Source organism: Drosophila ficusphila, unplaced genomic scaffold (genome assembly GCF_018152265.1).
Source record: "Drosophila ficusphila isolate 14025-0441.05 unplaced genomic scaffold, ASM1815226v1 contig_198, whole genome shotgun sequence".
In the NCBI taxonomy this organism is placed as follows: Eukaryota; Metazoa; Arthropoda; class Insecta; order Diptera; family Drosophilidae; genus Drosophila; species Drosophila ficusphila.
Genome location: NW_025064092.1, coordinates 4380262 through 4446724, shown reverse-complemented (window position 1 = coordinate 4446724; position 66463 = coordinate 4380262). Strand labels below are relative to the sequence as shown.

The window sequence follows — 66463 nt, the reverse complement described above, 5'->3', positions numbered from 1 at the left end:
CTTGTATTGTTTGTACATATTAGTTTTGATTCAAACAAGAAAGCTTCGTCGAGCCAAAGCTTATATACCCTTGCAGTCATCACAAATGTCGAGCAAATGCAAAATTCATAATGCCTAAACAATATTGTTTATTTTTCCCAAAACTAAATAAAATAGATCAGAAAACCCAGTTTTTAACAATATCTGAGGTACTCTTCCAAATGTGGAATGGCACACACTGTTGAATTCGCTGGCATTTACATTTAAAAATGTAAAAAATTTGGGCATTTTTTGCAGAAAATTATGATGTTACCCCCTTACCAAAAATGCAAAATATAAAAAATATACAGAAATGTTTTATAAAATGTAGTTTTCTTTTGACCGCCTTACCAATTGCATACCTATTAAGATTGTTGTTAATATAACTCAATAAAGTACTCCTTTCAAGCCAGATATATCTCTCCATTTGAAGGTATCCAATTAAAAGCATTCCGTAAGTGGGCCCTTTGCAATCAGGAGAGCCATGTCTTCAGCTACCAATTGATGCCAACCAAAGGCATTATCTCCTGCAACCCGAAAATTAATTGGCAATTTTTCGGGCCTATCTACGCAAAATGAATCTTATCGTTGCAGTGCGGAAAATCAGGACCAAGTTAACAACCCCAATCAAAGTGTGTGAGTGAAAATAATGACTGGTCCTGTTAGGCATTTTTCCTTTTCCGTTTTCCCCATTCGCTTTCCATTTCAACGGCGGATGCTATTTTATTCTTTGGCTGGGGGTTACGTGCCGCCAAAAGGCGCAACGTAAGATTAAAAACAATTTCCTGCCAGGGGGTAGCATCTCAATTTGCTGGCTTCCTCCTCCGGTGGCACTCTTCGTGCCCCCAAACCAAGCCAACACAACCTGCGAAACCCAACCAGAACCCAGAATACAGTACACAGAACCCAGAATACAGAACCCAGAACACAGAACACAGAATACAGAACACAGAATACAGAAGCCGGCAAACCAGCGATTCGTAGACCCGCAAAATGCACTCGACGAAGCCTCATAAATACCGAATTAGTTGGTAATTCTATAAGCAACACGCGCCCATTGATGACGACGACTGCCGATGGAGATGGATTGCCATTGCTATTCCAATTCCTATTCCTATTCCTATTCCTATTCCTATATATACCTATGCCTATTCCTCTTGCTGAGTTCTCTGAAATGGGAGAGAAGAGAAAAGAAATGGCTGTGGAGGTAGAAAATGGGTCGCGTGTCTCGCCAGATAACACACGAATTGGAATTGGAATTCGAATTGAGGCGGTACGAAAACAAGGGGGCCATTTGAGAAGTTTGGGAACCGATGGATCGCCCAGATACGATGGGCGATGGCTCTCCGTTTCCAAAATCTGATTGAGCCGCAGCACGTGCCTCCAGCTGGTGCGACAATTAGCCGCAAATGGCAAATGAATTTCCCAGTTCCCAGCTTCCAGTTTTCATTAGCATAATTAATCGCAAATAACATGCGGCAGCGGTCGACGAAGATTAACTTTGAAGTGTGCTCATTAAAAAGAAAATCGTATTTCTATCGGTATTTATGCTGGGGAAAATAAGAGCTATTTGACTTCTTATAGCTTTATTTTATAACAAAATTTTAAAAATTAATATGTATATTGAAAGCAGAAATGGTATTAAATGGTACTTAAATTCGGAGCATTAATCGATATTAAAATAATTATTCTGAAAACATTATAGTTTTATATTATGTTTCTTTATATACAAATCTTTTGAGTTTTTATTCCCTATTTGGCTCTGTAAATAATTTAATAACTTTTGGCGTAGTAATAAGATAACAATTGAAATTAAATATAAAACCAAAGTGAATTTTATATGAATATCAAATTCTTGATTTATTGTTAAGATTTATTTTGGAAGTATATTAATAATAATGACGATTAATAAATACTTAAACTTTGCAAGATTGAAAGGTAGATATTTTAGAATTGCCCAGCCTTGTATTTTAAATTAGCCTTCCGATAAGAATGTATATATTATTTTTAGCCGTACCTTTTTCAACAAAAGTACTAGCAAAAACTACAAAGCTATGTGCAATTCATATTAATAAACCATTGGAAAACTGTCCGCAGGAAAGTAAGTTTTTTGTGGGTTCGCTGAACCCATTGAAAGCACTAAAAGCGAATACTCTTACCCCTTAATGTCCATTTCGTTGAGTGTATTCGTGGGCCGGGGCGTGGCAAGTTTTATGAGCCGAATTAATGGTTTATGATGATGATGGCTGACTCGACTCAACTCGACTCGACTCGACTTGCCTCGCCCGATTCGCTTTGGACTCGGACTTCAAATGGGAAATGGAATGGGAATTGGGAATGGGAGCTGGAGTTGCCACAATTGTTGTCAAGGCGCTGAAACGGTCGAAGGGCTTTATATATATATTTTTTTTGGGATCAAACCGATGGCTTGAGGCAGAGACGCGTGCCCCACGGCTGCCAATAAATGCGCAAATGCAAACAAACAACCGCAGCCACTGAAAAATCAGAAGCGATTGGCCCGGCTAACGCGGCTTTAAGCCGCCAACGAAAGGTTCTCTTAGCCGTTCGTTCCGAGGATCGGTTTCATTTCCCCTTCCCCTCCTGCCGAATTCCACGGACTAACCACAAACAAAGTTATTTATCCCAAGTATCTCAGGTGTGTATCGGGAGACCAGAGGACCGAGAACTATGAATCATCAAAGTTTAGAAACATAAATGGTTCTATCCTTTCTGATAAATTTCATTGAATTTTTTGAGAACAACTAGAGAGTAAAAAGATCTTAACATTAAGACCATTGAATAATATATGAATAATAAAAAACTTACATAGTAGTTGACAGTTCATTTAGATAAGTACGAGTTCTCACAATCCAAATACGTTTTGTAGTAATTACGAGCAACATTATGTATGGAATTTAGTTGTTTATAATGAGGTGTAATTTCCCAAAGAAAAAGTCTTCTATTCTTTATAAGGTTATTATTTATTTGCTGAAACCAAAGAAATGTTTGCCCTTACATTTGTTTAGAAATCCAAATTCCTTAAAAAAAGACCAACCAACCTGTAGAAATTTGCAAATAAATAAAAAGACGTGTTATGTTTTTTTTTCTTTATATATATATTATTCATCTGATCATATTTTTGTGAACTTTTTACAATTATTTTAGTTTTTCTTTCGGTTTTATAATTAAAAAAAAAAAAGAATTAACCAGTTTGCTTAAACGTTAGCATATAATTATATATAATATATATATAGGGATCATATATATAATTATATATGCTGTATATAGATCCGCTCTTAAATATTAATAACTAATTTTGTTTATCTTTCTTTTCCTTTCACATCATCTTACATAATTTTTCGCTTAAAATGTATCCCGCGGAAAAAAAATGTTCTTAGTTGTAGTGAATTAAATGCTAAATATTCTTCGATTTTCCTTACATGCGTTTTGCTTATGAGTGTGTGTTGGTGTATGTGTGTGTGTGTTTTTTTCTTGTTGTTCTTGTGTGTGTGTGATAGTGTTTTTTAAACAAATTGTTAAGCTTAAATTACAATTAAATTGAAATTAAAACTAAACAAAAAATTCCCGAAAAACTCCATTGAACTAACTTTTGTTTGTGTGTGTGTGTGTCTGCATCGTGTGTGTGTGTTTAATATTACAAAAGTTTTTCGTTATTTATTTATATATATTTATAAATCTTTTAGCGTACTTTATGAAGAACATTTACACACACACATGTATATCATTAATACATATATATATATATGTTGGTATATATATATATTTATATATTTACCAAGAATTTGTCATGTGTTTTTTTTTAGGTTTTTGTACATTTATTAAAAATTATGTTAAATTATTTTATAAATATTTTCTTGTTGTCGTTTTTTGTTTCGCTTTTGGATTGTGGCTTGTTTTTTATTTGCAATAAAATTTCCTATATATAATATATATATATCAATCAATCATCGTGTGTGGAGTTTTTATCATTTGTTTTGTTTTTTTTTTGTCATTTCGAGTCGCTTATTTGCTAAATACTTTCGCTTTTCCGCGGATTTCCTTAGTTGGACTTCCGCCTTTTTTGTTATACTTTATTATATGCTTTTAAAGTCTGAAATGTTAATTCGTTTTAGCTGATTTGGGTTTTGTATTCTCTATATATCTTTTATATGTTATGTATAAATATTCTCATTTTTAGTTTTGTTATATAAAGACGACAAAATGATGATTTGAACTTTAAACTTCTTTTTTTGCTTTTCTCGTTTTAGTAATGTTATGTCTTAGTTTGGTTTTTAAGAACTTGAAATTGGAATTAAGTTTTAGCTTTATGATATGCTGAGCTGGTCCAAACCACCCAGTGGTGGTGGTGGTGGTGGTGCAGCTCTGGATTTGTTTTGGAGATCCCCACACCCCCCTTTATTTTGTTTTTGTTTTTTTTTTTTTGTAGGGGATCCCCAAATCCCCTGGCTGAACCATGGAATGGTCTACGTATTGCATTTAAAAACTCTCCTCCGACTTACAAATAACGCCTTCTTTTTCGTACCCATTTTGCATGCATTTCTCCTTGGATTTTAACAAATGTGTTTTTTGTTTTTGTTTTATGGGGTTTTCCTTGTTTTATCACTCATTTTCTTCGTTGATCCTGGCGGCTTAAGCTAGGTCTATAATACCTACGTTTAGTTATAGATTTACGTTTATGTTTTGGGCTGTATAAACTTGTAACTCATTTTATTCGATTTCCGCTTTTTACACACGATTCTAGTTTAGGGGTTTACTATGTATATATGTAAAAAAAATTGTTGTTAACTACAAAAAAAAAAAAAGAAATATAGAACTCGCCCTGCAGGGTTCGTCTTTCTCGATCGTATTTGGTGGTTTGTTTCCGCTAAATTCGTACAATTTCAATATATTGGTTTTAAATTGTTTAAAATTTGGGAGTTTAAAAAGATTCTTCTTGAGTCTATAAAATTGCAACTGATTTAAATATTTGGTGGATAGTTTAGGGAAATATAATATTTCTTGTTGTATAAATTAAATTTTTTAAAGCCTATAAAATTGTTATCATGAACAATTGAACAAATAAAATACTTAATTTAAATAAATCCTTTGTTTTTGTGCAGAATGTGTAAAAGCTTTTTCAAATTTATAGGAGTCAAGAAGAATCTTTGAGATAATTTTTCGTGATCTAAAAATACTTTTTAGGATCTGTTTGAATCTTTGGAAATACTTTAGAATCGCAAGGGAACTTTCAGTGAACTTTAGAAGAATCTGTATAGATCCTTTTGTATTTAGCAGTATCCACTCCACCAATTACCACCTGGAAGACCTTGCATCCTGTGGCCAAAGTCCTTGAATATGTTGTTCTCAGAAAGCAGCCGAGTGTGTGTGGGGGCAAGTGGACCGTGCATGTGTGTGGCTACAAGTGTGTGTGTGTGTGGATATGTATCTAAGGGTCTCTTTTTTGGCCAACCACCTAACCAAAAGTGTGATCCAAATGCTGATCCTGTTGGTGTCGCAAGTCCTGCTGTTGTTGTTGCTGCTGCAGCTGTTGTTGCTGGAGTTGTTGGTGTTGCAGTTGATGGTGTTGCGGCTGCTGCTGCTGGTGATTCTGGTGGTGACTCTGATGGTGACTCTGATGGTGACTCTGATGGTGACTCTGATGGTGACTCTGATGGTGACTCTGTTGTTGATGATTCAGCTGGTTATGGCTCGACTCCAGCTGTGGGGAACTATTGCTCCCCGATCCAGAATGGGATCCCGAACCCGAACCCGAACCACTTGCACTGCCCCCGGCGGAGTTGCTGTTGTTACTGTTGTTGTTGTTGTTGCCACCGCTGCAGTACTGGAAGAGTAGATTCTACACCATGTTCGCGTACTTATCCTGCGGCGACATGTAATCGAGGCTATTCTGCGAGAACGCCTGCGCCGAAACAGTTCCCGTGAACGATGGCGACGGGGACAGGCCGAAGTTGGAGGCCGTATAGCCGGAGTGACCCATGTTGTAGTTGACCTGGTTCTGGTTGCTGAAGTACTCCATCTGCGAGTAGTAGCTGGGCGCCTGGGCGTAGTTGTTCGGATACTGCTGGTACTGGTTGTGCCAGAAGTTGTACGAGTCGTGATTGGACATGTAGGCCGCCGAATGGGCGGCCGAATGGTGGGCGGACTGGGCCGATTGGGCGGCATGTGCCGCTGCAGCCGCCGATTGCGGCGACATCGGTGTGATCGGCGGCGATGGCGTTGTGATGCTGCTGCTGCTGTCCATCGGCGTGATGTTGCCACCCGGTTGCAACAGTCGCGGATTGCTGCCCGCCGCCGATCCATAGATACTGTGATGATGATGCACCCCAGCGCCAATATCTCCACCGGCATCCTTTAACTGATCATAGGGGGATCGCAGCAGATCCTGTGACACGCCCACACCAACACCAACGCCTACGCCAACGCCCACTCCCAGATTCAGGCCACTGGAGGAGCCACCACCACCACCGCCGCCGCCGCCGCCACCACCACCCACACTGGAGCCGTAGCCGCCGGACAAGTGCTCCTTTTTGCAGACGATGCTCACCGGACTCACCGACGTGGCCGGCGTGGGCAAGAGGGGCGAGGAGTTCTGGTGGGCGGCGGTCACGTTCAAGGCAGCCGCTGCTGCTGCCGCCGATAAATGTCCGCCTGCTTGGCTGCCGCCGCCGCTGCTGCTGCTGTTTGGCGTAGAGTTGCCACCTTGTTGGTTGTTGCTATTACTGTTATTGTTGCCGGACTGATTTGTACCGCCGGCTGCTGCCGCCGCAGCGGCACTCAAAAAGGAACTGTGGTGCGTCTTGATCGATTGGGCCGCTGCCACCGCTGCCGCTGCACTTGCCGCTGCTGCCGCTGAATTGTTGTTGTTGTTGTTGTTGTTGTTGCCAGACGAGGATGATCCACCTTGGCTGGACTGTGAGTTGTTCTTGTTCTGGCTCGATTTGTTGTTGCTCTGCGAGCTGTTGTTGTTGCCGCTGCCATTGTTGTTGTTGCCGTTGTTGCTGCGACTGTTGGCAGAGGAGCTGCCGCAGCTGCCGCCGCCGCTGCCGCCGCTCGCGTTCTTCGAGCTGCTCAAGCTGTTCGACTGCTGCTGCTGCTGCAACTGCTGGCGGCACTTGGCGCGACGGTTCTTGAACCACACCTGCAAAATAAGATTCAAAATAAGTTGGGTTTAGAAGTCTAATGCAGAATTGGTAATCTGATTCTTAAATATACATATCTGTGACGATTTAATAATAATTATTAATATAAATTAATATGAAAAAATATTCACCAATTAAAAGTGCCTTTCATTTCTACATTTTCTACATTAGGAAAAGTACTTAATTATTATTTTCAATTATATTTGTATAACATTTCCCCAATTCTTCACCGATTCCTATTAAATCAAAACTGTCCCACTTTGCCCCACATAAAATAAAACCAACTTTAAATCTGCGCCCCCCACAAAGACGCGGTAAAATCAATCGTCCATAACCTGAATTTCGATATAACAAATTCGTGGCTATTCAAGCAAATTATGTGTCTACAGAACGCCGGAGCTCTTCCCCTCCCATCGAAAATTGAAAAACAAGGTAAAACCGCAAACGAACCAACGATTTAAAAAGAAAACGCTTTGAAGTTAGGGCCCACCCTGAAAAGTCCTTTGAAGTTCATTAGGAGGACAAATCGAATATCGCTCCTTAAACATTGCCAAATGTTGTCTAAATTTCTGCTAAAATTTGCAAAAATTCCCAAGCTTAGTGTTGTCAATATTATTATGAAATTTGCGAGCAGTTCATTAAACGGAATCAAAGGAAACTGGAGTAGGAAATCAGAGCGGGCGAAGTCAAATCACAAAAGGGGATTTACCGAATGCAAAATGGAATTGAAAATTGAAATTGAATTTCAAGTTTTTTAGAGGGGGAGTAGCAAGCAGCGTTGTGCTGACAAATAATGAAATTTGATACGCCTTGTTTAATGCTCTTTTTTACCCGGAGTCCCCCTTCTTTTTTTGGTCGGAAAGGTTCGTCCTCATACCCCACATCAAAATACAAAAAAAAAAAAAAAAATAAGAAGCGGCAATGAAATGCTCGAGTGGCCGCAGCCGCGTGGCAAGTGTTAACTTCCAAAAAAGAAGGGGGAGGGAAATTTTGGGAAAATGGTAAGGGAAATGGGAGGGCGGGTGACTGACTGGGGGACTGAAGCGGTAATAAATTCAGCTGTTTACCAAAGCACAAGCCATTAGCAAGCAACACCAACCCCAAACAACCAACAACAAATCACTGAAATAACATTTGCCATCCCGTCAAACTGCTCGACTGCTTTTTCTGCTTTTTCTTCTTGCTTTTCGACTGCTTGGCCAGCACTGCTTGGGCTTTGATTTCTGCGGAACAGGGTTGCCATACTTTTGCGGTATTGAAAATGTTTTTGAAACTGCTCCTTTAAGATGCGCTTCTTTTGATTTGTTGGCCTGGCGTACATTTTAACTGATCTGATTCTTTATTTAAAGAGCTTGTGACCTTATTGTAATTACTGATAGTTTGGCAGAGTTTCTGGGAATCGGAAATATTTAAAGACCAAAACTTCATAAACTTATCCTTCTTTTGGCTAGAAAAATCCTTATTCTAACTGAAAAATAGCTAAACCGGATGAACTGGCACTTAGCGGATTGTTTGCAGCCCCTTAAGCATAACAAACAAGGCTAAGTGAATTCCTTGCGCTCGAGTGTGCCGCTTTATGGGCTGTTTATTGTTGTCCTCCTGTTTTTCGGTCCAGAAGGGATGCGTTTTCCGCCAAAGGGGGCGGACGAGTGGGTGGTTATCGGTGGTTTTCCGGCCGTATTTGTGGGCGATGATTCCCGGGGAAAAGGGGAAAAGGGGGAGGGGCGAGATGGGCGGTGATTCCGTGTGACAATATAATCGAGTCAATTTTTTGGCCCTCGTCGCCGCCGGCGGCTGTTGATGTAACTTTTGCTCTCTCTATTTGCCAGCACAACAGCGCGTGACTTTTTGCACTTGTTGTGGGTCCAAAGATCCCATCCCCATTCCAGATAATGCCATCCCGTCCTATATATGTATATATTTCCACCCCGCAAGCGCCCCCGCATAATTTATTCATTGCTCGGCGGGCAAACTAATTGATGTGGGAAAATTGCAGCCGCTGGCCATTCGGCACACGCCCACTTTAACGCCTACTTTAACGCCCCCGCCTGACAAATAAACAAACAAGCGCAAACAGCCAGTAAAGTGAGAGACACTTGACGAAGGCAAACACTCGAGGCAAATTGCTGAGGCTGTGGGAAATTCCTTATTTCCGGTGCTTCACAAGATTCCCGAAATTTTCAAGATACATTTCCTAAGACAAAATGATGGGTGCATTTTTTTTTTTAACAATTTATAGAACACACTTTTCTTTGAATATTTCCTTTACCTTTTTTGTATTATATACTATTTAGAAAGTTCCGAGATTATTATAATACAATAAAATGTTTAAGATACATTTTGTAAGATGATATTTGGACTTTAAAAAAATAACAAAACAACTTTGAAATCATTGTTAAGTTTTTACTTGACTAAAATGTTATGTAAACACATATTCGTGTTTACAAAGTTCCTAAACACCATTAACAAAGCTTAATTAACTTCTATTTTCATTTTGGGGATTATTAATTAATAACTCTCGCCATCTAATGAAATGTTCAGTCCGTTTTTTTATTTACTTGATTCCTGGCTGACTTTTAACTTTGCCTTTGGCTAAACACACATATAATTTTTCACATTGCATTAACAAATTGAAAATTATGCATAAATCTCGCCACTCGCTCCGTCTCTTTCTAAGCCCCATATATAGTACGCCGTTTGGAAATGTGCGAGCGGAAAAGAGTGGAAATTGTTAATCCGCAATGGGAAAATTAATTTTATAAAACAGCTGTGCGGCAAAGTTTTCCCTTCTGCGGCTCTTCTTTTTCTCGCTCCCCTCGTTCTTCGCTGCAGACAAATCCTTTCGCAACAAAAGAAAAAAAAAAAACCAGGGAAAATGGAAAACGTATAGAAAAAAGAGTTGGCTAAGTTTAGGTGCGCTCTCGCCCTCTCCCTGTCGCACCCATTGTTGCCATCTCTTTCTGGTTTTCCAACCCCCGACGAAGAATGCCAGCTGAAAACGAGGCGAAAATATCTAGAATCCGAGGTGACAAAGGGAAAGGGAAAGGGGAAAGCGAAAAGAGAGGGAGCAAAGGGAAGGGGTAGCCTACACCTCACAAAAAGTCTGGAAAGTCTAAGTCCTATCAGGGATATGATATGGAATGGATATGATATGAGGCTTATACGATACCCATAAGTATTGATTAACTAACCTTGAACCCGGCAAACAAAAGTAGCTTTAGAATTTGTAATGACTTTATTAGGTTAGTGTTCGAGTGGAGTTATGAGGAAAAATAATATAACTAACCAATTTTTCAATAAATAAAGCAGAAAGGTTACTTTACGTTTGAAGGAAATTATGAATATTAAGTTTTTAAGTTATATATTATATATGTATCCTAAAAGTTATTTCCTTTCGAAAAAATCATAATAAATGTTGGGTTCATAGTTCCGATATGTTTTTCAAAATTAAATAAAATTGTACGAATCACATCTTTTCATAAAGTAATGCCAAGTAATTTCTCTTCTTCAGACTACGACTATCAACTTATGGACTCCTTTTAAGTTTGCCCAGCTACTCCCCTAGATTTTCTTCGAGTGCACAGTAGCTGGAAGCGCGTGGTTATTAGGGATGCTGCCACTTCCACTTCCACTTCCACAACTGCTGCTTTGCTGCTGGTTTCCCTGTGATTTATGACTGCCAGCGATGGCAGCCGTCCTCCCTCCCATCCCCTTTCCCCCCTGAAAAACTGAACTCTGAACACCGAACAGTGGGCAAAAAAGGCGATCCGCACCCTCGAAAAGCGGAGAAGCGAATGAAAACATTTGGGCGTAAATGTTTGCTCTGTTCTGGTGCAGATAAGCTGCGTAAAATTATTACGTTATTTGTATTGGTCGCAATCAACGCCCTCTCACTGTGGAATCGAAGGATGCGAGAACCACCCCGGGATCTCGTTGGCTGCTCACTCGATTGCTGCTACTGGGCCATAAAGATGCCTATCATTCAATTAATATTTACCAGGCCCAAGCCCCCGGGCCTTCATTCCGATTATGACTCCGATTTCATTGCGGGGAGCTCTGATTTTGATTTCGATTCTGATTCTGATTCTGATTCCGATTCTGATTCCCCTTTGGGGGTAATGATTATTTATGTGGAACGATTTTCTGTGCGGCTGACAACCTGGTGACCTTTCAATGGGGACCCTGCTGCGCTATTAAGATGATATGATACTCAAAAGGTGATCCAATAACCTTTTGAATATGGGAAGCACCAAGTATATCAGCTAATAAAAGGATTAATTAAATATTGTACTAATAACTAATACAAATGAGTATATAAATTGGTAATTTTGTTAAACCATGTTAAGCCTCGCCTGCTTTTAAGTTTCACCAAGTTAGTCGCTTGTGAAAAACGCTATCATGTACGCTAAAACCAAGTGGAAACTGGCCAACTTGCAAAACTCTTCCCCGAACCGCCGGCAGTCTAGTTTTTCCTCGGGCTAATTGAGTTGCTTGGCTTCCTTGCCGTCGAAAAACACGGAATCCCAAACCCCCCAGTCTCAAGACCCCAGACCAGACCATTGGATCCCCAATCCCCACTCGACATTCCCCGAGCACCGAGCACCGAGCACCCAAACCCCAAAAACCAAAAGCCAAAACGAAAACCAAAAGCCAGACGCCTTGTAACATGCAAACGAATCGTGTTCGCCACTTTCTGCTCCTCCTTCCACCGCCTTTTTGGCATTTCCATTTCCATTTCGCAGTTTTCAGCCATTTGGTTTGGGGTTTTGTAAGGTTTTTCCTAGTTTTCCCTGCCGTGTAATCTGATACGTGGCCAAGTGTGGGTGTGTGTTTTTATAGGAGCCCAACTACGTGAGTGGATGCATTGACATGTTGCGTCACTCGAAAGACGGGTACAGTGGGTTTTTACTTCTAATATAAAATTAAGTTTGGTATAGAAAAACTATTAAATAAACTACATTTCAAAGGAAACCCGTTTTATATTGTTTAGATTTGTTTAAGTAAGAACATCCTATAAAATATTTTTTATATTTCTTTGGTTAACCTCTTTTAAACTAAAACCCTGCTAACATTTTTTTCAAAACCACTGTGCTTGTCTGGGTTTCTAAAAACAATTCAGAAGCAGCCAAGCCAGCGAGACAAACAACGAAGGAAACTATCCAAGAATAAGAGACATGTGGAAAATCTATACAAATGTCAATTCCCAGCTACACCCCCTGGAAAACCCTCACTTCCTATATCTTTCACTTGCTTTTCTCGCTACTCCGTTTCTCCGATTCTCCGCTTCTCCGCTTCTCCGCTTCTCCGTTTCTCCGATTCTCCGGTGTGCATTACCGGAATCAATTGTGTAAAAAACGTAACTTTGGAAAAGGAAACAATGGAAAAGAAGTCGTCGATTCATGGGACATGTGCAAGGTGTCCTTGCTGCACCACTCAGCTCCTCAGCTCCTCAGCTCCTTTTCCTATTCCTCCACAGCCATTCAGCCATTCAGGCATTGAACCATTCAGATATTCCTGCTCCCCCTTCAAATGGAACGTGTCGTTTTTCATTCCGAGCCGACCATTGCAGGGGCTTCTTTTCCCCTGGTCTTTAAAGCCAGCTTGTTACTAACTGCCTTTGCCACTTGGCTTTAAGTAAGTTCGATCCCAGTGTCTTTATCTTTTCCCTATGCTTCTTACTACAGAAAATTCCTTGCTTATTAAAGTCGAAAGATTCTCAACTACTTGTTGCCTATTTCATCTTTTAAATGTTAGCTTCTTGCTTATAAATTTTATCTTTATAATATATATAACTTTTTTGTTAATTCCATAAATTCCTACCATTACCTCAACTTTAGTTAAATGGCATGGTTCTTTTGACCCTGCAATGTCACGTCCTTAAATTACACGAACAAAAGGCATTTGGCCAACAAAGCGAGGGCAAATTCAAAAGCAAAAGCAAAGCAAACAAATCGATGGATCAATATAAGTTGCCAATAATGTTTATTATTTTCTTTTTTTTTTGTTTGTTACGTCCCGTGTGTGTTTTCATTGCAGTTTCGGAAAAACGATCGATGTTGCGGCTGTGTTTGCCCAAGAAATTACCGAAAGGAGATGACAGTTTTTCCAATCGGCAACCGGAAGCCCGAAGATCTCTTTTCACTTCTTTTTTTTTTGGGCCATTTGGCAGTTTTTGGGCCAACGGCGCTAGGGATTCTGTTTGTTTAGGCCCGATCGCGGACACCTAAACAAACAGACGGTGGCAAATAGAAGAGGTCCTGGAAATTGAGTCGTACAATTTGCTGTCATCGTTCTCATCTGGCTGACGCTAGAAATTAGCGCAAATTATGCTCGACTAATGCCTTGAGCAAACTTCAGTTACGATTTTATTTCGGACTCAGATTCAGTGTCCTGGAGGGGTGACTTGTCATACCCCGCAAATCCTTTCGGCAAATACGGGAACTTATTTCGAACCGTTGCGCTTCTCCGAAGGGGGAAAATAGACGTCTATTTGCATTGGAAGTCATCAAATCTGTTCGCTCCATATGTGTATTATGGTGTATATTCAACCACCCCCCCCAACATCCTGGCCGTAATATATATTACACCAAGCGCCGACAATCTGTTACGAGCTGTTGTAATTTGTTTGTTTTATGGATTTCCTTCGACGTCCGCCGGTTTTGCCGGCACTTTTTCGAGGGCATTTCGCCTAATTAAACCAACTATACAAGTGTATCTGTGCGAGTTTTTGTGGGTTAAAAAGCTCACATGTGCCATGGCTAATGGGCGTGAGGCCTTCGAAGTCGAGAAACGAGTTAGCAGGTCAGCAAGTGCCTGTATTTGCCTTTGGGGGCGGGGAGCGGCCAACGGGGAAATGCGATATGCCCAGAAATTGACGCACTTTTTCGGGGTAATAAACGGAAGGACTTAATGCGGTAAGTGCTGAATTCGGTGTCATGTTCCACTAAAGTATTGGAGTACTTTTTACTTTTCACGCGACAGTTTATAAGCTTGAAACCACGAAATCAATATGTCATCTGATGATTATTTAACTATCATTTTTAGGAGCCTTTATAAATATATATACCGATATTAAGGGAAGTATTCAATTAATTTCTATGGAATCACACACAATCCTATATTAAATATAGAACTCCCCTTCTGCCAAGTTTCATAGTGATACAAAGCTTCATAACCAAGTTACGTGAGGTGCTTACCTGTACTCGGGATTCGGGCAGATTGATCTTGAGGGCCACTTCTTCGCGCATGAAAATGTCCGGATAACGGGTCTTGCCAAATAGGGCTTCCAATACGTCCAATTGGGCGCGTGTGAATGTGGTGCGTTCGCGACGCTGTTTTCGTGTGTTTACGCCTTTAAAAAATACATCACATAAAGAAAAAAAGAAAAGAAAAAAATACAAAAATATGTTAGAATAAAAGTTCTTAAGTAAGAGCGAGTGCCTAACCGAATGTGCTGAAAGTTTCTTTTTCTTCTGGGGCCACATTGAGTATACGCCATGTGTGCCGTGACTTTTCCCAGTAATATTTTCGCCAGTAACCGTTATTTTGCTTGCCGTCTCTGTGTGCTTGTATGTGTTTGTGTGTGTGTGATATAGCAACCCCCGAAAAATTGGACGGCCAACCCCTAAAAGAAAAAAGGACTTGCAAAGGAACCAACCCCCGTACAGCAGCCGCCCCAAAAACTCGACTCCCTTTTTTCGGTGTACATAATGTTCCATATACCGAGATGTGTGTGTGCGATGGTGTATGTGTGTGTGTGTGTGTGTGTGTGTGTATCGTATCTGTGTGCGGACTAAGCCGCCGCATTGTTTGCTTTGTCAGCTCTCTCTGTCGCTCACCCTCGAAAAACCCGAAACATCGAGACTTCACCATCGGCCCACTCCCTATTTATATTTCTTTTTTTTTCTCTCTTGTCCCAAATACACCCCGACTATTGCTGTCTCGCTCGCTCACAGGCCCTCCCATTCTGGCTCTATCAAAAATTAATGAGTTAGTCATTTTGGTCATGAATTTATAAATTGAATAAAAAACTTCACTTCACTTTGCAGCTGCCGCATTTCGTTCAGTTTTTACGTTTCTGTTTCTGTTTCAGCTTCAGTTTTCGTTTTCGCTTTCAAAATGGTTGCCAACTTGGTTTATTTCTTTATATATATCCACACAATTAATTGCAATTTGCCATGTGTGTGTGTGACGTGTGTGTTTGCTTTTTTTTTTGGGGATACTTAATATTTTGATTTTTGCCTTGGCTTTATGAAGAGAGAGAGCTTGTCGTTTAATTAACTGCACCTATAAATTTTTGGCTTCTTTCAAATATTTTACTGTCCGCGTATTTTATGGCTAATTTATGGGGTTTCCAGGAAGGTCTTGTAGTTTTTTGGGCTTGTGGCCAAAACCAAAATAGTTCAAGGTTTGTTGGAACTTACTAATATGGGTAAAATGGGAATGGAAAACTAACATTTTATTCATTCATTTTAACAAAAAAATACTTTTTCGAACTTACATTTTTATTTACTTATGTTTCAGAACTTTATTTATAAATAAATCCCTCTACTATCCACCATTTTATTTTGTTATGAGGCAATAGACAACTAGGCTTACTTTCTTTTCTTGTAGTTTTCCCTTCGTTATGGCCTCTTTCATCATATTGTATCAATATAGTAATTGTGGCCACCAAACTAACTTATGTAACAAGCTAAAATTCTGTCAATTACTTGGCTTATTACCGCAGCAAAGCAAATACAAGGCAAGGCAAAAAAATATATACATATATACAAAAATTGATTACGGGTATAAAATTGTTGTTTTCTTTTTATCATTTTTCTCTTTTTTTATGATTTGGCTTATTTATTTTTGTTTTCGGCTGTTCAATGATTATTTTGTGTGTGTTGCTTTGGCAGGGTCTTTTGTTGGCATTTTGTAGCCAATTTTTTGTGATTTTTGTCAGGTTTTGTTTGTCATTTGCAGCGTCACCGAGCGAAGCGAAAACTGGAACCGAAAAAAGCTGAATCTAAAGCTCGAAAACTGGAAGATAAAGTCGGAGAGGAGACCGAAGTATCCGAAACTGCCCGAAGCTCATTATTCATTTTGACAATTTAACTGATAATGATGCAATATCGATGCGAACTGACATTGAAAGGCAGCCAAAGCGAAGAGGAAGCCCGACTCTACAGTGCGAAAAATAGACTAGTCTTTATCCGACACTTAATGGCAGTAATTGATTTGTAAAATATGCAAAAACATAATTGGCTTGAGATCAAAAAAACCCATAAGTTAATTAAAAAATTTAATAGTGTTGTTTTTGAGTTCAGAACTAGTTAGTTTTTGGCGATACGAAATTTTGAAGCACCTTGACTTTGCTTTTTAAGTTACTGATATATAATAATATGTGCTATTTAGTTGATCAGAGAACCTCAAGTGTTTTTCCCGCAGTGTTGGCGACGTCTTTGGCATTTTGTTTTAACAACTTTCAGCACATTTGAGCGATCTGGTTTGCTTACGTGTAGGACATGTATATACCAAAATTGTCGATGCGATATTTACCCCACATACCTTGGGAGAACCCGACGGCCTCCAGTCCGTGTGGGAGGCCGAAGGGACCCAGCGACGGCATCGGCATGCCGGGCGGCAGTGGGCCGTGCGGCACCGAATGGTGCGGATGTGGACCCCCGTAACTGTGCGGATGGGGGCCCAGATCGCCCGACTTGAGGAAGCCCGCCGCCATCAAGGCCTCGGTCGAGTGCAGCGCCACGTTGAAGCTGTGTGTCTCCACGGAAGAAGGCAGAAGGCTTCTGTAGTCCGTCTCTGTGCGGCTGGATCGCTCCCTCACTGGTGCGATCTCCTCTGTTCCGCTCTGGATCGCTGCTCGTCGGTCAATCGTAGCTCAAGGTGCTTCCGATCGGATCTGCAAAATATTATAAACATAAAATATACAGTTGAATTTTTTAAAGGGTTTAAAACCTATTTTATTACGCACTTCAAATGAGATCACTTTATTCTAGCTAATCTTTTTAGAAGAATTTTTAATCCTTGAGTTAACTGGAGTTTAAGTGTATGGCCTACTATGCAAAATATAATAACACATATTAAGGCAACCTTTAATCATATAAAATTTATTTATGATGGTTTCTATCTATTACTCCTTCTTATAATATATGGAAACTATTTTATTTATTATTATAGCTTTTCCTGAGTTGCTTATCAAAGTCACAGAAATATTGTTTATCAATCGAATACTCCTCAAATCATTTGTTTATATTTCCCTAGCAAAAAAGATATGGAAAATTGTTTTCCCCACCTCTCCACGCTTTGCAAACAATAATCACTCGATGAAAGTGCCCCAAGAGATATGGAAATCCCTGCGAAAAACGACAACTTAATGCCACCAAATCACTCACAATTCGCCAATTATCTGTGAAATTCACTGGTTCGCTGTATGGTTTGTATATTCCGCAGAGAAACAGAGGATAAGTTGCCTGTTTGTTGTGGGTTAAGCTCTTGCCACGAGTTCCAATTACACTCTAAGACCGAGACCAAACAGAACCGAGACTTATAAGGCAGGTCTTTGGTGTCTCCATCGCTAGCTATCTCTATCTAACGGCTCTATCTGTCTCGCCCACACTCGCGATCGTTCCTTCGGGGTCTTTAATCCCGAGGTTTGTCTATGATGTAAAAACTTCTAATCTGGGCCGAGAGCACACACAAACCAGAGGAAGATTACCCAACCGCCTCCAAGACCGAATCCCGTATCCCGAATACCGAATTTTGAGTTCCGAATCCTTGAATCCTGAACACCGAACCCAACCCGATCAGATCCGAAGTCGCATTCGGGCTTATCTTGCGGTTTAAAGATCTTTGATCTGCGCTTAGCCGCAGGATTATTTCAGACACTTACTAAAAACGATCGCACACACTCACACACACACACCAATACTTATATTCGGGGAGGACACTGCCTGATCCAGGACAATGGGCATTAAGATTAAGCCCAGAAAGGGACAACTAGCCTGGATTAGATTCCCCTGCCTTTTGTGTTACCTCAGTTTTCGTGCGAAAAAAATTAGCACTATTTGCCAAGAGAGTTTCGAAATTGAAAGAAAGTCCAGATAGTTGTAATTGCGGAATTAGCACGAACACCTCGCATTGTTTTGAAACTGAAAACCAAAACCCGAAAACCAAAAACCGAAATACCGATGACTATTTGTCACATCTTCACCTTTCGATGAGTGTATGTAAAATTTGTTTTGTTTTGTCATGTCGCTTTCATGGATCAATGCATTTTTGGCCTCAGAATGCAGCCGCAAAAACATCGAGATCCCGAAGAACCGAAAAGTAAATGTGTGTGTGTGAAACCGAAACAGAAACCAAAACCTAAAACCCAATCCCAATCTCAATACCAACTTCAAACCCAATCCCGACCCTGATATATAGCACCCGATACGGATACGGAACCCAATGTGCGATGACAGAACATTTGCTCCTGCCCTTCTGCCCTCCGAATGCCCAAATTACATGCTCACGCGCACACGCAAATTAATAACACATCTGGCTTCAATTCGAGGGCCAGCAGAGATGCGGACGCTCTTCTATATAGGAGTATATAGCGATAGAGGATTCTACGCGACCATCCACAAGGGGGAGGGTTCGCTACTCATCCCGGAATCACCGAATCTCGGAGTCCCACTAAACGGAAGCTGATCAGAACCAAAGCCGTAATTGATAGTTCGATAGACTTAAGCTGGAAAGTTGATTGAGATCCCACTGCTTCATGAACTTTTAAAGCCAAAAATTAGAAGTAGCTTAACAAATTTAAAATTATATAGGAAAGGCGATTTTAATAGAAAATATAAGTTAAAGGAATTACTGACAGATTTGTATAATAAAGTTCTACATAATATTCATTTGTTTACCATTAAAATAATATTTTAATAAATCCTTTTAATAATTTTAGTAAAATATAATAATTTTTAAGTAAGTTAAAAATGTATCTCAGTAAATCCCTTTAGTTTTTAGAGAAACCCTTTAAACTCCTATTTGTTAAATTAGTTTTCATCCCATGTTCCCATGGCTCTTTCGACCAACTTCCATTAACCAAAATTTCACAAACGATCAACTGTAGGAAAAGAAGTGCCAGTAAAAAAATCTCGACGAACTCTCAGCATCTGTCAAAAACCGAAAACCGAAACCGAATGTGACACATTTTTAGGAGACAAACCGGGAATGGCGATCGGACTCTACGTGATTTTCTAGACATTTGGCCCCTCGGCCTTCCGCCCTCGCTGATTATGAAAAATCATGGTAAATGGTAAATGGTAAATGGCAAAAAGAGCAAAATAAAAAAACCAACAGCAACAACAAAATAAAATAAAACAAAAAACAAGAAGGCCCGCTGGCACTTTTTTCTTTTTTTTTTTTAAGAGAGATCCATTGTGAAGCAGAAACGAGTCGAGACAAAATCATTTGGGCTGGACATATATCACGTACGACGGCAGACACTTTCATTATGAATTCCATTCGGCAATGCCTTCTGATTTTTTCGGTTTTCAGTATTCGGTGTTTTCTGATTTGCTCGATTCTGGCTGGTAATTTTTTCAAACTCTACGATTTTCACTCTCGATTTCAATTTCCGCCATCTCGAACAGCAATTCAATTCGTTTGTCAGCGCGTAATTACGGTCAAAATAATATTTGTTGGATAAACAGCCGGGAGGAAAACAAAATAAAGCCACGAATCGAAGATGCCACGGCTACCGTAAGATTTTTTTGGGGTTTTGGGGGTTTTGGAGCAGGGGGATAACCCCCTATATAAACCCGCACAACCAAGTGTTTCGGTTCGCTGATGATGCGACTGATGGTCCCTGGGAAAGTCGAGAGAAGTCAGAAAAAAAGTTGAAATGTCGAAAAGAAATCGAAGCAAACTGAAAACCGCCACTTGGCTACTGTTCATTTGGGCCATGGGAATATAACTCTTGGCTCTTTTGGCCGCATGATTAATGGTCCGTCTTTGCATAACATTTGGCCATCTCCCCAGTCCGCATTTGGCTCTGACTAATATCAAACGCCGCGTATCTGTGGCTATATTTAAGTTAGTCAGTCACCGGCGATCAACTTTGGGGCCACTGTGTGCAGCTGTCAGGAGTGCTAACCTGTCAGTCGCGCAGTTGCCAGTTTCTAGTCACTAGTCTCTAGTAACTAGTCGCAAGTCGCAACTCGCAAGTGGCTAGTAGTTGCTAGTCGCTGGTAGTCGCTGCTAGTCGCTGCTATTAGCCGCCTTAACAGGCCCCATAACAACTTAATAGGCCCGGGCATATTGCACATTTTCCACACTGCCCATCAACTGCGCTTTCCAATTGCATTCCTATATTTTAACTGACTCCGAGAGGTAGAGAACTTCTTAATAGATATGCAAAAAGTTATTTATAATATCTCATAAAATAATTCACTGCCTAAATGTTTTGTGAATAAAAGAAACCATAAATAGACAAGAACTCTGTATAATTTAATTTTTATAAATCACTTCAGTTAAATATTAAAAGACGCCTCAAAATATTGCAATAAGGTTTTTGGTTTTACTTGGAATGATTCGCCGTCGCTCTTTTAAGCCAAGTACTAAATCTCGCTTTGCTTAACACAATAATTAGTTTGTTTAACTTTTGTACTGAGAATTTCTCAATTTTTTTCTTGTTATACACTGGTAAAAAGAAGAACACTTATAGTTGAACCTTAAATCCATTCTATAAAAATAGTAATCTTTGATATATTTTCAAAAGACAACTTGGGAGCATCGAAAGATTTCTGTTGGCTGTTTTCTTATGGTAGCCAGTGTAGACTTCACATTCGTCTATATGGATAACGCGTTATGGCAGCGAAAGAGACGGCAACACGGAGACAGAGAGAGGTGGCAGATGAAAAATGCATTTCTCAGGCTCATTTACATTGAGCCGCGGCTACTGGAATATCGTATGGTATGGTATAGTATGTGGTATGGCAAATGCTACATGTGGTATATGTGCTGTGTGGCATGGACATGGAACTAGACGGTCCGAAGAGCCAAGACCAAGACTACAAGTCCGAGTTTCTGACGCTGGCCTAGCATAATAAGCCTGTCTGCCTGTCTGTCTCTTTGGCAATAATGCAACTTAATAAATGCAACAAAGAACGAGAAGTGCCCGAAGTAGCAACTCCAGCAGTCACGTCCCGAAAACCAAAAAAAAAAAAAAAAAAATACAAAAAGTAGAAAAAATAATAAAAAAATACGAGAGTAAAAAACAGGAGAAGCAAAAAAAAAGGGGAAAAGAAAAAAGAGTAGGAAAAACTTGGAACTAGTTGCTGCCATTTCTACGCAAATGCATTTTGACATTTAAATTTGCAATTTTCGCATAAAATTATATTTATTTATTCCAGCTGGCTTTGGTGAAAAGTGCAACCTTGCTGCGCCGCTGGAGGATCGCGATTATGATGGGGCTGTTGATGTGGATTCCAGCTACTGACTTTGACGTTGACGTTGGCTGAAGTTTAATTAAGCAACGTGCCAAATAATTGAAAAAGTGTGAAGATTTGACAAGTTTAAGAGGCATTAAAAGCCAGTCAGCCAGTCAGTAACTATATATGTATATGGCCTAGAAATCTGGCGACTAACTGTTTGTGCCGCTGCGACAACTTTTCCACTTGCCCACATTTTTAATTAGTTTCTGTTTTTTTTTTTTCGCTTATCGCACGGCAACATTATTCATTATTTACCTAATCGAATTGACACTTGAGCAGCCGCTGGTGTAATTAACAGATACGAGGCTGATTGCTCAATCAAAGTAATCTATCGTCTCTATAGATTAAGCATAATCCCCGACAAGTATTTCTCTGGGCTCCTCAGAAGAATAACTCCCTTTGAAACATAGTTAAACGCTTGTTTAATCTGAGACAAACATATATTATAAATGGTAATTTATTAGCGGACAAATTGCTTTTGCCGTTTTTAATTGCTTTTCCATTAAGTCAACAATTAACGATCTGACATGGTTATGAGATAAACTAAAAATAAATCAAGTTAACAAAGATAATATTCATTTTTATAGAGTTTAAACGACGTTTAGATATGTATTTTAAAGGGAGCTGAACTGATCTATGACTTTGTTGAGAATCCTTTAAAGTCTAAAGGAAATTATTTACTTTAGTATATCTTTCTTTGTAAATACCACTTGATCGAGAGAATTATCATCTTTTCAGGTTATCTATTGATTTCTGGGCATGTGTTCTATCCCTCTTTTTTTTAGATCTAACCTGTTCAATAACTTCATCATGTCTTTTTTCATTCACAAACCAAGTTCCTGGCGAACAAAACCCAATAAATTTCCATAAAATTGGTTTTAATTCAACAAATTTTTGGCTTTACATCATTTTCTCTGCCTCTTCCCACAATTCCGTTCCATTCAAAGAAACCAACTAAAAATAACAAAAAATACCCATGGAAATGTATAAAAAGTATTGAATGAATTGCGCTTGTTGTTTTGGTTATTGTTGTTGCCGTGTACAAATGATTGCATCATGGACAGTGGACCAAAAACCGAAAACCAAAAAAAAAAAAAAAATAAATCAATAATAGACTAATAGAGTAAAGAGCTCCAGTCGGGTCACAACAACAACAACAACAACAACGACAGCGGCTAGAAAAACTTATTATTTGACGCATTGTCAATGTGATCTTGATAAGTCGAAACTGGAAATGGAACCTGAGGAAAAAAAAAAAACTAAAACCTCCGTCTGAGTGATTTCTATTTAAATGGCTTTGTCAACGAAATTTGAGAAGCGAACAGCAACAACAACAACAACAACAACAGCGCCAGTATCGCGTAATGAGCAAAGAGTGAAGAGAGATAAAAATTAATAATACAAATAATTGGTAGGAAAAAAAAGTGCGTCCAAGAAATTGAACGCCACGGAACCAGCCGAGATGAAATGAAATAAAATGAAATAAAAAACGAAATGAAACCTCACTTAAGGCGAGGCGACGCCAAAAGAGATTGACAAAAGATGACGACAAAAAAAAAAAAAAATAATAATAAAGGCAACACCCGATCTCCCAGGTACGAGTATAGTACCCTATGTATACCACCGATATGCCAACAGTGTGTGGGAGTTCGACTCGAACTCAAAGTCGAAGTCCAAGTCGAAGGGGAAGTCGGAGTAGAAGTCGAACCGAACAACCGAGAGATTGGGGCGTGCTAGGGAAGCGGAACAATGGATACCGTTCCACAGTAAGCGAAAAGGATTCCAAATTTTATGATACACTTTTCAAAAACCAATGGGATAGGGTAAAAACCTTAAAAAATTGAAAATTACTTAAAGCTCAATAGGTAGTTAGAAAAGTATATAACAAGAGTACAGATAGTTAACAATTTGAATAGAATGGAAAAATATTTTTAGTATTTTAAAACCATGATAAACTCAAAATGTAAATAATCTTCAAATATTAATACTTAAAAGTGTTATTATTAGATTTATGTTGATCAATACTTTAAGTAAAAGTTTCAGTGGGTTTTAATAAACTTATTTCAAAAACCTTATTCTTTTTTATAATATATTTTTGATGGTTGAGTTTGTATATTGAAAGATTATTGTGAATGGTAAAAAGTTATATCTGTATGCCATAACATATTTGCAAAACTTGTTCCCCTTTTTCTTTCAGTGCAGGCTAGAGCGAAATTCCCTCATTCGCTGGGGGATATACGCGATAAGGAATCAAATGTGTCGCGACGCGATCTCGGCGACTTTCAATCCACGATCGACAACGCTGGGCGGATGTTGTGAATGAATGAATTGGCATTGGGGCATTGAGGCATTGAGGTATTGAGCGGATCTAGGCTGGGCAATCAGGCGTGGGTGAAACCGCACCAATAGATCCCAAGAGATCCCCACAAACTCCACACTCCACATCCGAGTACCAAATCCGATACCGAACTCAACTCCAATTCGGATTCGGATGGAGAAAGATCGGAAAAAAGGGGCAGAGAAAAATGAATCGACTGCATATTAATTTCTGTTGCTTTTTGTTAGAAAACCATATGCAAATTAATAATAAAACAGAACAACAAAGTAGCCAGCAGCAGCGGCGAGGAGTCAACGTTTTATTCAGATATTTTAATTTATAGCCGCCGCTTTGAAATTAGACGATCCGATCGGTGGAGAATATGTGGGGAATATGTGTGAATAATGCGACCTGAACGGCTCCGTCGGCTGGCTTCTATTGTGTTTTAGTCTAACATTGGTTTTCTTAGGGTTTCTTCGCCTCGCCGTTGCCTCTATCATTTGGTAGCCTTTTTCTATATCACATTTCTCGTATCGATTTTGTCGGACTTGCTGCTTTTTTCTATTTTTTTTTTTTTTTTGGTTTTTTGTTTTGCCTAATTAAGGGAGGCGGCCTTAATATGCCCATTAAAATTATGAAAATCATAACGAATCTTTCGAATCTCGCATTTTCTCACATTACGCTGCGGACATTAGTCATAGGCGGAATTTCCTGAACAAAACCCGATTTATAGACTTTACGATATCACACAAAATTGGAAGAACTAAAACAAAATCTAAGTCTCTAGTTGATAATTTAATTGTTGCACAAATAATTCTCCAAAATGGTGTTGTTATTTTCTATCTAAAGTTCTATTGAGCGCTTAACTAAAAAAGAAGATTTTTTAGCCAATATTCAATAACTCAACTTTTTTAATAGTTGTATCTTTAAACAAATTGTTTAGCCTCGAATCAATTAGATTAGAACCCTTAAAGAAATCTTTTAATAACAATTAAAAGTCAAAGTTAGGTGCTAAATCCTTAGAGATATGTATAAGCATTACTTTTCAGGAGATAACATATTGTGACTTCAAGTTTGTTTTTTAGAGAAGTTGTACCTATTCGAATGTGGTTTTTGTTTTAGGACATTATGAGAGTTAAATGCAACCGTATGTTGGAAAACTATTTTAAATTAGATTTTAAATTAAAGAGGTGTTTACGAGTAAACGATTAAACATAACATTTCAAATGTTTAGTAACGGTAAATGGAAAATTAGGAAATACATTAGTTTATATTAAGAACTATTGTATTAAGTTGTATTTTATTGCTGAAGGGAGCCTAATATATCAGTCAACAGCTTTTTAAGGACTAAAACGTTTATTTTGGAAATATACTCAACATCTTGGTTGATTTTAAAATAAAAAAAACCTGAAACAATCCAAGTTAAGAAACAAACTATTACTGATTTTAAGGTTGCATTCTTTCACATTCCCAATTTAAGACAGTTACATAGAAACTTTGCGTTTTAAAAGTTAATAGTATAATAATTTAATTTATTAAGCTATATAAAAAGGAAAGCTTTATGCTAGAATATCGTTTAAAATTAAACAATTTGAAAGTGAATATAAGAAATTTGATAGTGATAATCCCTAAAATATACTGCATTTTCCCGCCCCCATCGACTACTTAGGTCTACCGATTCCCCAGCTAATCCCAAATTTAATCCGTGCTTATCTCTCCGGTCCACATTCCTCGCGGTTTATAAAGGTTTATACCGATTTCTCGATATCGGAGGATCGCACTCACCGAAAAAAAAACACAAACAAAACTAGAAGCAAAACGGTGCTGTATTCCAATGGCGACTTGTTTTCAGATCCAGCTACTATATAGTTATAGCATGGGTATATATGACATATATATTTGTATATGTATATAATTGTATTCCAGAGATGTTTGTTTATGCGATGTTTTTTTGTTTGGCACTGGCAACACGGTAAAAAAACAGATTCTCGTCACTGGCACTTTGATATATATCCGAGAGATATATATCTCTGACTTAGTATTTCTCTGACTTTTCTGTTTTTCTATAGCTCTCAGCTTTAGCTATAGCTATAGCCTATTTGTTTTGATATTTGTTTGTTTTTGGCGTCGGCGAATTGATTGTTGTTATTATCGGTGCGGCGAACGCGGCGAGTAGCGAGAGCGATCGAACGAGCGGCGTACGGAGCGTATGAGCGACTGAGCGACTGGGCGACGGACGACGCACAAAAACAACCCGAGCGGCACGAAAGTTACTCTGGAAATGAATTGCGGTACACCTTCCACGGACGACGGCAGCGGTGGCAGCAGCGCAGCGAGCAGCGGGCAGCGGGCGGGCAGAGCAAAAGTCGTTCGACCAGAGTCCGCAAAAAAAAAAAAACAAACAAACAACCGAAAGAGAGAGGGAGAGAGAGCGAGAGCGAGTGTCTGCTTTTAGCAATGGCTGCCCAGCTCTCAGCTGAATGAGAGAGTGAGACAGCTACTCTCGTGCTGGCTTCCTGTCATTTACTCTCTGTGTGTCCTTGTCACTCTCCGCCGTATGCTCCCTTAGATAGAGGGAGACAACTGCTTGCTGCCCCGTTTTCAAGCAGCTGTATTTACCTCTGTGTTGTTGGTGGCCCATGTGTGTGCGCTTGAGTGTGGAACCACACCCCAAAAAAATTCAGTTCAACAACTTTGTTGCCACAAAAAGAAGAAAAAAAATATATAGTCATAAAAAAACTACCTTCGTATTTTTGCGCGGCAGCAATGAAATTTTAATGAAAACGACAAGGCAGCGAAAACAACGCAAAAATTTGTTAGCTAACAGCAAAAGATAAGGAAAAGGGGGAGGCAATGGGCGCTTAAAGGACGATGGTCAGTAGCGCTACTCCTGCTGTTGCTTCTTCTTCTGCGTCGCAAATTGTCATGCACACACAATCACAACGCAAACAACAACAATCGATGGGCAAGGAAGAAGAAGAGGGAGCCACTCACACTTAGCACGCCCCCTCCCTTTCTTCCCAACGGGCGGCCCCATTGTTCAATTATCATTTACGCAAAGCGAGGTGAAAAGAACTTAAAACTCAAGATGAATTTCGTTTCAAAAGGACTTACAATTCATCAGTTTAAGAAAGGACAAAAATCATGTGTTTTAATATAATTTGTAAAAATATTATTATTCCTTTATTAATGCAAAATATATTCATAAAAATAAAGATCTTAGCATAACATCTTCATAACAAACATAATTTACCATCTTTTCGAACTTTAAGATTCTTAAAAACGGACAAAAATAATTTTAAAATTTATTTAAGATTAATAAGCTAAACTTTTCTTATACCACCACCTACTAAATGTTTAAAAAGTTAATTTCCGCGACATTGCTAACTGTAAATGATATAGCCCAGCGACGAAACTTTTTTTGCCCAAACTTTTTTTGCCTTGTAGCTGACGCAGGAAAAAAATTGGGGGACCAGCGGAAAAAACCTTATCAAATTTTTATGACAATTTGAAATAGCTGACGACAGTTGTTCCGTCCTCTCGCTCGCACCAATGGCGGATGGGGCGAGAAAATGTTGCACAAATATTTTATGGATTTTTCTTGTTGAAAACGCTTTTTTTTCTGCTCTCGCACTTTTCCCATTTTCAGGCGGGCAAATTAAATTGTTGCGGCTAATTGATGTGTAGATGAAACATGAGGCAATTACCCTTCGAGGGGAAAGCTTAGCGCACAAATTGGGGCCCCAACAACAACAGGACAATCAGGGAAATTCTGTACAGAATCAGGAATGAAATAAAACAAAAACTCATTTACATTAAAAATTCTGAGGAAAAACTTCAACATGTTTATGGAGTAAAACTCCGAAAAACAAAAAGCGCTTCGAAATGGAAAAGTTACGTTTTAACGTAGAAAAAACTGCTCAATTTAAAATACATAAAACTTTTAAGTGTGAACCTTATAAATTTAGTGGTTGGTTTTAAAACTATAAACTTAAAAAACTTGTCTTACAAATTACAGAAACTGGTCTTAAAAAAGTGCAAATGCCATAATTAAATAATTTGCGTCCTGGAAAGTTTTTAATGTTTGTATTATATTTTCAAATGATCCGTATGTTATGTCTATTAGCATTACATTGAATTAAAAATATAGTAGCGTTCCCATCCAAAAATCTTAGTTTTAAATATCCCTTTACAAAAACAGTAGCTACCAACCAAATATTTCCTTTTGAGTTTATACATTTTCAGCGCCAGCGAATAAAAACCCAAGAACCAACAAACAAAAATGCAAAGCAAGTTAAAAAAAAGATCTGAAAATGAAAATACTCAAAGTTTAACGCACATATGTACACGTGGGTGTACTTTTGCCATCATTTTTTATTTCCTCTATTTTTTTGCGAGTCGCCAGCCGCGAAAAGTTCGCCGCCATTTGCCCCAAAACATTTTTCATAGGCGACAGTTTTGATTGCTCCACGGGCTCAAGGGGAGGTGGGGGTGCCTTATGTGTGGGTGTTCAGGTTTCCAACTAGAAACGCAGCCAACTCGCCTTGTTTCCTTTTTTTTTTTTTTTTTGCCTACCAGATTTCTTCTCCCCATTTTTTCACCATTTTTTTCCCATTTTTTTTGCGGGCTGATTAACGACAATTCGTTTGGCTGATTTTTTATTGCCCAGCACATTCATTAGCCTCTGTCGTAGGCGCGTGGCATGCAGCATGCACTGAGAAAAATTAAATAATTTGACTTCCTTCACCTTTCTGGTGGGACACAATTTTGGATGTTGTTGTGTGATTCTGGATAAATAAATGATTACTATCTATTAATACTTACTCATTACAAAAACTATTAATTTCAATTATGTCAACAACCCTATTAAGTAAACAAATCTTTTAGTATTTTAACATTTTTAGCATTCATGATTTTTGAAATTTTACTTAAATAGAGCATCATATATTAAAAGCACAAATAGCATGTTCTTGATATTTTTCAACACCGGTTAATCAAGTTACTTGAATCATTGCTAAACCTTTCAGTGTTAACAATTTTAATTTAATAAAATCCTTTTATTAACTGTGTGGGGAGAGGTCTCAATTTTCCACCCCCTCGTTCTCCCTTCATTAGCTTTGGTCGTTGTCTTTTATTGACTTCATGAGGGGTTTTCGGTTTGCCTCGGGGATCCATAATTGCGCGGAAAAGGGGCGTGGCAGTGGTATAATAAGGTGGGCGTGGGTGTGGCATTAAAGGTATTATGAAGCAAGCTCGTTGTCTGGAAAAAGTCCATCAAAGACTAAGAATTTGATTTCAGGTGGGAGATTCTTTGAAAGGCACGCATGCGCATCCTAAAGCTCGCTAACCTGTTGGTAGTTATTTATATGAATTTGCTACATTTTAAATAAAGAATCTAAATAAAGTATATAATTCCTATTAATAAAAAACATATACCATAAAAAAACTTAATATCATATTGTGAATCTAGGGGATTTCAAATCATTTCCCCAATCCCATTTGAAAAGAAACTGAATACACATAATACAGCGATCAATTTAATCTGAATTGGAAGCAGTTTAAATCAATAGAAATGTCAAGAGATCAGCGGAGACGCACAGAAAAACCAGAAGCCCGAAAAGCCGAGAGGTTCTCGAGTATTTGGTTGTGTGGCAAGTGCAGCGGATCCAGATCTGGAGGATTTGCCGCCGTTTCATTGCATTTTTCCCAGTTTCATTAAGGCGAGCCGCAGGATCAATGCATCCAGGGGAAGGACGCAAGGAGGCTAGGTAGGCGGAAGAGCCCAGCGGGGAGGGATTCAAGACTCAAGACTCGAGACCCGAGACCCGAGATCTGAGATCTGAGATCCGAGATCCAGGTCTTAATTCCCAAGGTTTATTCGCTGTGCGTGGCCCGATGATTATAATGGCTTGCCTTTATGCTCGCTGATGGTTTTATGATGCGGTTAAGCGCTTGCAACCGCAAAGTGGCCGCGCACACGACGCAGGACCAAGTGGCAAGGACCAACCAGCGGGACAAGGACTCCGCATGCACTGCGAGAAAAACGAAGCAAATAGAAGTCAGTTAACTGTTTTATATTAAGATGAATGCAGCGCAGATTTGCATAATCACAAAATATATTAAAAGTGCTACAGGAAAAAGAAATTTAAATTCCAATTAGTTAATTTTTTTAAGGCGAGATAAATAATAACTATATATTTAAATTTATTAAAACCTATATTATATATTAGTGCACAAAGATATTACCCATTAGGCTTAATATTATTTTTTTTGTAATAATTATAGTAGATTTCTACGTTTAATGGAATTTATATTTTATTGGGTTGCTTTCCTAATTAGCTCACCTAATTTTATAACTTCATAATACCTCAGAATGCTTTACCAATTGTAATGTACGCAACTATGTATTTAATAGTATTTATCATATTCTATTATATATGGGTGATTCCATATCAGATTTACAGTCGATATTGAGAAATTCGATGAGATATTTTTTTCTTGCTCTTTATCGAAAATAAATCGACACGTATTTTTATATGGCTCAGAAAATTTTTTTGACAAAGTTATGATTTTTGAACTTTTGATGAACTGCCCTTTTTTTGATGACAGTCGCGTTTTCCAGCCCCAATAACTTGAAAACCGTACGTCGCAGGAAAAAATATATAGGAAGTAAAAATTTCATCCTTCCTTCTTCTTTGCAAAACTTTCGTGAAAAAATTTTTTTAAACAATTTTTCACCACAAAAAGTTCAAATGTTTATAACATATTAATTTTTCTCCAACTTGGACCATTTTGATTTTTTTTTTTTTTTTTTTCACAGTAAGGCCTTCAAATTCTTCTGATGAACATACTAAAGTTTCAGAATGGTATCAAAATTAGTTTTTGAGTTATAGAATTAAATAGCATTAAAAATTCATTTTATTGACCCTTACTATGCGCGCGCGAAGCGAATTGACGCTCGTTAGAGTCGTTGGTCGGCGCACGCCCTGAGACCGAGCGCGCGGACCGTGCATGATAATCTTTAAAATTCTGTAACTCAAAAACTAATTTTGATACCATTCTGAAACTTTAGTATGTTCATCAGAAGAATTTGAAGGCCTTACTGTGAAAAAAAAAAAATCAAAATGGTCCAAGTTGGAGAAAAATTAATTTGTTATAAACATTTGAACTTTTTGTGGTGAAAAATTGTTTAAAAAAATTTTTTTCACGAAAGTTTTGCAAAGAAGAAGGAAGGATGAAATTTTTACTTCCTATATATTTTTTTCCTGCGACGTACGGTTTTCAAGTTATTGGGGCTGGAAAACGCGACTGTCATCAAAAAAAGGGCAGTTCATCAAAAGTTCAAAAAATCATAACTTTGTCAAAAAAATTTTCTGAGCCATATAAAAAATACGTGTCGATTTATTTTCGATAAAGAGCAAGAAAAAAATATCTCATCGAATTTCTCAATATCGACTGTAAATCTGATATGGAATCACCCATATATATATATATGTATATATTATTTATTGATATTTATGATAATATTTATTTTTCTGACAGTGCACGATCAGGACTCGCCGTTAGCCTGGTTTCAGGCAAAGGACTTTCGCGTAAGCTGCACAAGTTTTGGGTAATGCCTTGAGTACCTGTGCGGTAGACGGTCACTCGTCCTGCGTCCTCCGTCCTCCATCCTCCACTGGGTGAGCCGCGTCGTCCTTTCGTCTTTTTCCGCCCTCGCCTCGCGTGCGACATAGCCAAAGGATTAACCGCATGCCAAAAGGATGGACCGTCGAGCGATGGAACCGCGCTGCGGTTAGCAGGATAAAACGCCTTTAATCGCCTTCATTGTTGTCCCAGTGCGCTGAAACAATACAAATGCGAAGGGACGGACAACCGGACAGTCGGACAGTTGGACGGAATTTAATCTCGGCCGGAGCTCAGGACCAAGCCGACCTGTCCTGTGAAGTGTCCTCCGGACAGGACTCGCCTGACCTGCGGGTCAAGACGCACCAGAAGGCGCAGATCAACCTGACCCATTTTGGAAAAACTCAAGCCAAAGGCCTGAGATGAAGTGCCAAGTAATTGACAAGGAAAATAATAGTTTATATTATGTTCAGAACTTAATGTGCCACATGAACATTACAAAATGTTAATGCAAATTTGTTTCTTACTCTGCAATATAATAATAGCTTATCCAAGTACTTACTTACTTCTTTCAACATAACACCTAAATTAGTTTTTTTATATTATATATTATCTTAAAAGAAACTATCTAGAAAATGCAAAATAAAACCTATTCATATATTTAATGAAATTAATCAAATAAATAAATATTAAATTCAAACTATAAAATGCTATTAAAATGTGTAAATTAAATGTATTTAGTAGTTTGTTATGTTGCATGATGCCAAGTTAAATGGTGACCAGGGGTTCCATACTCATTATTGCCCTCAAAGGTATTGCCATTCCGAGGATTAAACAATAGGGAAGGCATCTGAAATTGCGACTGAGGTTGCAAACGAGCCATCCACAGATGCAAATCAACCTGACCCGCAGGCAAAGTGGCCTGTTCTCAAAGTCGAACCTGACCTAGCCACACGGTAAGCCATGAAAACTGCGCCCAGATCCGAACCCTTTTGGATTCGAGGTGATTATGAGTTTATGATGCGAACGGATTTCGGAGGAAAAACCCCTTCGGAAAGAGCTGATGACAAAGGGCCGAAGACGCCGCCGCCTCGTGATGATGATGATGATGATAACATGGCCGATTATCAGGCGATTATCGCGTTATCGATAATGAGATTTACGTTTTTACCCCTTGAACTTGAGCGGGAGTTGTTTGGGGTAAGAATGCCTCCCCCTTTTGCGGCAATTAAGTTATCTCAATCCACTTGGCATCCGAAACGGAATCACAAACGGAATCAAACTTTCCGAGGGTTGTTTTCTGGCTTCTCAAATCGGAATTCCAAATTTCCGAATTTTCGACTTCTGATTTTTTTTTTTTTTTTTTGGTCGTTAGGCCAGATGATGTTGTAAGACCTTAAGCTGCACCGTAGTATTATATATCCTAGGCAACCCCCTTTCGGAGATCCCCAACTCCTCGTTCGTTGGCCCGCCCGTACACCTGCTGTTTTGATCATTTGCTGGCATTTAAGCGATAATTCATTTGATTTCCACTCGCTGCCGATCAGCAACGACCACTGCCAGACAAATTGACAACCCAGGAAATGAAGCATGACATTGCAATGTCCGAAGAAGACTCTGGAGTCGAACGGAAAACGAGGCATCTTCGACTGAAGGATACCTCGGAAAATCAAAACCTTTAAGAAGCATTGATTATTAAAGTATTTATGATTAGCAGTTAACCATTTCTATCCTTAAAATAAATTATGAAATTCTTTCGAAATAGCTTGAGCTCTTTGCGCTCCAAAAAGTTACATTTTTTAACACACTTTTTAATGAAATATTAGCTTAGTAATCCGACTAACGTTTTCTTTATATTTTTACTCTGTGAAAAAATAAATAAAAGACCAATAAATATACTTAATCGAACTGTGCAATGAATTTTATTTTAGTAAGGTGTTCAGATCATATATCATAAAGTATTTACCAATAGTGCACCTATATTAATTGATGTTAAAATAAATCATAATTGACAAAAACATATCTTCAAAATTCTTCCACTTGTTTGGTAAAATATTTCTAAATAAACCAAATATATATATCTTATATTAAACATGTTATTAGTTTAATTTGTGATTGAACAAATGTAGCATGCCCCATGCAACAAATGGCAACAGAACCCGAACCCGAACCCAAACCAAACCAAACCGAACCGGACTTGAAGTCGCTTTAACCACGCTTCGACTTTTGAGTTCGACTTTGAGTTCGGGTCCGCAAACATTTCAATGATTGACAGGGCAACGGAGGATGGCATCGGGGTAAAAACGAGACCGTGGACAAAATCGGTGGAAGAAAAAACCCAGAACTGAATATAAACAGAGGAGGAGGAGGAGAAGGAGGAGTTGGAGGAGCGAGGAGCGAGGATTCGGTGCCACATTTAGAGCAGGCCATGGAAACTGGCAACGGCAGCTAACCAAACTAATTTGTGGCAAGATCATGCCAGAGATATAGCCATACATATCACAGCAAGCCATCGCGGTCCGCGCAGAGAGCCTGTCTTAGATTCTCCTTCTCCTTTTCCTGCTCCGATTCTCCAGCTTCATCTTTATCTGGGTCCCCGACTTCTCCAGTCAAGTTCACTTCAGTTGAGTTGAGTTGCGTTGAGAAAAAATAAGAGATGCGATGAGCCCAAGCAGAAGCTGCGGCAATGAAAACACGTCGGCTGTCAGTCACTTTATGCACTCGCAGAAATCGGATGTAAAAAGATCAAATCTAAATAATATAGTGCAGGGGCTCGCTAAATAATTGGCATTGTTTCCAACTTAAATACTTTCGAAAAGAAAAGTTTTAAGCCATTTCATCAATAATACAAGAAAGGTGCTCTTGAATTATTACTATTGGTTGATTGTTTTTGTAATTTATTTTAAATTGAAGTTGTAGAAATAAAATATATTTTTAATCTTTTATATTGTGTAAAACTGAGTCAATACTTTTGCATTGTAAAAACTATGGAAAACTCTTACTTAAAAATTCGAATTTAATTCAAGAAAAAGAAAACTAAATTAGTAAAGAATTTATTATGTATTTGATCATTGTTTGGTACCGAAAGTGATTTTTTTCCAATATAAAATTTCCACTTACTTAATTACTAATATTCAAAATGTTTATTATGTGAAGCCTTATGCTGATCCAAAATGTATAAACCTTTTGTCGCAGTGGCTGGCCGGTTTAGTATATAGTTTATATAGCCATATACTTTGTCTAAGCATCGGAGATCACCAGCAGCGCACGCTGAAATAAATCAACTGGCTGCTTGGCCAGATGGAGGGGCCATCGGGGATCCGGGTGGTACCGGGGGGGTTACGGGGTTACGGGTTCCGGGGGCCTCGTGGAAAATACGAGGGAAAAAACAAGCGAGCGGAGAAAAAAATTAGTTTCATCAAGGCAGGATTAGTGTCTGAAACGTGTTAAATGGACTGAAGGGTATATGATGAACGGTCGTCATCGTCCGCGAAAGAGAGGGGTATAGGGGCCAACGAAAGAGATGGGTATAACCCATAGAGAGCGAGAGCGAGAGAGAGATAGGAGATTCGGACTGGGATCCAAAAGATGGAGTGGAGACTGTCGATCAAACAGCGAGAAACCAGAGACAAGCGACAATCTGCGGCCTCCTCCGGTTTTAGCTGATTTATTTTTTGTTTTTTCTTTTTTTCTGTTGGCTTTCCCCCTTGCCCCTCCTTGGTTTTCCTCATTTCCAACTCTTATTAATGAAAATCATATTTGTTTTTTGTTGGGTTTGGCTTTTGGGGGAAAAACTTAATTGTTGCATGCTTCGCTGGAGATTCTCAGGGTTTTTGTTTGTTTTCTTTCACTTCGCCAGTTCGTTTGGGGTGCGAATAATTTTATGTTTATAGGGGATATAGTGGGGTTATAGAGACCCATCAATTTGCCGCTGATTTCGGTTGATGTTTGGCCAGCAATTTGCAGTTAATCAACCAAGGTGTGCTTAACAGGCCATAATGTTTACAGTTGCTATGTACACCGATCCCAGAGATCCTCACATCCAACTCATTGGCTTGATTGCCTCATATCATTACCAGTCTGCATGATTTTCCACTCACTTTCACATTCTTTACGCAAGCTTGGGAAATATGAAGGAAACTACTTTTTAACGATTAACTAAATTTCTCATAAGTGAAAAATATTAGCAAGAAACCTTCAGTCTCTATTATGTATTAACAATATATATATGTACTAATATAAGAAACTTTGGTACATAAACAATACATATTCTCTAGCAATTGTTACATAATATACTTCCGTTTGCTCTTTGATTTCCCTTAACTTTATATACTTTCACCTGTAATCTCTTCGTATATACTCGTATGTACATTTTAACTTTTAAATCTTTCTATAGCTTTTGTTTTAAAAGGACTCGCGTCTGAGGAACAAAGGCGCCATTAACAGTTGGTTAAAGTTACTTAAAGAACTCTTGTTAACTCACGGCAATGATGAAAAATGCATAAGCGAATGGAAAATGAGCCAAAATGATGGGTTGAGCGGGTTCGGAAAAGCGCGGGGGAAAGCGAGGGGATGAGTGGAAAGCTGAGCGGCAGTCATGTGTGTACCTGTGTGTTTGTGTGTGTGTGTGTGTTGGTGAGAGCTTAAAACCGGAAAAGTGGAAATTGGCAAGCAAGCGAAGCAAACAGGCCACAAGCTAGTCGACGATGAGCGGCGGAAGGGGGGCGGGAAAAGCTGGTGGGTGGAGGAGGGGGAAGGGGGAGGAAAATCGAGGGTAGAGGGAGCTTGACTAGGGTTTCCCTTTTAAAGCGACAACTTCCTCAGAAAGCCATACCGAAACTGTTGCGATATCTTCAAAATCAGCCAAAGATACAAGGTAATAGAAAGGCTTCTCAAAAACAAGTTCTTAAAGCTAAGGATTACACGGCTACTTCTTAAGTTTCTGATGTAACCTAACTACAATTTTAATTTAAATAGTACAATAATTATGTTATCCTTATAAAATGCTACACAATTTCTGTGATTGTAAATCAAAGTATGTACCTACCAAAGATTATAAAAATTTCGCTTTTAATGCGAGGAGAGGGGAAGGCGAAGTATTTTCACCTTTTACGCTAAGATGCATTCAATTAAAAACTCGGTCAGCCCCGCACTCCGATCCCTCTTCTCTCAACACCTTTTTCTGTACCTCAACTACTCGACTCGCGTTAATTACGCTTGCCTGCCCCCCGAAAAGATACACTGGCAGAAAACCACCATTAAGTAGATCTAGAGGAAGTACAACTATAATATAAAACACAAACATTTAATAGTTATAAGGATATATGATTATATTATATTTATCAGTATAAACATTCCATATTTAAAACATTATATACATACATATGTGCACTGTAATCTTAAGAATAATTAATGTTGTTAATGTTGTTAATGGATACAAAGTACATATTTATTTATGCAAGCAAAGCAAATTCTTCAAAGTGATTTTATCAATATTTGATTTTCGTAAAATATGATATGATATGGTTGTAGTTTTAAAATAACACTTATATTGTTTCAGTGTAAATTGATTATCAAAAAATCAGGCAAGAGCAAAGGTAACCCAATGTGCAAATAGCAATTGCCAAAACAATAAAGGAGCAACTTTCCTTCGGGCAAGGATCAGATAAAAATCTTAGCAGCGAAGAGGTCCTTGTGCCATTATTTGCCAATTACGAAGAGTTCGCCTCCTTGTTTCCCTTTTTTGTTTTGCTCACTTTCCCCGGATCCTCCCAATCGATAACCATCGATCATTGTGGTTGCCGCTCCCCGATTTCCATTCAAATTTTCCCCCGAGGGTTTTTTTTTATTTTGGGCGTTTTTCAATGAGTGTTTTTGCGGATTCGCAAGGGGCGTGGCCCAAAGGGGCGTTACGTGTTGACAGGCGGCGGGATTTCGGAAGACTTCATTAATGCGGTGTCTTTTTTGGTACAAAAGTGAATACAAAATTGTGAAGCCTACAAAAAAATTCGTATTCCCTTTTGTGGAGCCCTTTTTACATAAAATTACTATATATTTAAAAATATATATTTTTGCATAATATCCGGCTATGGAAACAAATTTTCGCTAAAAAATTATCGAAGTATAAACAAGTGCAGACAAATTCTGCACTTCTAGTAGGTTTATGTTGATATAATTCTTTTGTGATCCCATACAAAATTAAACCGTCCAGCACTAAAGCAAACTTACCACCTCTTACAAAAAAAAAAAGAATGATAAACTTAAATGTACCTACCAATTTCGTACAAACTAAAAAACCAATAAAGAAACTGAACTTAAGGGGCCACTGTGCACAATAACTCATTTGCTTGCTCGCTGGCAATGCAGTGAAAGTTGTTTTGGCCATCAAGCAACAATGTTGAGAACTGACCACCATAAAAATTGTTAAGAACTTTGCCGAAGGAAAAAGGAGAAGCATCTTCTTTACGAGGGATTTTTTTTTGTACACCTTGCTCCTTGGCATTTCATGAGTTTCTGCAGCATTTAATTAATGCAATTAGGCGAACAACAAACGAAACATCCTAGAAGAGTGTTATAAAATCCAGTGGGAGGTAAAAAGTTGAATAGAGAAGGGCTAACTGAGTGGCATAATGAATGCTAGGATAAAAATATTAAAAAAGATAGTTTATTAATGGTGATTATTGGCTAAATTAAAATACCAATGGTTTAATACTTTGCAAATAGTGTAAAATATATTTGATTCAGGTTTGTTAATGTGTATTTGTATTTTTGAAAAGGAATAAAATATATTTGTTATTGAATAATTTGTAATTTTGAATTTATACAGTTATATTCTTTTTATTAAAATATCACGGCACATGAATTAAATTAGATATAAAATAATTTTGTTAGGCTATAATTAATTATGCCCCCTTTCCAAATTCCGTCTTAAATGAAATTAGCAACAATGAATTGTGGCACTCAATATTTTGTATAGGGTACTTTGGGCACCGTGACTTGCAATTATCGCACAATCACAATCATGACCCATCTGGCGTTGGTGGAATAACAAACAGAGACCCGTCCACCCCCCTTTGGCACGCCACCCCTGAACAGCCCTGAAAACCCCTCCCACCAGCAGCATCATTCCCCGTGCAACATGATTTAATCACCGCCATAAGATTGTCCATAAAACGCGCCCGAAATGAGAGGGAGGCCAAAAGGCAACAGAATCGCATTCGAAGTTAAGTGTCTTGACTGGAAAACACCCTGTGGATCAGCTAACCATTAATATCTGGAAGTCTTCAATCCAATTTGGAAACAGGATAAAAGTTAAAGGATAGCATATCGTGGCACTTTGGTTAAATTTTCTTATACAAAAGCAAATGTTAGTAAAATGGCTTGTGAATTTTTTTATTACTTTTGTTATACTATTATTATTATTTTTCATAATCACTCTAATTTAATGCTTAAGATTTTCGTAACAGCCTAAAGAAGAAGAACGATAATAATCATTACAAAACTCTCAATTTTATGGTATGATTAAAGTTTTAAATAAAAGTCGCCAAGAAATCAAAAAAATTGTTAGCTAATTTGGACCTTCAATAATTGTAAAGAATATATAATTACAAAATACTATAAATATAATACTCAAGTTAGACTTAGTTTTTTTTTTAAAGAAATATAGTCTATAGTTAATCTATTAATGGGTATCCAAAAAAAAGAGACGCAAGAAGAAGCAGCAGTAGAAATCAGAAGCCGAAATGAACAAGAAGAAGAAGTAGCAGCATCCGAAAAAGAGGAGCAAGAAGAAGCAGCAGCAGAATGGCAGCTGCAGGTTACCCGCCCCAAAAAGCAACAACAACTATAGCAACAACAACAACAGAGCACAATGGAGCCCAGCGTTTGCGAGACTGAGAGAGGGAGAACGCGAACGAGAGCGAGATAGAGTGATGAAAAGAGGGGCGAGGAGAGGAGAGTGGTGAGGGGAAAGCGGAGGGGGTAGGTGAGCTCCACGTCGAAGTTCTTCGGCTGCCCATCTCCTTGGATGCACGAATCGGTAGCCTAATCCCCTGTTGTACGACTAATAACATTGTTACGATTAATGCTTCTTCTTTTTCTTTCTTTTTTTTCGGTTTTTTCTTTTTTTTTTCACCACCACTCCCGTGTGTGAGCTCCCCTTTAGCCTGCCTTTTATTTCCCCCTTTGCCTTCCGCTTGTTGTTATTGTCGATTTTTCTGACTCTCTGTGGCTGTTTTATTTATTTATGTCCCTTGCCTTTTGCGTCTTTTGGGGCTTTTCTTATAAGAATTGGTCAGCGTCAGCATCAGTCTGCCCCTCCCATATGTGGCCACCACCCCCCACCCCTCCCCACCCCCTTCGCACTCCACCCATTTTCAACTGAGCTACTGTCGCTCCACAAAACAAAAATCAAGTTCCCAACTGACCAAGAATGCTGACCAGTTGGCTTGGTTCACCTTAAATCTGGCTAATTTTCGGAGAAAACTTTTCAGTTTTGTGAGTTGGAAATTGATTAAGTAAAATATATAACATAGTAATATAACAATACTATTTTAATTGCAAGTACTGAAAGCTAATAGGAAATGAATTATAAATATTTGCTGTATAAGGCAAGTTAAATAAATTTGTTTACAAACAAAAAAGTTTGTTAAGAAACTACAGCAGTCAGCAGTCAGTTGAAAATATATTGATTTGTTTTCAGTTTCACCCTTTCATTTAAAAATTTGTAAATATATGATATGGTAAAGTAATAATTTCAATCCATTTAATTTTTTAAAAGTTCCTATTTTGAAATAAAAACTTTTGATTAATTGATTGAATATTAAAATGTTTTATGATTAATAAGCATGTTAAGAAAAGTAATTAGAAAATAATACCCTTTGCTCTGCAAGGGTATAAAGATTACAAAACATATAAAGATTTAACTAACTTTTGTGCAATGTACACTTTAATAAAATTATATCACTAAAATCTGAAATTCCTTATATGTTTCCAATGTTGATTTAGCTTTTATTTTGGGCATCACCTTGGGGAGGTGGAGCCCCTCGTTGACTCCTCTTCGGTATCTTCTGCCACTGTGGCTGCCGCTGCTGTTGTTGTTGTTGTTATTGTTATTGTTGTTGTTGTTGTTGTACGCTGCTTTATCTTGAAAAGAATTCGTTTGATATTAGCGCTCTGGTATCGCCCTGTGCTGCTTCATATATCAAAAATTATTATGACGATTTTATGCGTTCGAAATGTCGTCTCATTATTAAACAAAAAAGCCCAGCGAAAAAAGGTTCGGTGAAGAAAAGGGAAGGGAAGGGAAGGGAGGGGAAGGGAAAAGAAGTGAGGGGAAGAGAAGGCAGCGTCGCAGGGATCGCTTTGTGTTATTAATTTTTTGTTGTAGCTGCTCGGAAGCTTGCATAGAAAAATAAATGATGAGCCAGCCACGAAGGGGGGACGATGGGGGAAAACGGGGACGAGGGGAGATTGTCAAAGAAAAATAAAACAAAATTAATTATGCATATGCGGCCCGAGACAAGCAAGCCAATTTGTAGGCTCATTGCCAAAATACAAAACGGAATACAACAAAAATCAGACAGCAACATATAAAGCATATAGACAGTGGTCAACCGATATTTGGCAAGGTGGTGGAAAAACAAATGAAATTAGCTAATGGCAGACACAGTTTTTGGTTATAATAAATAATTGAAAATTGTATACCATAATCAACTCTCTGTATTTGTAAAATCGTTAATTTGGTTTTATCTCGCAGGCTGCTAATTTAAAGTACGTGGATACCAAAGTTTTAATTAAAATATTTCACAAGACAACATATTTTTAAAAAAACACTGCAACTTATGTGCATTTTTATTAAAAATTTATTTAACAAAATCGAAATTTAGTCACATTACTAAAATTTTAAGCTTACATTTTTAAACAACCACTGTATCACCTCAAAGGCGAACTTTGTTTCAGTTTTTTATTTGATTCCGTATTTCTCTGTTCGAAAACTCATTTTTATTGGTTTGCAAGCGGCCGAAAAAAAAGAAGAAACATTTTAAGTTTCAACTTCAATCATTTCTTTTATTAATATTACTATTTTCATTCCTTTCTTTGGTGGAGCCGATTGCCTTTTGTGTGTGCGTTGACGTCATAAAAATTTCCTTCATAGCCGCACACCGGAAATGCCTACACAATACCTCTCTCTACAAAACAAAAAAATACAAAATCGAAAAAAAGACCGAAAATCAGAATATAGCAGATAAAAAGATATGTAGATACCAAATTCGACGGCTTCGAGTTTTGTGTTATTGTTGGAAATTGGAATTTCGAATTGAAAATTTCCCTGCCGTTATTTACAGTTGAACGTTTCAGGGAAAGAGACAGCGATACCGACGAAAAGGGAAAAAGAGTCGAGAGGCCACGCGGCGTATGCGCGATTTTCATAAAAGTTTTAATGGTTGAACAACTGTTTTCAATAGTGGAGATTCTTTTAAGAGGACAATTAATTGTGTAATAACCCGATTTACTGCAATACTTTAAAGCATTTATATCTCACTCTGTTTATTTTGTATTTAACTATTTTTAACATTCTAAGGTTGTAATTAATGTTTGAAAATGATTAACCTTAAAACCCATTCCATTAAATGCATCGTCTTCTTATATTTTTATATTTCTATGTTTTCTTTTTTTTATTTTAAGACATGTATGTATTATTAAAGCAACTAAACTACTGTACTTATTACATGGTTAAGCCTAACATATATATATGTTTTCATAGATTAAATTAATACTTGTAATTTTCTAAACTGACTCGAGTGAATTGATAAGTCTTATTAGCCATTGAGCATTTTCGATTGATTGCGCTGAACACGAAAAGTTTTCCAGATGATGGCGACATTTGCTTTTTCTTTCTTTTGGCTGACTTAACCCACGAATTCGAATTCGGTGGCAGGTGACCCCGATTTCCCCCCTTTTTCCCCCTTTTCCCCGGAAAAACCCCAAACACCATCGACGCAACACAATGAGCGTTGTCAATCAACGTTTTTTTTATTTTTCTCCGGCTTAAAAACCAATGCTGACAAAACACCAACTGGAATATAACAACAATGAACAATGGCGAGTGGACAGATTGCCTTATGGGGCATATTCAGTTTTCAGTTAAGTCCCTCAGCAGCAAGTTAAATCGAATCAAATCAAAATGTTGTCAATGCGCGGAGAATTTCCCAAACATTTTTCATGGCGTGAGAGTGGGGGATAAATATATATATGTAGCTGAATATATACGCTATATAATAATAGAAAATCTTGGTTCCTGGAATGCCGAGAACGGTGCAACGGGTTTCTCCAGATTTACGGCGTTTATCTGCAGCTAAAAAGTAAACCCGCCTCGACATTTTCTGAGTTGTGCAACCATTTTTGATTGACACTATTTGTGTGTGCAGATTGAAAACTGAGCATTGAAGACAGCCGAACCAAATTTTTGATGCTTGCTGCCTACACAAGTGCACTGAGAAAAAGTTAAGTGTTTTCTAATTACAATAACGAATACGATCTTTAAGTAATAGTTTATAAATCATTGTAACTAAAGAGAGGTGGATATTTCAATTTTATTTTGTTGTTTATTTATGCTTTTTAGTTTGTAAAATAATTAACATATTGTCAATTGCTTTTGCACAACCTAAAATGTTATTTTTGGGCATAAATTGTTTTATATAGTTTATCTTTCTCATTACCATAATTGTTTTTCAGTGTACTGTGTGAACGCAATATGAGTAAGTAATTGTTTTGCCCGAGTTGAAATTGATTTTTACTTTCTTTCATCAGCCACCGACGCTACCTGTCTAACCCCACCCCCTCTTGCCCCTCCCCCTCCCTCTCGCCCTGCCACTCCACCTCATCAGCAGCTTCCACTACCCTCTTTGCCCTTGGTTCGACCTTTGTTTTGTTTAACCTTTCCATTTTCCGCTACAAGTTGTTCAACGTCGCCCCGAAACTAGACCGATCCCTCATCCTCCGCACAGAGAAAAAAATAACTTCGGATTTTTAAAGAAGGAGAAAATAATTTTGCAGAAATCTAAAATAATTTGGATCCTAAAAAAGAATGATTATAATACATACATATATAATTTCCATATTATATGAGTTAATTTTTAAATTTTAGTTTTAATAAAAAGATAAATGTAAATCTGTATTTTCAACTCATCTTACTTTCCTCATGTAAAACCTTATTTGTAAAGTACTTAAAAATATATTTTAATTGAAAAACAAAATCCAAATATATTAAAACAATATTAAATTTATTTTCAGTGTTTCTGAGCGCTTCTTCCCTCCTTTTCTTGAACCTCATTCCGTCTCTTTCGGTGTGAGAATTGGCCTACTGTTTGGAAAGATGATGTCTTCATTCTATGGCCGCTGATCATTGCCGGGATAATCCTTCCCCTATTGTTCATTTTCATTTTCTTCGGCTCTTGTTCTTGCGCTGGTTCTCCTTTCTCTTTTCCCATTTCCCATTTCGCCTTTCTCCCCACCCCCTTTTCTTCTGCTAAGCTGCCGGGGCAACTTCTCGATGTGGAAATTGGGTCTTCGGGCGTCCCAAAGTCTGGCCTTTTCTGCCGGGGAATCGGGGAATCGGTGGAACCTTTTCTCCTTTTCTTCCCGAATGTCCAAACAATGGGATCGTTGAAAGCGACTTTGGCATATTGAGATGAATTGTTGTCGCTGATCTGCCTGCGCTTCTATTTTCCGGAAAATGCCAAGGAATCTTTCTTATATGGTATATGTACATATACGGGCTTATGTTTCGGGGAAAACTCAATGGTGATCGAATTTCCTTGGCTATCTTTTGGCTCTGATCTTCGCCCAATTAGCCTGGCCAACGCCCCTGGCTAATTGAACGGGGATCTGAAATCTGAATCTCAAATTGTTTGTAAGGAGGTTTCGGGGGAGGTCAAAGATCAGCTGAAACATTGGCCTGACTTTTGGCACATCGAACTGAAAAGAAGGAAAATTTGGCAAGTTGCTAAAGAGGCGCAGATGATCAGATATCTTACATTGATATCTCATCTGACAGATTCTTATCATGTAATAGATATTTTAGAGTGGAGTGTGCTCACTTTGAGGTGTTGAATTTGTACATTTTTATTATGGGATCTCTTAAAGGTTTCCTTCCCAAAACTACGTAAAATGGCTTAAAAAACCCAGTTTTTTTGCATTATCTAAGGAAGTACTCTTCCAAATGTGGAATGGCATACATCGTTGAATTCGCAATAAAATTTCCTATCCGATGGTATAAACACCCAAAAAAGTTGAAATTTTGCCATTTTTCGCAAAAAATGACGATGTTACCCCTTATGAAAATTGCGAAAATTGGCCAAAAATCATTTTTTTTTGAATCGTCCAAAAAGTGATTGGGCTCGTTAACTGTGGTCATAAGGTGCTCAAAACAGTGTTTGGTTCCGCTGTAAGTCACTTTTTGGCCCTATTACAACCAAAAAACCACTAAAAAGATAGGATTTTCTACCAAAATTGTCAACTGATCTTTCCCAAATCAGTTTTTATGAACTAACTAAAGGATCAGTTAAATAACAATTAAATTGCATTCGGTGGCATGAATAGTTGGGCTTTTCTAGTTTCCAAAACTAAACTTTGTTTGGGTGTAAGTTGTTTCTTGCCCAGATAACAGACAAATTACCAATGGAAAAAGTTTTTTTTTTGCTCAAAACTACAAAAAATGGCTAAAAAAAAAAAACAGTTTTTTTTGGAATATCTGAGAAAGTACTCTCCCAAATGTGGAGTGGCATACATCGTTGAATTCGTGATAAAATTCTGATTCCGATGGTATAAACACCCAAAAAAGTTGAAATTTTGCCATTTTTCGCAAAAAATGACGATGTTACCCCTTATGAAAATTGCGAAAATTGGCCAAAAATAAATTTTTTTTAATCGTCCGAAAAATTGATAGGGCTCGTTAACTGTGGTCATAAGGTGCTCAAAAAAGTTTTTGGTTCTGCTGTAAGTCACTTTTTGGTCTTATTACAACCGAATAACCACTTAAAATATAGTGTTTTTGTATTTCTTATGAAAACCTTAAATACAATAACAAATTTTGTTGAACCCATTCTGTTGAATTGGCTTGCCTTTCTTGGCAACTTTTCCAGCAAACTTATCTTTTCCACTTTCTCTTCAGCTTGTCTAGATGGTTTTCCCCTTTTCTTCTTGAGCCACACCTTAAGTGAACATCCTTCAATCTTGGTCACTTAAAGAAAAAAACGATGTTGCAGCTACCGTAAGTCAGATAAAAAAGTTGAAAAGGGACAGGGGGATATTGGTCAAAAATTATGGGATTTGGTGTGGGGTGGGGGGAAAAAGTGTGGAAAAAGGGGCAGACTTTTTGGTCAATCAGTGCCGCGCCTACAAGTGGCGGGCTACCGAAAAACCCCCTTCATTTCCCACCCCCTTCTCGTTCTTTTTCCTAATTTGACCCAGCTTATCCAAGGCGTTGTCATTGTTGTTATGTTGTTGTTTTTTTTCTTTTCTCGTGTTGTTTTTCCCCTGTTTGTTGTTTGTGTTGTTTGTTGTTGCTGCGGCCTTTCAGATGTTGCTCTTGGCTCTTCCTCTTCTTCATGTTGTCACCGCAGCGCAGAAGTGAAAAGAAAACCAAAAACCAGAAGCGTAACGAAACAGATCGAACCCAACAACAAAATCAAAAAAAAATATAAGACTGAAAATCACAAGAAGTAAAAAAGAAAAATTAAAATTTCTGAAAAAACCGAAACGCAGCTCAGCACACGAGCTCGTAATTAGAAATGTGGACAGGCGGGGGGTTAAAGGTAGTGCCAGGGTGCCCGGGGTAGGGTTAACATATTGGATCTCCCTCGCGATCTTGCCGATTGTGTTGTTGCCATTTTTTTGGGCGTGTTGCCCCGAACAAATTTGTTAAGAGCTCCAACTGAGCGAGCGGCTCCTTTTTAGTGCCGGGGGATCCATCCATGCACCTGGTATACTGCAGGATACCCTTTCAATTCGGTTGGGGTATATTGGTTGAAAGAACGTGGACGAGCCTTAGCCTTTGCACGGTTTAAAAGGCAGAAAGATTACACATTTTAAATAAGAAAGATTAAAGGGCCTTTGAAGATGCAAAAATCCTTTCGTTTGTTTAAATTCCAACCCACATAAATCATTTTCCAATTACTAAACTTAAAATTTTTATAAAATATGTATTATAATATTTGCCACAGAATGTTAAATGGAACTTCTTAGCAAGTTTTGTTTGTTTAAAATACATTTATGTTTAATAATGCTTCTTTAAAATATCCAAAACAATTTTAAAGACAACATATTTAAACATATTTAATACATATTCATTAGAACAAAAACATTAAATTTCATTTATTTTGAATTTTTGAATGTTACAAGTAATTATGAACCTGTTTAATGTTATTTTAAATTCTCTTATATTTAATATAAGTTATCAATTATAATTATGAGTTTGAATAAAAACTACTTTACAAAGGTTTCAAAAATCCTTAAAAAGAGTACTGAAAAGTCACTGCGAAAAGGGTCGGTTTCTCCCCTTCGGTATGCAAATTGGCCGAGTTGAAAGGAAAGGGGGAGTGGGGAGACGGCTGTAATGGGTAGCGGGGGGTCAGCTGGAATGTGCATAAATTTAGCGAGTGTATTTGCCGAAGCAGCTCCCATAAAATTATGAGCAACTGCAGCGAAAGGGGAGCACCAGGAACGGGGAGCATCAGCTCCATCACCCATCTGAGGAACCAAGGGATCCAAGGATCCTCACATCCAAAGATCCAAAGACCCACCGATCCGCACAGTCTCATTTCAATAATGCCAAGGAATCAGACAGAGAGAAAGAGGGACAGAGAGAGACAAAGAGAAAGAGACAGAAAGAGGGCTGTGCATATGCGCATTCCCTCAAATTATATATGCGATCATTAAATGTCTTCGACAAAAATGAGCATAAAAATCGCACGCGGCCCCAAATGAAAATAAATTAAAGCAAAGCGCAAAGGCAAAGCGAGAAAAGTAATATTAAATCGGAAAGGCGAGCTGAAGGTAAAAAGATAACGAATTTTATAATGCCCTTTTGGCGAGATAAAATGAAATTGTATAGGAATAGAAATACTTAATTTATTATTTGGATGTACGCATAGTTAAGATTTTCGTTGGAGGTTCAACGACTATATCATATAGCTGTCATATATAACAATCATCGAAAATATAGAAACTTAAGGGCATATAAGATTCGACTTGCCGAAGCTAGCTTCCTTTCTTTTTAAAATTTATATTTCCTGAAGAAATTTTTAGTTGATAAGTAACCAATTTTATTTTAATTTATTATAATAATCGATTTATGATACATACCTTGATTTCATTTTATTAATTACATTGATCTCATTTATTGTTTCCTAACATTGATTTCTTTTTCCTTGCCACGCCTCTGCTCTATTAAATTATGATTTAAGGAATGTAAAGTATTTCCTCCATTTATTTGCTTCTCCCACATCCTGGTGTCCTCCAGTTCTATAAATATCCCAATATCTCTCCCGAATTAACTATCCAATTTTGTGATCCCTGGCCGCTGTCGTCACAAGAAACTACTTCCCTGGGCTTTTTTTTCGCTGACTGAATTGTGCCCCCCAATGGGATTCGCGGGATCGTTTCGCTGGGTGTGTGGGTATCGAAATTGTTATTGGAAACGGACCCACATCAAGGCGACCGCCATTATCTAGCTGGGTCCCTCCCTTTTTTCCCCCAGTTCCTCCGCGGGTGAGTCATCCGGTCAAGTTGTCCACTGTTCAGAAACCGAACTCAAACTCCGATTCGAATTCGAACTCGGATTCAGATTCAGATTCAGATTCAAATTCAGATTCAGAGACGGCCGCTGATTTTCGATTCTTGTGGCGGCATTCAGAAGCAAATAAGTCACGTGAATAAGATTTCTCGCATAATAAATTATGGCCGGGCAGGGAGCTTAAAGAATGCGCTTCTGTGCACTGCAGGCCCCAAAAAAAAAAACAAAATATAAAAATTGGGAATGGGCAACTGAGAATCGAGAATTGGGAACTGGTAACTGGGGAGTTGGGAGTTTGGAGCTCGGAGCTGGAGGAGAAACGCAGCGATCGAAAAGCGGGCCACATTATTGTGACCCGTAAATGATACAAAAATTGTGTGTCATTAATAAGCGGCACAGCGTGGCATCCACGAGGGGATGGGTGAGGGGTAAATAAAATACAGTTGGGTAAAATACTTATAGAACCTAAAAAGATTAAGTAAATATTTTCTATATTTCCTTGAAATGCAAAACTACAAATATTTCTACAACTTACTAAGCAGATCATTTACATACCTCCATAATTACTTTACAATACCTTTAATGCAATATTAATTACCATTAATGTTGATTGATTAATTTGTTTAATTGATTAATCTTAACATACAAAAAAATTACTAGAAAAATGGAATATTTTTTTACAGTAAATATTCCTATAATATACATTACTGCTGTTCTGGTTATTTGCTTAATAATGATAATTAATTGCATTTTACCTTTCTTTGGTAATACCATTATATTTTTATTTAACATAATTTAACCTCATTTAACAACAATGAAATCGGACTTTGTACAAATAAATTGAACAGCGGATATGATTTTGATTCTTCACCTTAAGGTTCTCCCTTATTTTTGGCAGTGTAAGGACAGAGCGAGACACTTGCCACACGAGCTGCAGGCCGGAGTCGTTTAAAGTTGGAGAAAATCCCTGAAGTCGGGGTCGCGACTAAAGGTTCTCCAACTGCAGACAGCTCGGGACCAGCGACCGGTTGCATCTTACCCCTCCCCCTCCTCCTCCCCCTTCTCATCCATATAAAAGTATGAATATATATCCATACCTCGGCGTAACTCCCCCCGATTCGCTGCCGGACTTTTGCTTGGGTGCGCCCAGGGTGGTCGCCCTTAACTTGGCCAGAATCGGTAGTCACTTGGCCACAAAACTTGGAGTTTCGAGGGGGAAACTCCGGAGCAGCAGCATCTGTTTTACTTCTGTCCGAATTTGATTGATTTGTTCCAGGGGGTCGGTCAAGTTTAATGCTTTTTGATTTGTTTAATGGGAGAATGGCAGTCGGGGTCACGGGGCGTACGACATAGAACACGATGTTCGGGTGCCATTTCCAAGCCTGGGAAATTGTTCCCATCTCTGGGAAAATTTGGGAAGCCCATCAATTAAAAGGTATTTTACCAAGGCTCGGTAACATCTTTTGGGAATATAAATTAACTATTGCGTGAAACAGAGCTCATTAAAAAATGGATTGCTTAAATTTGTAGGTACACCAAAGAATATTAATATATGTTCTTATTTAAATTATGTAAAAGATTAAGCTTTGAACTTCTGATAACTAACAAATATTTTTTAGCAAAAACCTTTTAATATATTGCTTTAGGTTTCAGGTTGTATTGCGGCAATAAATTGGAGTTCTTTCATCCTTTGCACCTTTAATAATTTGGTAGCTGTCCAGTGACTCCTCGGTGATTATTCTGTTAGATCCTGTGGAATTGGACTTGCGGACCACCCACCTGTAAGTGCTCATCTCGGGACCCCGTCCATCGCATCAAAGACTGTTCAATATCCGGTCAACTTCCGCAAGGACTCGCCCTCGTCCTGTTAGTGTCCCCCTCCCCTGCCCCTTCCCCTTCCTCTTCCTCTCTCCGCCTGTCATCGATGTTTTGGCCGCATTTTGCGGAAAGAATCAAACCGATTCCCATGTGGTGTACGCACAGTAGCTACACCGAGAAAAAAAAGGGGAAAAAAGGAAAAAAGGAAAAAAATGAAAAAGAAAGGAGCAGTAGATTTAGCTAATTATATGCAAATATACTTTTGGTAGCCATAAATGCAGAAATATTATAATAAATGAATGCATTGAAATCTTTACGGAATCATCACTTTTACACTATACAACATTGAAACATTTTAAAGAAAGGTTTTAAAACTAAAATAATTAATTGGTTTATATGTTATTAAAAGTTTTAACTTGAAAGTAGTAACACCTTGAAACATTTTATAGGATTTTTGTATTATTTTTCTTCTGCCAAATTCATGGAGTTAGTAAATAGTCGGCTACCGGATTCGGATTCGGATCGAGAATGGGACTCTTTAAGAAACAATCGAGGGCGGACAATGAGCGGTGACACACAGAGGCGAGAACTTCCTGTTTTCCCTCCCGTTTTCCCGGGGTTTCCCCCTGGAGTTTTCCAGCCCTTTGTCCACGACTGCCTTGATAATTGGTTGGTAATGGCTAATTTATGAGGCCCGATCCGGCGAGAGGATGCACCTGATTCGATGTGAGTGACCTTTGACACAAACACAGCACAGGAAAAGTGGAAAATGAGTGGGGAAAATCAGGGGGGCGGGGGCAAAGGGCAAGGGGCGACTGAAGACCAGTTGCAGCCGCGCAATTGTTCACAGTTGACAGCGGCACATAAATTACCGCACATAATGAATCGATCGCCACTATCGGACCCTCTGGAATCGAGGTACCCCTCCCCCTCCCCCCTCTCCGATTTCCGATAACCCCCACACAGACACTGCGGTTCACCTTTTTCTCGGACATTTGGAAAATTAGAAAAATGAATTAGTGATCGGTTCGAACGGTGGGTCATAAAAAAGTGATGGGGAAGCTTGGTAAGAAGGGTCAATTTCGATCAATAGATTCCCTAGGATTCTGTACATATGCAGAAGGTTACAAAAGAACATTACTTTCTTATAACATTAGCCCATATTAATAAAATTGTAACTGATATTGATAAAGAAAAGTTTCGCACTCGCCTTTATTATGTGCTGAATACGAATCTAAGTTTCTTTATGTGAGGGCCAACCTCCAACTAATCATGCCCACCTATAAATATCTCAATTTACAGGGTACCTCCCAACGATTTCTTGCCACATTTTTCTCTTTCTTTCATAAAAAAATATACAACAAAAAAATGTTGGGGCGAGCAGGAGCAGAAGCAACCGTTGAACGCATTTTTCCATAGCTACCAATTCCCCTTCCCAAATTTCCAATTTTTAATTCATTAATGCAAACGATGCACGGCGAAAGAAACAGAATGAGATACACAAAAAGAAAATGTTGAATTTTGTATTAAAGAAATATTATCTTAACTGCGAACTAGTTAAAAAAGATATGATGTCAGTAATAGGTATTTTATTATAATACGACAGTAACTGCTATTTCAAGTTTAATTCAATAAAAGTAGAAATTGGTTTTTGAAATGTTAAGCATAGAATAATAAATGCAATATTTAAAACTGCATTGTTTTACGATAAAAATATTTAAATCAAGATCAATTTAAATATTATATTATAATAAAACAACAAAGAATGTGTCATAAGAAATGTTACGGAGGGAATAGCATATGCAATATGGGAACACTTTACAATTTTGTTGTAGTGTAGATATGCAGAAGGGGTGGGGGAATAGTGATCATCAGCCATGGGGGGTGATCATACCCCCTCTCCGCCCCTTTTCCCTTTTTTCTCTGGCTGACTTTCGTCGGTAGCCAGAGTTCGATGTGTGTTTAATATCCGTTTTATTGCCATTGAATTAGTGGCCTTTGTCAGCATTTAGGGATCTTAATTTATATAGAAGTAGGGGTCGAAAAATATGATGATGAAGAAGAAGCAGCAGCAACGAGCGTGACTCCGTAACGAGCATGGTTTCTCCCCTTTCCCCTTCCCCTTTCCCCTTCCCCCTCCCACTTCCCTGCGACCTCTGGCAGATGCAAAAGGTCAAATACACACGCGCATGGACACACACACACACTAATCCCAAATGATGGCCGCTTCGCCCAGACTAACTGTCGTCGTCGTCCTCCGCGGACATTTATATACATACATATATACATTCATAAATACATACATACATTTGTATATGCTACTCACACATAATTGCTACGTTCGCCGCTCGTAAAAAAAGCAAGAATAAAAATGCATACAGTTTAATGAACGAAAAAAGGAGTTCTTTTATCACTTGGAACCCGAATTGGATGTTTAAATATTAAAACCAAAATCATTTATTTAAAAAATATAGAAGTTCTTTGGGCTTCGATGTATTGTGTAAACAGAAACAAAAATTCATTCAATGAATACTTAAAAAAATTGCATATGTTTTTAAGCCTTTGCACTTCGGTATATAAGGCTGTCCAATAAATCAAATGGAAACAAAAAATATACTCAAACTCCTTGAACAGGGTTTATATTCAAACATAAGATTTTTCTTCAGAGAATTAACTTTTTATTAAGTATTAGTTAAAAAAAATTACATTTACTCTTTCATAATGAACAATGAAAGCAATACTGACACCACAAAAAAAAAGTTATAATGGGTAATGAAAAATGAAGAATGTTACTGCGAAGGTGAACAATAGTTGCAACATTGAAGAATCAAAGTTTTAAGCCCGAAATATAAAAAAGGAACACAAAACTGAAAAGGAAGAATCAAGAGTAGTTAACTAGTTATATAAAAGGTAATATGATTTTACAACAAAAGAAAATGCAACATAATATTAGACTAAACTTTGTTGCAAATGGAAACTTTATCACACAAATGTTATTTCAATTTTAAAAGCAAAAAGAAAGTACTAAAATAAAAAGGAAATGGACTTTAATTTTACATAAAAAAAAGCTCTAAAAATGGACACAAATAAATACATTAGCAATTGAGTAAAATTAATTACTCATGTAAGAATCTAACTTAATATATTAACCAGTAACTGATTCAGGGCACGTTTTGTGTTTTTTTTTGAGTCTGGAATACAAATTTCTCACTTAAAGAAGAGGATATCAAAATCATTTGGAGGTGATAGAACAGAGGAAGTCAAGATGGTCGGCCAAGGAACCAAAGAAAGGACCAAACGTTGAGGGCATACGAGTATGTACAATTGATGGCATTCAATTCGTCGCGGGCGGCGCGCGACGTGCAAAAAACAAAAGGATACACCAAATCAGGGACGAATAAAATCGGAGGGGGCCCACAGCAAAAGGAAGAGGGGTGGGCGAGGGTCAGAGGACACGGGACGCAGGACGCAGGACACAGGACACATGCGTGCCCAAAATGATTTTTCCTAATGCAATTTTTTGTTGGCCAACGAGCGGAAGTTATAAAAAATAAGAGGTGCACTTTCGTAGGGGGGATTTTTTTGGAAAGAGCCAGAGGAAGAGGACTCGCAGATGGCAAATGATTGGTATTAGTGATGCTTGATCGGATTCCCATAAATATCATTCGGAAAGGAAGTTGCCAAAAGGGATGTGAAAGGTGATAAAAAAAAAACTTATATGGTTAATTTTAAAATTATAATTGAGAAGAGAACATTTGTTTTAAAAATAATATTATTAACTTTTTTGTAATATGTTGTGAAGAGTTTATTGCATCAGTGTTATAAACTTTTAATGAAGTTAGTTATTATTTTTATATATGTTCCAAAAAGATGTTCCATTTGTGTTCTATAATGCACTTAAAACTTTTATTTTATTTATAGTTAACTTATTTATACTACTATGTGGATATCAGATTCTCCTTCTCTGCTTTAATCTTGAATTCTTTCATTCACAACTCCGTTTCCTATCAATGAGTCCATAATCGCTGATGCCGCTGCCACCTTCTCTGAGTTGAAATCATTCATCCACGATTCCCTGCGCTTGGCCAACTCGACTCGAATCAACTCCAATCCAACTCGAATCCTTTGGAAGACTTGGAAATCGCGCAAATTACGTTCCAAAGATCAACTACCGCAATCGATCTGGCGAATTAAGTTCCCCCAAACAAACAATCGTCGTCGTCGTTGTGAAGATACCATCTCCAGAAACTCGACGTTTCCAGATCATCGCTTTCAATTTGTATCAAATATCTTCAAAGGACTTCGACTTTGACGGGGCCTCGATTTTTTCATCTTTTTTCCATTCTTTTTTTTTCCTCCCTTTGTTTGGTCCTCCTGCTCTTCTATTTACATTCGCTGCCGAGCTGCAAAGGAGTGGGGGTAAGCATAAAGGACTCAGGACTCTGGAGAGGCACTCACATATTTATTTGATGATTGCCCTACCATATCCCAATTTTCTTTATCTTCCTGGCCTTTTTGTTTCTTTTTTTTTTTGTTGCGCTTCCATCGGCGAGATTTGCGAGGTTCGCTAAATTGCATTCTGAACGCCCGAGCTGCGTTAAGTCAGAAGTCGATCAAGTGTGGATGCGTCGCGCAGATGTATCTGCATCCATGTATCTCAATCCGTACCTACGTATCTGTTTGTGCATCTGTGGGCGGCCGACAGTGCGTTTCGCAACAGGAATAAGTTAAGGTAAACGTTTGACATAAAACTTAAATTAGTTCCAATTATGTCAGGGGACTTATACTATAATCATAAACATATTTTTTGTAAGAGAAAAGAGTAAACATATTGAATGTCTAAACTATTTTTACTCCTTTATTGGCGTACTTTTTTTTGGTATGACAAATCTCCTTGCTTTTTAACTTTTTCTTGGAAAATAAAAGCTATAAGTTTATTTGAACAATAATGAATTTTTTTTATGGTAAGTACCTGGTATATCAATCCAAAAGGGCTCATTTACATTTTCGAAACGCACTTTATTTGAAGTTTGCGGCTTATACAACTCGCCATAAGAGATGGGAAAAAAGAGAGCGAATATTCGTTCTGCAGCTTCGTTTCATAGCCATTTATTTGGCATTTTCGTATTTTCTTGTTTTCCTATTTACCCATTGTGTTTTTCACGAAAAACATTGAAGTGGAAATCCTTTATTGAGTGCGATATTCCTATTCCTATTCCCATTTCAACAGTACCATAGCCACTCGGTGTTCGAAATGCTATTTTTGTTTGTTGAATTTTGCATGCAAAATTTGTTTTCAGTTCTGGCCCATTGTTTCGTCCTTCATTGTCAATTTTCCACTGTGCAGTGGGTGAAAGCCGGGGAGAGAAGGGGAAATTTCTCGGCTTCGGCTTCTGTATCTATTTCTCCTTGTGTTTGCGGCCTTTGTTTCGCTTCCTTTCAATTGCATTTGGCCATAGCAATTTGCATGCCCCATCCAGGAACCCATATATCCCTATTGCAACTTCTATTCCTACTCCTACTTCTACTTCAATCCCTATTCGGATTGCTTTCCCTCTGCATATGCTGCGGTTCCCATTCCGGCCATTGTCCATCCAATCATCATCATCGTTGTCTGAGCAAAATGTTTGCGGACGAAGGATAATGAGTGTCCCCGGAGTCGGCAATTTGTCTGGATGCAAATCGGAGAATTATGGCTACAAATAGTGGCAGAAGTGAGCCACCTAAAGTCCAAATATGTGGCTCAAATTAACCGAAAAGGAAGCCATTGCCTATTGAAATCAAGCCTTTATTAGTTACCTAATGAAACATATTTCAATGTCTTATTTACTCATTAATACATTGTACTGAAAATAATCACAACATAAATTATTTATTTTGTACCACTAATACAATGTTTATTATACAAATATTGTATAATTTTTTGCGTAAAAACGATCTTTCTATGCCCCTTGATAGAAATATTAATTTTCTTTGTCCACTAAACCCATTTTATTTTATTTTACTTTAGTTTTAATCGACTGACCGCTGCTATGGAGTTTCAATTATGTTCCTTAAATTATATCCGATTTCTCTTAAAGAGTTTCCCAGCAAAAAGCCACACAAAATTAAATTAATCCTGTCCTTGTCGGCGAATTTGGAGCTTCCGAGGTGCTCCTTCCTGTTTTTAGTTAATCCCTGAAATTGCTTAAAACTTTTGTAAGCTAATAAGCAAATTTGCTGCATACATTCGGGGCCAACTTGGAGCTTGAAGAGGTAGAATTTGGGGGGTTCTGTTTGGGGTACATCGAAATAATTACAGAAAGATGCAGGAATGATTCCGGCTCAAGGGATTTTAATTGCTAAAAAGGGAAGCTTAGCTGGAAAAGTGTTTGGAAATCGCATTGCAAGGTTGTGAAAAGATGTCTAGACAATCGGGTGAAAGGATTGCTCACAAAATAAAAATAATCTATAAACATTCTGCTAAAATGGAAACCCATATTTTTATTTTTTTTTACACATTACTGGAACGGTTTTCATTTATTCGCAGTTAAATTTTCTGTATCTTAAATTGCTAAACGTTTTGCACAATAATTACTTTGTGCAGTTGTAAACTTTTATAGAACAAACTACAAATAAGCCCTGCCCCCAAACTACAGAAGTGAAATTTAAGCTTTTAATAGCTCTATAATTTTTTGGCGGAATGCTGTACCACTTGAATATTTACCAGCCCGAACCAATATAATATTTCCAAAAAATCGTCAGGCCCTCATTATCTATAAGTGCATTATCTACATGGCAACAAGGGCGAACAACAACAACAACAGCAAGAACATAAAAAAAAACACAAATAAAAAGCGTTTGTTTTATGGCCGGGAAATCAATCAACTTTATTAATTACAAGTAATTAAAGTTTAATTAAGAGCCCAGAACGAAGCTTCTTCTTGCTTTTGTTTCAAGGTTGCATGTGTGCGTGTGCTTGTGCTTGTGCGCTGGTGTGTGTTCGTTCGTGTGCTTTTGTGTGGAAATAAATGCAAATATTTATTTGGCAAAAGTCAAAATTTGTAGAAGGATGCGGTGGGCGGAGCAGCAACAAAATGGTGGCAAAAGTAGTGCGATTGTTGTTGCTGCTGCAATTTTGTTTGTCTGTTTAATTAAAGCAATATGTGGCCTCCAGGAAAGGAATGTTGGGTTAATTGACTCATCACTTATACGACAAACGAAGCACAAGCAAACAAACAAACAAACACACGCAGACACACACCTACATATTCGAGAGAGCAGAAGAAGAAGAGCGCGCTCCGAATAGCAGCGCCGTCAACGAAAAAGAAAGAAGATGAAACAGTTCAAAAACATGGGGGCGTGGCCAGCGTTTTGACATTTTGAAATTGTTGCTTTGCGCAGAGCCATGCACATTTGGGCCAATCAGAAAAGAGGATCCCATGTGGATGGCAACGCCCACACAACTAACGGTAATAGTGGGAACAGCAGGTGCCAACTGACGACCTCTAGCGGCTAACTTTCACAAGTAGTATTTTAAACGAGCTAAATCGCCAATAACGCCACCTAGATAAAGTAGTTATTGATCATACAAAATTTTAATACAGACTTATTTTCTTTAAATCATTTCTTTGTCATTAAAAAATGGTTTAATTGGGTTCAAGAATATTTGTGTATGTTACCAGTTGTTGTTTGTAAAACTAAACATAATTCATTGTACCCAGACCGACACTAACATATTTAATTGATTAGGTTAAACTCATGAAACTGTATATTTGTTGGTTCCCTAAGAATTTTGTTTTTTATTTCTATTTCATTCAAATTCACATAGCTTATGTTACTTTGGAATTTTTTTATTCTTAAAATTTAAATTAAATTTTTACAAATGTCTTGTGCAGTGTTTTGAAACACATTTTTAAATTAAAACCTAATTAAATAACTTTGCCATTTTTATGTTGATTAAAGAGCTTGTTTATGATCTGTAAATCACAAAAAAATGTTTTTTGAACTGCGCCCTTGCGACCAAAGTAAAAAAATCCGATGTGTATTTCAAAAGCGCCATGTAGATTGGTTGGAGCCCCGAATGGGTGCCTCACTCAGGTTGAGAGAAGCATTCACTAAGTCAGGTGCATGGATTGAATAATTGTGGAGTGTGTACATGTTAAGCACGGAATGTGCTTTCGAGGTTATCGATAGCATCGATTAAACATCGATAAGCGCGGCGATAGAAGCAGTCGATTTTAGTAATACCATTTGTCACCTGCGTCCGTGCGTGTGCGTGTGTGTGTGTTCTGGAAATGGCAAAGAAAACCTACGATTTGCTCTTCAAACTGTTGCTGATCGGCGATTCAGGAGTGGGAAAGACGTGCATATTGTTCCGTTTCTCAGATGACGCCTTCACGTCCACGTTTATATCGACCATCGGTGAGTAACGGCACCTTGCACAGGCCAAAATGTATCCCCATCGTACGCACACACATGCACATGTCAGCTGAACAGCCAGGATATGCGTGTGTATGTGGATGCGTGTGTGTGTGTCGGTGTGTTTGACTGGGCGTGGCACTGCCTTATCGACTGGCGGACGCACTGCTTGCTGCGATCGCCTTCGGCCTCGGCCTTCAAAAATCTGCAAAAAACCGCCTTTAATCATAGAACCCTAAATCAAAATGAACGCACGTAAAATAGACGTGCAAACATTCAGTCAGAATGTACGCTCTTGGCGGATGAATCATCGTGATATCACTGCGGGGCTGCCGAGCTCCAAAATTCAAGTTCCACAAATCGAATCGATAACGTCGCTGTGACGTCATTGATTCGCCACTGCGTTTGTTATTCCGCACTAACAATGTTCTCAATATCTCCCATTTCGCAGGCATCGATTTCAAAATCAAAACAGTCGAGCTGCGCGGCAAGAAGATCAAGCTGCAAATATGGGATACCGCCGGCCAGGAGCGATTCCACACGATAACCACCTCGTATTATCGGGGCGCCATGGGCATAATGCTCGTCTATGACATAACGAACGAGAAGAGTTTCGAGAATATAGTAAAATGGCTACGGAATATAGACGAGGTGGGTGATCTTCGAATTAATTATGACCTTTTCATAGACTAACATATCGGTTTCTTTGACTTCAAATTGTAGCACGCTAACGAGGACGTGGAGAAGATGATCCTGGGCAACAAGTGCGACATGACGGACAAGCGGGTGGTCAACAAGGAGCGCGGCGAAGCGGTGAGCATCTTCCATCCAGAAATAGATCAGGGATCAGTGCCTAGAACATATATGTATTTGCAAAGCAGATTAGATAATGGTAGTAAGGAAGTGGCATCCTCTTCAAGGATGTTGAACACTTGAACAACGTTTATTATTGTCAAATGCTTAGTGTACTTTCCATATAAACATGAATAACCTAGGTTAGGGATCTTATCTATGGTTTACTCTTATTTCCCTTTAAAAGTTTCACAACATTCCTATCTTCATATGAAAGCAAGATTTACAACCATAAGATCGGCAAATTTATTTGAGATTTAGGATCTTTTGAAGATCTTACAAGTTATCAAAAAGAAAATAAAATTGAAAATTGTCAGGTTTTGAGTGTACTCAGTACTAACGAATATATAACTATTGATTGTTGTTTTATAGAACGACAAATAAAAAGATGAATTTTAACTTGCAAGTTAATCAGACCAAAGTACTATTCCCGGAAGACGTAGACACACAATTTAGAGTAGAACCAATCAGGTTATTTATTGTGATTGCCTTTCAATGATCGCACACGCTCTCCGCTTGCTTGATCAATTTGTTTACGAAGTCTAAACCCCTCGCCCATTCTCCGCCTTTTCGCCATTCATTTAGATTGCCCGCGAGCATGGCATTCGGTTTATGGAAACATCCGCCAAATCGGACATAAACATCGAGCGGGCGTTCTGCGAGCTGGCCGAGGCCATTCTGGACAAGACGTCGGGCAGGGAGTCGGCGGAGAACCCGGAGCGTGTGATCATCGACCGACGGAACAACGAGAAGGCGCCCGGTTACAGCAAGTGCTGCGCGTAAAACGGCGCAAAAAGAAGGCGAACGGGGCGTGGCTTGGCCCGGTTTGTGCTTGGGCAAAAAAGGATGGAATTGGTATTGGATTAGGATCGGATCGAATTGGATTGTAATGCGGAGGTGAATAGATGGTGACGGAGATGCAGATGGAGATGGAGTGCGGTGGGGATCGGTTTCTGAAACTGTTCCGCACAAAAAAAAGGAAAGGAAAGGAAAGGGAAACAAAGCAATACAACCGGGGTCACTCGCACGGAGGGAACTTACTTATTACGAGGATACGCAGATGGAACAAGCAACAGAAACAACCTACCTAAAGTTTAACACAGATATTGTAATACGAACCATTTGGAAGCAACTTTACAAAGTCCCGGACGTTGGCAGTCCGTTGGAACACGACCACGTTAGTCGACGCACACACAGCATTTGAAGGAGGAGCAGGCGGAGTAGGAGGAGCAACCTGTTGGCATTTCGAGCAGCTAGCTAGCGTGGCCAGTAGAGAAGATCGGTGGTTCCACGGACTGTCCAGCCACACGAAAAACACGAAACGAAGCGAAACGATTAAGATAGCAAAGACGCAGACATAAGCAACTTTTGTAACGTAACTTTTGATATACATATAGTCTTACGATTCCTGTACTCAGACGTTCGCTCAGTTCGTTCGCCATCACTCGCACTTCCCTGCCGACCAGCCCCCCAATTCCCCCACTTAGTGTTTTGTTTTGTTTTGCGTTTCAGCCTAGATATAAATAACACCTATACATATTATACATCGGATAGTATATAGCATATATACCTAGCTTGCTTTCGCTTTCTTTCTCGATACTAAGCCAGCGAGCAGTTCAAGATCGACCGGGTTAGCTAGGGGTCGCGGGGTAGACGCTCTGCAGCCGCTTAGGGTTCAGGGTTCCATCTGTTCCGACAATTGTTTTCTGATTATTGCCTATATATATATATATATATGTATATTTATATACCATATATTGCATCGTTTTTTATGTGCACTTGCGCCCGAATATATATATATATATAGATGTGTATGTGCACACTTAGGGGGCGTGTATATCTCCATGTATGTGTATGTGTAAGGACGTCGCACGCCATGTAGCATCCGCAGAAAGGAGGCGGGTTCCGCCCAGCCCGCCCACTCGACGCACCATCGTGCCGTGCGCTCGCCTCCTGTCTCCTTGTAATTTTATACTACATTTTTTTTTCGTGTAAACCCATTATTTGTAACTGTATATGGATTTAGTTTAGTTGTCTACACCAAATGAATTACCGATTAAAAAATATAATGAACAAACTAAACCATGTCACATAACCGAACGTCTTTCTATGGCTGAATGGAATTTGAGTTGTATTGATTTGAGTGATATTGGTTTTATCGATCCTAAACTATTACCATATGCTTATAAGTCAGATATTGTTATCTAGTCAGAAGGCTTGAAATCATTGTGTTTGATTTGATTACAAAGAAAGGAAAAAAAGAAAATTTCACTAAACGATTAATGTTTCAACTTGGAATGTATAATTTAACAATTTAATTGGAGAACTTTGGGTATAAAATACATCCTGTGTCAGGTAATAAAATCAGTTTAGCACTCGTGCAAGCCGTACATTCAATGTACTACTTGCCAGGCCGATGAACACATGATCCCGCTATCCAGGTGGATAGCACCCGGAGCTGGTCGTCCAGGAGAATGAAGTCCGCATCCGAGCCAAAGTCCAAGGTGCCCTTCTGCTTTTCGATCTTCAAACACTTTGCCGGATGCAGCGTGGCCGCCTCAATGGCGTAAACAACGGAGCAATCTGCAAGGGAGCAGGACAATTATTAGATCCAATAGGAAGGATCATGTGTGGTTCCACTCACCCGTGGCCTTTTGAAAGATCCGCACGCACTCGTCCATGGGAGCGATGCTGCCGCAAAGGGTTTCCGTGCCAGCGATGAATGCCTTGCCCTGCTTCACCTGCAGAGGCAGTTGTCCGATGTGGTGGACGCCCTCCTCCAGCCCCAAAGCCGAAATGGCGTCTGTGACCAGGATGAGGCCTTCCGGATGCGTCCGATAGGCGATCCTCAGCGCAGCCGGATGCGTGTGAACTCCATCCGCGATGATCCCGAAGTACACGGTCCGACCGCGAGGCACTGCGTCCGAGGCGAGCAGGCCCACGAGACCGGGATCGCGGTGGTGGAACGGCAGCATGGCGTTGAACAGGTGCGTGATTAGAGTGGCTCCCTGCTGCACGGCGCGCTCTCCGTCGCTCAGCGAGGCCATCGAGTGGCCCAGGGACACGGTGATCCCCCGCTCCACCAGCTGGCCAATCACCTCCGGATCGGTGACCTTCTCCGGCGCCAGGGTGACGATCTTGATGCGCTCCAACGAGCCGTACGTGCCCTCCAACGTGCTCAGTCCCTGGTGAGGAAATTTGGAAACAGGTAACAGGAATTTAGATAAAGGTAAGAATAGTGAGATTGAATTATTGCAATCATTGCATTGGAAAAAAGTTAATTGATTAATGAAATCAATCAATGATCATAGTTTTTACCTTATCAATAGTCTGTATGCAGTTCTCCGGATGGGCACCCTTCTTCTGCGGATTGATGAACGGACCTTCGGCATGGATGCCCAGGATTCCAGCTCCTTTTGGAACTGCTGTGGGAATGCGTGGCAGTATGGTGTGGTAGCTGTCGCTGGGCGAGGTCACCAGTGTGGGGCAGAAGGAGGTGACCCCGCTTTTGACCAGACCGCGAGCCACCGTCGCCACGCCCTCTTCGATGGTCTCAGTGTCGTAGGAGAAGTCTACGCCATAGCCACCTGTAAATCAATTAATAATTAATATTAATTCTATAAAGTGAATACGGTACACCACATTAATAACATTTTGGAGATATAAAAAAAATGTTACCGTAGAAATCGAATGTTTTTGTAACTCATTTGAAATAGATAATGCAAATCAACAGAAAATCTTTATTGCATCTACTCCTTTGTCTCTGAAAGACAAAGAACCAGCTTATCGCCTTTGAAGGCTTTAGCTTAACCACAGTGGGTTTCCGATGCAAATGCCCACTGTATTCCACTTGCGGTTGAGCTGCTGCTTGGGGCCTCTGAAGTCACGATAAGATTAACTCGCTCCGATTACGAGTGCTCCATATTGCGGCTCGTTAACGGGCAAATAGAACAGAGGCGCCTTCGACCTTGGAGGCTGATTGGACCTCGGCGAAAGTGCCAATTAATGCGATCATAGGCGGAATAGCAGCTCAATAGCGTATTCCATGCCTAGGAAAGGTACCACCGCTGCCCAAAATGGTTCATATTTTTTGTATATATAATAAAAAAAACAGATTGAATAAAAGTCGAATTTCCATCTTTTAAAAATGATACGAAATGTGTTATTAACACATCCAAACCTAAACTCATTGCTTTAATTAGAATGGTAACTTACAATATATGAAAACGTTATCTCTTTGTTAATTACTTGAAATTTATTTCCAATTTATATTATTTCTAAAAATCTAAAAATGTACGTTTAGAAAATATACCCAGAGACCAACGGGTAGAAATATTTCTAAGATACACAATTACCTATTAATTAGCCAAATTGAGAACGATATCGTCAGCATTTATCTGTATACTTTTATATGTGCATAAAATCACACATTAAACAGTTAAATTAAAACCATATTGTATCTAGATAATATGCACAAACCAAAACATCGAATTTGAATTTATTGTTTCTATGGACTCACCGTTAATTTGAAGGTCAATGTAGCCGGGGGCGATGATGGCTCCTCCGCAGTCGATGCGACAGTGGGACTTCACCTGCTCGTCAAAGAAGACGGGCTCCGGATTCACGATCCGTCCGTCGCGAACCCACAGATCGTCGTGGATGATCCGGTGGCCACGTACCAGCCGGCAGTTGGTGAACTGCAACAGGCGGGGGCTCCCCTCCGGATCTCCAGATTTACCCACATCCTCCTCGCAGGTGCGCTTCGTCCGGGCGTGCATTAAGGTCTGAGGGCGGGGACGGGGCTGGCGATCCGGGCGGAATGAGCGATGGCTCACAAATAAAAACACAAACTTAAACTAAACGAAAGCGACAAAAAAAACGAACTCAATTATCAGCTGGAGTGCGAGCAGCTCAGCCATTTTATAGCCAGATTTAGCTACATATGGATAAACGTTTTTTTCACATATCTATGTGCCATGGTGTTATGCACTTATTTGGAACCAAATATATCTGACTGGGTATAGGATATGTGACTATTATTTACTTATAACTTAAGTTATAAAGCTTAAAGATTAACATCGGATTAAGCTACATATAGGCAGTGAGAAATGACATCTCCAATTAGCTTGTGTGTATTTCGTAGCTCGCAGCTTTCACGCGGATGCACTCGATTACCGCCAATCGTTATCGATTAGATTTAAATTTAAATAACATAAATGAACTAAATTTTAAGTGCAAAAGAGCAAGCTCTTGTTAAAATATTGTGCGCGGCCTTGTGCCCAGGGGCCCGTGCAATTTGTTTTTATGGGGAAAATGCATGCGGAGAAACGTTTCCCTTCTCGTTTCCCCATATTCAGCACTCCTTGTCGCCTCCTTCGATGGCATCTCGTGGACGCTGCATAAAATGGCAATATTTACCCAACAAGCCGACAGTGAGCAGGCCGAAAATGCAAATTCAAATGATAATAGCGACACGGCACCCAAACAGCAACAACAAAAAGCTTCAGGTGAGTAAGTACACTGAAAAATATGCAAGTTACATTAATCAATGATCCGTAAAGAAAGGACTTATTTAGTAATGTAGTTTGTAATTTAAAACTTGTGTTCAACAAGTTTGTTTTCTTAGGTTTAGGGAAAACTTTTGGCAATGCCTATTACTTTGTTGCTTTGAAGAGTTTTCAGAGACTTCAAAACAGTTATATTCGTTAAAGAGAAAATTGTGTAAAAGCCTAGACTCTAAAAGTTTAGACAAAAGTGAAGGGAGAGGCGTTGTCTCTTACAACATTTTATGCTTACATTGCGCTTTATTAGAAAGAGAAATACCATTACAGTAATTAAAAACAAAATCTGGGGTGTCACAAAAATTTGAAAAAAGGAATAAAATATGTACAAGCAAACCCATAATCTTTTTGAACTTTTCATGTGCTGTTATTATATTGCTATTTTTGCACTAACACCGCATTACTAAACTGTAATCAATATTCAAAAGTGTGCTACTTTCGAATTATATAAACACATTTTAAATGTCCTTAAATGTTCTCTGTTGTTCTTTGGATCACCGATGGACAATTTCTTCGAGTGTCCTGTTTTTGACGTGCTCCTGGCTGCTCCTCTGTCTCAGCTAATCCACAATGGCCAACATTTTAAATACAAATTGCAGCGCTGTTGCTGCTGCGCCCATTCAGTTCTTCCCCCCTTCCCCCCCCCAATCCCCCCTTCCCCTTCCCCTTCTCCTGCCCCTCCCCCAATCCCCACTTCCAAATGAGTTGCAATTTTTGCACACACACCCGGCACACACACGTACACCCAGGAACATGAACTGCACTCGAGGTGGGATAGGTTCGTTCTTTTTGTCTATTGGCAACTGATTAGCATTTAAATTAAAATGTCGCAAAGTGGCCTTACCAAAATGTTCCACTCTTTGTATGCTCGCCCCATGTTGCCCCTTTATGGCCATAGAAATCTCTAGTGATTTCAAATCACTTGAAAATGTGTACAAAAGTATGCTTTAAACATTGTACTTTTCGATGCTCAAACAACATTTTCGCATGGGATTACAGAAATTAAATGCAGGTAAATGGTAATCCAAGCTGGTAGCAATTTTGACCTTATTATTCTTCCTTTTTTATGGGATTAAATATTTACTAAGATTTTTACAAATTTCTAAGTTTGTGGCTTATTATTTTAAATAATGCAATAGTTTTATTAGACAACCGAATTTTACTATTGAGTATCTTTTTTTAAGAATCCTTAATATTTCTAGCAAATCGATTGTGTTTGCCTTTGTTATTTTTGGGTCACGTCAAAGCTTAATTATGAAAATTTATTGTTTTTGAATGAATAATGTTAATTGATTTGTTTCGCAAGTGAACACATGTAAATGGAAATGACAGCATATACATATGTATGTACTTTTTATATTCCCACAAATGTATATGCTTATTTCCTTTCCAAAATCTTCATTGGTTTGTGTACCTGAATCGCTGAAAATTAGTAA

General features: G+C 38.7%; 3 protein-coding genes across 3 annotated transcripts; 1 reads left to right on the top strand and 2 right to left on the bottom strand.

Annotated features, from left to right (window-relative positions):
* Positions 1-5769: 5769 nt before the first annotated feature.
* Positions 5770-26243, bottom strand: LOC108094598 (homeotic protein ocelliless). The gene is made up of 4 exons (XM_017195249.1): positions 25761-26243; positions 16719-17079; positions 14375-14529; positions 5770-7177 (listed from the first exon to the last, which is right to left on the bottom strand). The coding sequence occupies exons 2-4, from the start codon at positions 16897-16899 to the stop codon at positions 5876-5878; spliced, it is 1638 nt and encodes a 545-aa protein (XP_017050738.1). The 5' UTR covers positions 16900-17079; positions 25761-26243; the 3' UTR covers positions 5770-5875.
* Positions 26244-58434: 32191 nt separating this feature from the next.
* On the top strand, positions 58435-61561 carry LOC108094472 (ras-related protein Rab-10). The gene is made up of 4 exons (XM_017195060.2): positions 58435-58617; positions 59066-59265; positions 59338-59427; positions 60052-61561. The coding sequence occupies exons 1-4, from the start codon at positions 58491-58493 to the stop codon at positions 60247-60249; spliced, it is 615 nt and encodes a 204-aa protein (XP_017050549.1). The 5' UTR covers positions 58435-58490; the 3' UTR covers positions 60250-61561.
* Positions 61562-61745: 184 nt separating this feature from the next.
* Positions 61746-64356, bottom strand: LOC108094463 (N-acetylglucosamine-6-phosphate deacetylase). The gene is made up of 4 exons (XM_017195048.2): positions 63986-64356; positions 62785-63053; positions 62111-62651; positions 61746-62049 (listed from the first exon to the last, which is right to left on the bottom strand). Exons 1-4 carry the CDS (start codon positions 64242-64244, stop codon positions 61868-61870), a joined length of 1251 nt encoding a protein of 416 aa, XP_017050537.1. The 5' UTR covers positions 64245-64356; the 3' UTR covers positions 61746-61867.
* Between the last annotated feature and the right edge of the window lie 2107 nt (positions 64357-66463).

Excerpts from the sequence above, each read along its gene's own strand:
- LOC108094598 (XM_017195249.1), bottom strand. The coding sequence starts at position 16,899 with ATGGCGGCGGGCTTCCTCAAGTCGGGCGATCTGGGCCCCCATCCGCAC. Across the intron at positions 14,530-16,718 it reads GTTCTCCCAAGGTATGTGGG|GCGTAAACACACGAAAACAG; the intron begins GTAAATATCGCA and ends TATTTTTTAAAG. Across the intron at positions 7,178-14,374 it reads TGCCCGAATCCCGAGTACAG|GTGTGGTTCAAGAACCGTCG; the intron begins GTAAGCACCTCA and ends CTTATTTTGCAG.
- LOC108094472 (XM_017195060.2), top strand. The coding sequence starts at position 58,491 with ATGGCAAAGAAAACCTACGATTTGCTCTTCAAACTGTTGCTGATCGGC. Across the intron at positions 58,618-59,065 it reads CACGTTTATATCGACCATCG|GCATCGATTTCAAAATCAAA; the intron begins GTGAGTAACGGC and ends CCCATTTCGCAG. Across the intron at positions 59,428-60,051 it reads ACAAGGAGCGCGGCGAAGCG|ATTGCCCGCGAGCATGGCAT; the intron begins GTGAGCATCTTC and ends CCATTCATTTAG.
- LOC108094463 (XM_017195048.2), bottom strand. The coding sequence starts at position 64,244 with ATGCACGCCCGGACGAAGCGCACCTGCGAGGAGGATGTGGGTAAATCT. Across the intron at positions 63,054-63,985 it reads CATTGACCTTCAAATTAACG|GTGGCTATGGCGTAGACTTC; the intron begins GTGAGTCCATAG and ends ATTGATTTACAG. Across the intron at positions 62,652-62,784 it reads GCATACAGACTATTGATAAG|GGACTGAGCACGTTGGAGGG; the intron begins GTAAAAACTATG and ends TTTCCTCACCAG.